This window comes from Loxodonta africana, chromosome 24, assembly GCF_030014295.1.
Source record: "Loxodonta africana isolate mLoxAfr1 chromosome 24, mLoxAfr1.hap2, whole genome shotgun sequence".
Taxonomy (NCBI): domain Eukaryota; kingdom Metazoa; phylum Chordata; class Mammalia; order Proboscidea; family Elephantidae; genus Loxodonta; species Loxodonta africana.
This window is the reverse complement of record NC_087365.1, coordinates 1,348,483-1,420,571: the sequence shown is the minus strand read 5'-3', so window position 1 is coordinate 1,420,571 and position 72,089 is coordinate 1,348,483.

Below are 72,089 nucleotides of genomic sequence, written 5' to 3'. Positions count from 1 at the left end.
ACATACCAGCTGCAGGATCCAGTGTGAGCAAAAGCCCAAGAGCCTTGGCAGAAAGTCCACTTATATTCTATGCAGGCTACAAACCCAAGGAAACTCCATTTCAACTGATTGGCTACTCACAGCAGATCCTATTGTGGAGGTGGTCAGTTTATATCAGATCTCATCATGGAGGTGATTGCATCATTATATGACTGCCAAACTACATCATAACTGCCAAACCACTGAGGATGATGGCCCAGCCAAGTTGGCACAAAACCTTAATGATCACACTTCCTTCCCTTCCTGAGATCATCTCTGAAATAAACCATTAAACTCAAATTCCTGCCCTTCTTTGTTTCTGGGGAACCCCACCCAAGCCACCAGGGCCAGATTAAGGCAGGTGAGGGCCCTAAACACTGATAATCTGTGGTGCCCCCTCCTCTGCTTACTCACACATTCAAATGGGATATATGAGTTATAGATATACACGTGTAAATATGTGTGTTGGGGGTTAGCTATCCATGATGTAATTTCTTTTTAAATGTGACTATGGAGCCCTGGTGGCATAGTGATTAAGTGTTTGGCTGCTAACAAAAAGGTCAGTAGTTCAAATCCACCAGGCATTCCTTGGAAACCTTATGGGGCAGTTCTATTCTGTCCTATAGGGTTGCTATGGGTCAGAATCGACTCAACAGCAAAGGGTTTGGTTTTTTTGGTTATAATATTAGCAATTGAATGCAAAAGTGGCATCTACCATTTTAGTGGAATGAGATGAATTGTATTGTAAAATTTTTAGTTTCTGGGGGGTACTAAGATTTTTACTCTATACCACATTTTCTACAAAAAGAATATTCTATATATTCTACAACAAAGAAAATGAGTCAGTGAACTTAGTTGTTTCAACAATCAACATAAAATTCTATTGACCTCCCGCAATGAAAAGTTGACTTTCACAGGTTTTTCTCATACTTCAGTTTTGATGCTCGCTTTGTAAAAAATGTTATAATTTTAAATGAACAAACGAAAAGATGTAAAAGAAAATTTAATGATCAGAAAAATATTACAACAAATTACTGTATTTTTAGATAGCTCTTTCACTAACATGTTATAATTAAAAACATTTCTTTTTGTTCTTTGCTCTTACAAATTCTTCAATGATTTCATCACAGTTAAGTTGCTGAACAATATCTACTTTCATACATAATGAGGACAATGAATTGAGTCTTTCTGGAATCACTGTTGTATGCTGAATGTTTTTGAGTCTTTTTAGGGACAAAGATGAACGTTCTGTTGTGCAGTTTGTGATCATTAAAGTTAGGAATATGCATAAAGCAATTTCAAAATTGGGAAGTATGCTTTGTATTTTATCTTCTATTACAGAATCACACATGCCTACATGAGTAAAATTTGCCTTTTCTGAAACTGTAAATTTAATTCTTATGTAAGGATGAAATTGTCCCACTTCTCTGTAAAAGTTTATATTTAAGTCATCCAGATAAGCCTGCACTAATTTCTTAGATGCCCTCATGTATTCTTCATCAGGTATATCCATATTAAACAAGGAAAATATATTCACAAGGACTTCATACACTTTTGCATTTCTTTTCATGCAAGATTCAAGTGTGTCAATGATGGTGTAGTATGTGGTTACAAAAAATCGATCTCTGGCACTCATTGATCCTCCTGGAGCGCTTCTGTCTTTTACTTGTTTCTCTCTAATGCTTCTGCAATGGTGAACTGCTTGGTAATCAGTATTTGGCAGTCTTTGTTTTATTTTCAAAATCTTCTCTTAAATTATGTAAATACCCTGTCAATGATTGGTAGAGACTTGTGCAGGTCTTTAAACTTACTTCTGAATCTTGGAGATCTTGACTCATCCAATGAAAATGTTGCAATGTATTATTCCACATAATCAACATAAATACATAGTCTAGTGTTCACATTTTCTTGGTGAGGTTTTCAGCTTCTCTTTTGGTATACCATTTTTATGCCTTGTCTTCAGCAATATTTTCTCAGGCATCTAGAATCTGAGTGTATGATTCCAGGATTGCACTGATTGCTACAGCATGCATTTCCAAATGTGTATTAGAAAGACATTTTAATATTCTATAATCATCTAAATATATTTTAAGAACTATGTAGAGGCATCAAAAAAGTGTGTAGAGTAACTGAACAGTAGGAAAAAAATTAACTGCTCCTGGATAACAATCTACTGTGCTACGCCCTACAGGGTTAAGTGAATGCACAGCACATGGTGTGAAAATGGCATATTCACTGCATTCTAAAATTTTCTGTCCCATGCCTTTATAACACCCTGACATATTGTAGCATTGCCATATGGCTGGCCTCTGCACTTGTAAAAACCAATTTTGCAAACTTCACATAAACAGTGAAGTACTTGATCTGCAATTTCTTCACTGTTAAGCTAGTAAATGTGATAAATCGCTTGACAAGTTTTCCACCTGCTGGAGATACATACCTAAAACAATACTTAGCTGATTTGTATGAGGAAGATCAAGAGTGAAAGCTACAGACAGAGCGAAATATTGAGCTATACTTACTTCATCAATGGAACTTTATCACTCATTAAATTTATTAATTCCTTACACGTTGCTGTAGACATACACAATGGGTTGCCCTTTCCTGTGTTACCTTGTTTTGAGATTCAACCTTCTAGATCAAATTGAGCAACAAGTTCAAGTAAACCCAGAAAATTTCCATTTTGTGGGGACCCAAACACTTCATTTCTCCTCAGACAGTCCATGTTCAACAATTGTTTCAAAGACATCAACAGCACCTTAAAAATGGCTTTCCACTGCTGATATTCTTCATTAATTTGTGTTTCAAGTTCATGAGTTCAGCCAAAACCGCATCTTCGGTTTAAATATAACAACATACAATCTCTGTAAATTGAGTTGTTTTCATGTTTATCAGTCATATTCAAGTTGTGCCAATCACTAAACCCATATGTAGCAAATTGAGAAGCAAATGATTTAGGACTGAATAGCTTGCAAAAAAAAAAAGAATATACAGAGCTGACTGATGGAGAACACAGTAGCCACTCCCTCTTATATTTTTCACCATTAGATTTTCTCCTTAGAAATATATTCTGGCTACAGAACCTTGTTTGTTTACCATCCAGAACTTTTTGATAAGCATTTTCAAATGGTTCATTGTGGTACCGACAATCACTTGGCCCTCTTTCTATCCAGTAATTTACATCATTAGAAGAAAAATTATTCCACAAAGCAGAATGTGTATTTCTGTTATTTATGGGGTCTAAAGATGTGACAATTTCAGAATCTAAAATAGTTTCACTTTCTACACCATTATTATTATTATCACTATTTTACTACAGCAAGGGATGGATGCAGAATTTGGAACAAGTTCTGTTATATTGCTCTCAGTAATTTCTGTACTACTGGTACTAGCACAACAATTTACACCCATTAAACTCACGTGTTCAATGGAAGAAGCCTCTTCTGATTCATTATGTCCTAGAAAGGAAGTTAATTTTGGAATTGTCTTTAGGGATTCACAAATTCTTTTCTTTTTATCTTCTGCAAGCTTTTGTTCTTGTGCTCCACTTAGTCGCTGCTGTTTCATTTTGCCTGGATATAAAATTATGTCACTTTTTAAATTTGGTTCTACTGTTACAAATAAATTTAAATAATTGAAAATAAATAAAATTTGGAACATGTAATTTTGTTCCTCAGGTCTGAGGTAGTCAAAAGAAATAGTGCTTACAAGGCAATCAGAAATAATTCTGTTCTTTTGTCCTACCATGTCTTGGCAGGCCCTTCAGAGATCTCCAGGAGCTTTTTCATCTTGAAACAATACTTGAAAACTTGCATACTCACTTTCTGTCCTTTGATGCTGCGTCTTCATAGTTCATTGGACTATCGCTGATACCTGATGGGGGCGAGAGCAATCACAGTTGCAAAGATGATACAAATACAAGGGTACGCTCAATCTGAAGAGCATTTTGGTTCACTTTGCGCAGGATCAGATACATCACCAGTCACATGATTATAGTGCTGCTGGTGTGTTTTTGTGTGGTTGACAAGGGAGAACTGAATGTAAGTTTATATCCGGTCAGTCTAAAATAAAAAGGAAATATAATTGTCATCATACACAAAATTTATAAAATAGTATCAGTTTCATTTAGCACCCTGCCAGTTCCCTTCCACTGTGGTGCTTGCTTTTCCTTGTGTCCTGTCTGTTTGGCATCTATGGGTCTTTGCTTTGGACAACCCGTGCTCCTGGTTTGTTTATGCCCTAAGAACATACTTACCTTTCTTATGGGGTAATCTGTCCCTGAAAGCCATCTGTTATAAACTGAACTGGATCCCCCAAAAAGATATGTTGAAGTCCTGGTCCCTGTGCCTGTGAATGTACCTTCTCTGGGGAAATGGTGGTTTTCTTCAAAGATGTTATCAGTTAGGTTAAATGAGGTCATACCGGAATAGGGTGGGTTCTAATCCTAATCCTTTCTGAGTGGTTTCTTATAAAAGAGGACAATGGAAACAGAGTCACATACAGGGGGCAGACGACATGTGACAAGGAAAGCAGGTGTATCTATAAGCAGCAAAGGAACACCAAATATTGCTGGAAACTACCAGAAACCAGGAGAGAGGCGTGGAAGAGCCTCAAAGCCTGAGAAGGAGTCAACATGGCTAAGATCCTGATTTGGACTTCTATCTTCTGAAACTGTGAGACAATATATGTCTGTTCTTTAAAGTCATTCACTTCCTGATGTTTTGTTATGGCACCCCTGAGAGGCTAAAACACTGTTCATCAGTTCTCAGCAAAGACAGCAAGTGAATTGGCTAAGCAAGAAGGAGGCTCTTAGGTTTGGGTGAGGGGAGAGGAAGCATAGGAGTTTTAATCCTTTACGGCTAGAAGCAGTGATTTCATCTAAGAAAGGAAGGAGGATGCTGTAGTGTACCCTTGATGTAAGTCCCAAAGGCCTGAATGCTTGGATGATGGCAGTGTGGCCCAAAAGGATAATTTGCTACAAGGGCCAGCCAGTTATCTTTGCCACCATCATCAGCAGGTGTCTTTCAACCTGGACCTCTTGCTTAGAACTCCATGGCCCTTGTGGCCTCACACATCACACAGTCTGTCCTGGTATAGTTTCTCCACTGAGTGTTGGGGTCACGTTGTCAAGCTGAGAAGGCAGGAGAGAAGAATATCAACCCAGGGTGTGAACGTGGAGATCTTGTCCTAGTTTGGGCTTCCTCCAAAGCAGATCCTAGACAAAGATTTGGGTACTTTGGAGGTGGTTCCAAGAAGCACCAGGAGAGGAATGTGGATGTGTGACAAAGAAGGGACAGAGCTGAAACAGAACATGGCGTGATGTCAGCTCACAGAGGGAAATCGGAACTCATACCCATCGAGGAGAACTGGGAGGCTATGAACTAGGTACCCAAAAAGGGAGGAAGCTGGGGTAGCATCCAGCAACTCTTGAGGATCATTGGTCGAGGGCTGCTTCTGGGGGGTTAACTCTTCAGCACTCAGGAAGATATCCTGAGATGGAGGCTGCAGTAAGAAGCTGTGGCATGCTCCAGAAAAGTGAGTGCCAAGAGGGGCGGGTTAGGGCTAGGGTTAGGGTTTGGGGGCAGCGAGGGTTATGATGTTACACTGGCCTCCCTGGCCCCAAGAGTGAGACCAGGAAGCGAGAATTCAGGGATCCAAGGCTTTATCTCTATAACTTGCCCTGTCAGCAGAGACAATGCAGGATGGCATCCATGTGGCCCTCATTGCATCCTATTGCACAGTCTTAGGAATTGACTATCAACAATGAGCCAGGCAGTATGCCAGGGAGCAGCTGATGAGTAGGCCCAGCTTACTCAGTTAGGCAGCTAACTAGGTCTCCAGACCAGCACCCTCCTCATCACCTGGGAACTTCTTGAAATGAAGCTCTTGGGCCCTGACTACTCGATCAGAAGCTCCAAGGGTGGGCCTGGATATACCTGTTCACAAGTCCTGTAAGGGATTCTGCAGCAAGCTGGAGTTTGAGGACCAATGAACCAAGAAATTGTGGAAGCATCATTAACTGACATGGAAGGCAGAGGAGAATCAGCCTGTCACTGAGGCAACCCCTTTAAAACATTCTCCAGAAAACAACACTCCACCAGACAGGTCTGCCCAAGTTGGGAGAAATCTGCCGGGTCTTACAGTAAATTGGGCAAAAAGTGAAAGAGAATGTTACATTTCAATGCAACATAGTACTGAATGGAAGCAGTCTTTTACTTAAACCCAGTGAAATAAAGAGTTAAAAGTTAAAAGGAAAATATACACAGAAAATTCAGAAAGTATTGAAAGTTACAGAATGAAGTCAAGTAATTTCTCTTGTTCTCTGGGCTCGTTAACCCTGGTGGTGCAGTGGTTAAAAGCTCAGCTGCTAATCAAAAGGTTGGCAGTTTGAATCCACCAGCCGCTGCTTGGAAACCCTATGGGGCAGTTGTACTCTGTCCTGTAGGGTCACTATGAGTTGGAATCAACTATACAGCAGTGGGTTTGGTTTTGGTCTGGGCTTGTTAACCAATTCTCAAATGGCCTTTTTCCAGAATGTTCTGTGTATATTCCAGCATCTGTATTATGTAGTTTTAACTATTTGTTTGTTAATTCTGTTTTTACACGGTATTCTGCCTCTTGTTATTCCCTTAAAAATGTTTTGGAAATAGGGACTCGGGCAGACATGGCTGTGGAAGCATACTTGTCTGTTTTCCCACTTTTGCTTATTCTGTAATATCTCTTTAGACTCGGGCAGAGATGACTGTGACAGCATGCTTGTCTATTCTGTAGTATTTCCTTGGATTAGACAGACATTACCTCTGGCAGCATGCTTGTCCACTCCCCACTTACGCCGTTTTGAATACATTCCAAATAAAACTTTCTTTTTGCTTTACTAAACTTGGGGATGCTTTTTCCACGCGACAGTTAATGGTGTAGTCATCAAGCATTTCTGAGGCTACGAATCCAGTCGAATTTGAGGAGACCTGGACTGCAGAGCAGAAGCCTGCAAAAGAGAGGCCCTATCTTTTGGACCCCTGTGTTCCCATTCCACTTCCCTTGGACAGGGTGAGTGCTCTCAGAAAACGAGCCTTTGCTTATTCTTGTTTTGTTCTCTTTCTCTTGTTTTCCTAAGTTTTGTTCGGCATATTTGTTTTGGAATACTGGTTGTTTGGTTAAGGAGGATATTCCTTAGATTTTTCCTTGATCATTTGGTTAAGAGTGACATTTAGTAACTCTTTTGGTAAACTGCAGTTTACGTCCAGATTCAGGTGTTTGAAACTTTAAAGAGATAATTCTATTTTTAAAGAGCTCTGAGCCACTATAAGCTGAAAAGATTTGGGCACGCATTGACCAATAAAAGCCATTAGGAGGGTCGCCAGTGCTCTTCACGAGTGTTAAGTCTCCCATGACAGGATAAGGTGGTCACAAGACAGGCTAGAGACCTAGGCTGCCTGCCACTGGAAAGAAAACTCTCGTGCAACAGAGGTACACATTGGTCTAAGTGAAACACCGTCCAAACCCCTCAGTGTTCCCGGTTGTGGCTCAGAGAAAACTTGGAAAATAGTGTTCTGTTTTGCCAAATTTGCAGGGGAGGTAGCAGCTCCTGACCTGTGTTATGAAATTCTCAGGGGGAGGTGGTAGTTTTAACCTGTGTTATGAAATTTAAGGGACAAGTGATAGTTCTATTCATTTTTGATGATATAGTTTCTGGATGAAGAATCATAATGGTAACTTAAAATTACTGGCAGCTTTAAAATAATTTCCAATTGGAAGAACTAGTATGTTTTAGGTCTAAAATAAGAGACTAGGTCTCTAGCCATCAGAATGAATTAAGTTCAAAAAGAAGGAAACCAAAAGCTTAAACCTTAGAGCTTAATATCTTTGATAAATGAGCCTGGATTTTCCTCCCTGCTACTGAGACACTGGTTTGGAGTTCATATTTGAAAGCACTATAAAACTGAATATTCTAGAAGAATTTGGACTTTCAGTGAGCACTTTGGGCAAATGAGCTTTTGTTTGTGCCTTTTCTCTTTGAGGAACCTTTGTTTGATGCTCAGGTTTTGTCAAAAGGTCTAATATTCCTTCATCTGAGGCTCTGACAATAAGTTTATCTAGGACCTGTTTTTTTTTCCCCCATTGAATTGAGTCAATCTTACCAAAATTGCTGTATACACTTTAAGAAACTAGAATCCCCATACCCTTGTTTTGTGTGGCATTGTTCAATGAGTTTATGTGGTCTTTTCTGTCTCCTTTTGTTCTGAGAGCTTACTTCTGTCTAGAGCATTGTGTCTAAGTTTCTGTTTTGTATCACATTGGAGGCTATGGCTGACAATAGGTATTTTTTTGTAAGGTTGTCTTTCTTTCCTCATCCAGAAAAACTGTGTCTTTTGTCTACTTTAGGATTTAGATTTTTAGTAGCTACTTACAGAAACTTTTATATAAATTGGTCTGTTTGAAAAGTACACTAAGATCTTTATGTTCTGTGCTATGTCAGTCTTAAAGGTGAAAGCTTCCTAAGTATTTTAAGCTAGATGTTGTGTAAAATTTGTTTTATTTAAGGAAAAAGGATAATTTTTGTCTTAAAGTGAAAGTAGCACATTCAGGACAGTAAAAGAGAAAGAAATTGGTTATCTTTTGCCTTTCAAAATGCCTAGATTGACATAGACATATGTAAATGTTTGGGATGACCTAGTCTTGTCTTCTACCATGAGTCAAAAAGTAGAGAGGGTGGGGCAGGATTAGCCCTCCCAGCCCCAGTTTCCAAGGTAGTATAGCTCCAGGGAAGCTTTTGAAAGACCCCTTCCGACTAGGTGGATACCTTTTTAAAAAATTTTTATTTAAAGTGAAAGTTTACACATCAAGTCAGTCTCTCATACAAAACCTTATATACACCTTGCTATATAGTTTTATATACTCCTAGTTGCTCTCACCCTAATGAGACAGTATTTTGCTTCCCTTCACCCTGTTTCCTTGTCCATTCAGCCGGCTTCTGTCCCTCTCGGCCTTCACGTCTTGCCTCGCTACCCACATAGTCTCATGTGTCTACTTGATCCAAGAAGCCGACTCCTCACCAGTATCATTTCCTGTTTTGTAGTCCAGTCCAATCCTTGTCTGGAGAGTTGGCTTCGAGAATGGTTCCTGTCCTGAGCTAACAGAAGGTCTGAAGACCATGACTTCTGGGAACCCTTTGGTCTCACTCAGACCATTAAGTCTGGTCTTTTTACTAGAATTTGGCATCTGCATCGCGCTGCTCTCCTGCTCCTCCAGAGATTCTCTGTTTTGTTCCCTGTCATGGCAGTCATCAGTTGTAGCTGGGAACCATCTAGTTCTTCTGGTCTCAGGCTGATGTAGTCTCTGGTTTATGTGATCCATTCTGACTCTTGGGATCATATTTACCTTGTGTCTTTTGTGTTGCATCTCAGATCACCACTTGCTAGCATTTATGACCCCAGACACCACTCTCCAAAATGGGACGCAGAATGTTTTCTTAATAGTTTTTATTATGCCAGTTGCCCTAGATGTCCCCTGAAACCATAGTCCCCAAACCCTGGCCCCTGCTACTCTGGCCTTTAAAGTGTTCAGTTTATTCAGGAAACTTCTTTGCTTTTGGTATACTCCAGTTGTGCTGACCTCTCCTGTATTGTGTGTTGTCCATCCCTTCAGCTAAATTAGTTCTTGTCTACTATCTAATTAGTGAGTCCCCCTCTTCCTCCCCACTCTCATAACCATCAAAGAATTTTTTCTTCTCTGTTTAGGCTATTTCTTGCATTCTTATAATAGTAGTCTCATACAATATTTGTCCATTTGCATCTAATTTCACTCAGCATAATGCCTTCCAGATTCTTTCATGTTATGAAATGTTTCACAGATTCATCGTTGTTCTTTATCAATGCATAGTATTCCATTGCATGAATATACCATAATTTATTTATCCATTCATCCATTGATGGGCACCTTGGTTGCTTCCATCTTTTTGCTATTATAAACAGTGCTGCAATGAACATGGGTGTGCATATATCTGTTCATGTGACAGCTCTTACTTCTCTAGGATATATTCCAAGGAATGAGATTGCTGGATCGTATGGTAGTTCTATTTCTAACTTTTTAAGGAAGCACCAAATCAATTTCTAAAGTGGTTGTACTATTTTACATTCCCACCAGCAGTGTATAAGTGTTCCAGTCTGTCCACAACCTCTCCAACATTTATTATTCTGTGTTTTTTGGATTAATGCCAGCCTTGTTGGAGTGAGATAGAATCTCATTGTAGTTTTGATTGGCATTTCTCTAATGGCTAATGATCGTGAGCATTTCCTCATGTACCTGTTAGCTACCTGAATGTCTTCATTAGTGAAGTGTCTGTTCGTATCCTTTGCCCATTTTTTTATTGGGTTATTTGTCTTTTTGTAGATGAGTTTTTGCAGTAACATGTAGATTTTAGAGACCAGCCGCTAATCAGAGATGTCATAGCTAAATCCTTTTTCCTAATCTGTAGGTAACCTTTTTACTCTTTTGATGAAGTCTTTGAAAGAGCATAGGTGTTTGACTTTTAGGAGCTCCCAATGTTTTTGCAGTTCTAGTAATGTTTTGTATGCTGTTTATGCCATGTTTTAGGGCTCCTGTCATTGTTCTTATTTTTTCTTCCATGATCTTTGTCATTTTAGATTTTATATTTAGGTCTTTCTGATCCATTTTGAGTTGTTTTTTGTGCATGGTGTGAGGTATGGGTCTTGTTTCATTTTGTTTCAGATGGAAAAAAAAATCCTGTTATGACAGCACTATTTAACAGACTTTGGACCTTTGCCAAATATCGCTTGGTCATATGTGGATGGATTTATGTCTGGATTCTCAGTTCTGTTCCATTGGTCTATATATCCGTTGTTTTACCAGTACCAGGCTGTTTTGACTACCGTGTCGGCATAGTATGTTCTGAAGTCACGTAGTGCGAGGCCTCCCACTTTTTTCTTCTTTTTCAGTAATGCTTTATTTATCCCGGGCCTCTTTCCCTTCCATATGATGTTGGTGATTTGTTTCTCCAGCTCATTAAAAAATGTCACTGGTATTTGGATTGGGATTGCATTTTATCTATAGATTGCTTTGGGCAGAATAGACATTTTTACAATGTTGAGTCTTCCTATCCATGAGCAAGGTATGTTTTTCTACTTAGGTAGTTTTCTTTTGGTTTCTTGCAGTAGTGTCTTGTAGTTTTCTTTGTACAGGTCTTTTTAGTCTCTCGTTGGATTTATTCCTAAGTACTTAATTTTCTTGTAAATGGTATTGATTTGGTGATTTCCTCTTCATCCCTCTCTTTCTTGATGTAAAGAAATCCAACTGATTTATGTATGTTTATCTGGTATCCTGAAACTCTGCTGAACTATCAGTTTCAGTAGTTTTCTTAAGGATTCTTTAGGTTTTTCCATGTATAAGATCTTGTCATCTGCAAACAGAAATGATTTTACTTCTTCTTTGCCAATTTGGCTCCCCCCTTTTTTTTTTATTCCTTTATCTAGCCTTATAGCTCTGGCTAGGACCTCCAGCACAATGTTGAGTAAGAGTGGTGATAAAGGGCATCCTTGTCTGGTTCCTATTCTCAATGTGAATGATTTCAATATCTCTCCGTTTAGGATGATGTTGGCTGTTGGCTTTGTATAAATGCCCTTTATAATGTTTAGGAATTTTCCTTCTATTCCTATTTTGCTGCGAGTTTTTTTCATGAATGGTCGTTAGACTTTGTCAAATGCTTTTTCTGAATCAATTGCTAAGATCATGTGGTTCTTGTCTTTTGTTTTGTTTACGTGATGGATTACACTGATTGTTTTTCTAATGCTGAACATCCCTGCATGCCTGGTATGAATCCCACTTGGTCATGGTGAATTGTCTTTTGATATGGTGTTGAATTCTATTGGCTAGAATTTTGTTGTGAATTTTTGCGTCTAAGTTTGTGAGGGATATTGGCCTGTAATTTTCTTTTTGTGTGTGTGGAGTCTTTACCTGGTTTTGGTATCAGGGTTATGTTGGCTTCATAGAAAGAGTTTGGGAGTATTCCATCCTTTTCTATGCTCTGAAATACCTTTAGTAGTAGCGGTGCTACCTCTTCTCTGAAAGTTTGGTAGAATTCTCCTGTGAAGCCTCCAGGGCCAGGGCTTTTCTTCATTGGGAGTTTTTTGGTTACTTTTTCAATCTCTTCTTTTGTAATAGGTTTATTTAGTTGTTCTGTCTCTGTTTGCGTTAGCTTAGGTAGGTAGTGTGTTGCTAGAAATTTGTCCATTGCCTCTAGGTTTTCAAATTTGTTAGAGTACAACTTTTCATAGTAATCTGTTATGATCCTTTTAATATCAGTTGGGTCTGTATTGATATCGCCCATCTCATTTCTTACTCGGGTTATTTGCTTCCTCTCCTGTTTTTCTTGTCAGTCTGGCCAATGGTTTATCGATTTTGTTAATCTTTTCAAAGAACCAGCTTTTAGTCTTGTTAACTCTTTCAATTGTTTTTCTGTTTACTGTTTCATTTAATTCTGCTCTGATTTTTATTATTTGCTTTCTTCTGGTGCCTGAAGATTTCTTTTGTTGCTCTCTTTCTATTTGTTCAAGTTGTAGGGATGTCTTTGATTTTAACCTCTTCTTCTTTTTGTATGTGTGCACTTATTGATATAAATTGACCTCTGAGCACTGCTTTCGCTGTGCCCCAAAGGTTCTGATAGGAAGTGTTTCATTCTTGTTGTATTCTATGAATTTCTTTATTCTGTCCTTGATGTCTTCTACAACCCAGTCATTTTTGAGCAGAGTGTTGTTCAGTTTCCAAGTGTTTGATTTCTTTTCCATGCTTTTTCTCTTATTGCCTTCTACTTTTATGGCCTTATGGTCAGAGAAGATGCTTTGTAATATTTCAGTGTTTTGGATTCTGTTAAGACTTGCTTTATGGCCTAATATGTGGTCTATTCTAGAGAATGCTCCATATGCACCAGAAAAGAAAGTATACTTGGCTGCTGTTGGGTGGAGTGTTCTGTATATGTCTGTGAAGTCAAGGGGTTAATTGTGGCAGCTAGCTCTTCCGTGTCTTTATTGAGCTTCTTTCTTGATGTTCTGTCCTTCACTGAAAGTGGTGTGTTGAAGTCTCCTACTATTAATGTGGAGCTGTCTATCTCACTTTTCAGTGCTGTTTGAGTTTATGTATATTGATGCCCTGTCATTGGGTGCATAAATATTTAAAATGGTAATATCCTTGTGGTATATTGTCCCTTTAATCATTATATAGCACCCTTCCTTATCCTTTGTGGTAGATTTAAATTTGAAGTCTGTTTTGTCAGAAATTGGTGTAGCCAATCCTATTCTTTTTGATTGCTGTTTGCTTGTTATTTTTTCCATCCTTTGAATTTTAGTTTGTTTGTGTCTTTAAGTCTAAGGTGCTTCTCTTGTAGGCAGTATATAGCCAGATCATGTATTTTTTTTCCATTCTGGAACTCTCTGTTTATTGGTACATTTAGTCCATTTACGTTCAGCATGGTTATAGATCGGTATGAATTTAGTGCTGTCATTTTCATGTCTTTTGTGTGTGTGTGTTGCTGACAGTTTCATTTTTCCATTTACTTTCCTGTGCTGAGAAGTTTTTCTTTGTGAATTGTGTGTTTCTCTTTTTCATTGTGGTTGAATTTGTTTTTACCAAGTCTTTATGTTTACCTTGTTTTTTTTTATTTTGAAGTGTAGGATTGTTAGTCTTCTTTGTGGTTACCTTGATATTTACCCCTATTTTTCTAAGTTTAAACCTAACTTGTTTTTCCGTATATTACCTTGATCTATGCCTCCTTAAGCATCCTGTATTTAGTACCTCTTTATTGATTATTGTCATCTTTTACATAATGACATCAATGATTCCCTGTTTTGAGCTTTTTTTTAATTAATCTTATTTTATTTTTGTGATTTCCCTATCTGAGTTAATATCAGAATGCTCTGTTCTCTGTCCTTGTGTTGTGTTTATATCTGATATTATTGATTTTCTGACCAAAGAATTTCCTTTAGTAATTCTTGTAGCTTTGGTTTGGTTTCTGCAAATTCTCTAAGCTTGTGTTTATCTGTAAATGATTTAATTTCGCCTTTGTATTTGAGAGACAGTTTTGCTGGATATATGATTCTTGGCTGGCAATTTTTCTCCCTCAATGCTCTATATATGTCATCCCATTGCTTTCTTGCCTATATGGTTTCTGCTGAGTAGTCTGAACTTATTCTTATAGATTCTCCTTTGTAGATGACTTTTCATTTATCCCTAGCTGCTTTTAAATTTTTCTCTTTATCTTTGGTTTTGGCAAGTTTGATAACAATATGTCTTGGTGATTTTCTTTTGAAATCTACCTTGTTTGGGGTTCGATGAGCATCTTGGATAGATATCCTTTCATCTTTCATGATGTCAGGGAGGTTTTCTGCTGACAGATCTTCAACAATTCTCTCGGTATTTTCTGCTGTCCCTCCCTGTTCTGAAATTCCAATCACATGCAAGTTATTCTTCTTGATAGAGTCCCACACGATTCTTTGGGTTTCTCCATTTTTTTTAATTCTTTGATTTGATTTTTCTTCAAATATCTTGGTGCCAAGTGATTTATGTTCAATCTCACAAATTCTGCATTCCAGTTCCTCAGTTCTGCTCCTCTGACTCTATTGAGTTATCTAATTCTGTAATTTTATTGTTAATCTTCTGAATTTATGAATGCTGTCTCTCTATGGGTTCTTGCAGTTTGTTAAATTTTTCATTATGTTCTTGAATAATCTTTTTAATTTCTTCAACTGCTTTATATGTGTTCCTTGGCTTTTTCTGTTTGTTGCCTGATCTGGTTCATGATGCCATTCCCGATGTCTTGAGGAGTTCTGTATATTAATCTTTTGTATTCTACATCTGGTAATTCCAGGAATACATTTTCATCTGGGAGAGTCCTTGATTCTCTTTTCTGGGAGCTTTTTGAAACAATCATGGTCTGCTTCTTAATGTGATTTGATATCGACTGTTGTCTCCTAGCCATCTAAGTTATTGTATTAATTTATTTTATGTTTGCTCACTGTGTTCTAGTTTTGTGCTTTGTTTTGTTTCGATATAGCCAAATAGGCTACTAGAGTGAACTAACCTGGTTATTGGAGCCTTTGAAGCACTAATGTCCTTTTACCAGATGGCTACAGCTATTACCAGGTATATGAGCCTAGGAGTCCATTCAGTATTCTTGTATAGATTCAGTTCAGGTGTCCTGATAGTCAGTCACCTAGTGTGTGGTGTAGGCTCTCACCTACTATCTCAGAGGAGCAGTGGTGATGAGTGTATGCATGGTTTCTGGCAGCAGCAGGGGGTCACATCCTGAGGAAGGCAGGGGGCTGAGAGCCTTCCCCCAAGTGTCAGTGAGGAAGGAGCATCTCTGTTCTGTAGAACACTCTGATGGGTAGGCTCTGCAGCTGTACCTTTAGCACCCAAAGCTTATATCTGTAAGGACTGGTAGGCATCACTATCCTTTTGCAGGTGACTAGGTGGCATGGAAGGAGCCTTCAGTCCTCAGGCCCCTGCTGTGGGTAGGTGAAGGCACTGTTTACTAGGCAGAGTGGTATCAGACCTCCAAAACCTGCCTCTCCCTGCACAGGTGAAACAGATACAGTCAGATCTCAGATAGATTTGCCCTTGGAATATAATAGCCACCTGGATCCATGTAGGAATGACAGACAAAGTCTGTGGATCACTTATGCCTGGACTGGTGCTGCTTCTGCTCTGAGCTTCCAGATTCAGGGTGTCTACAGAGCATTTTTCCTCCCATTTGTTAATTTGTTCCTTCTCCCAGGCCAGGAGTATGGCTCAGAGAGCGCAGCAGGTTCTATCTCAGGCCCGGGGAAATCAACTGTTAATGAAGCCGGCTGAGGCAGAGGGGGGGAGGGATCAGATAGATAGGAGTGTGTTCTTTCAAAAGAGGGAAGTATTAGATCTTCTTATGGTAAATTAGATAAAATCACTTATCTTGTATTGAGGGCACTGTTTTATCTCAGATTCCAGAGGCTTGCCGTGTGCGCTGGCTGGGTCCCTGCTGAGATTGCCCCAGGGTGTTATGGCTATGTCCCATGCTTGCCTTCTTTCACTGAAGCAGCTGTGTCCTAAACTCCACAGCCAGTCCTGCAGCCATCATGCCAGGGGGTCGGCGTGTGGGCATTTTAGTTGTCTTCTTTTGCTGAAGCAGCCACTTCCTAAATGACACAGCCAGCTCCATTGTAGACCCACTACACTGGGTCTACAATGCACCACTCTGCTTGCATTCTTTTGCTGGAGCTGCCGTGTCTCAGAGAACTACCATCAGCCCTGCCACAGTCATTCCAGAGAATGGCACCAAGGAATCAGAGCTGAGCTGCAGTGCGGGTTTAGCAACTCGTCACTGCTTCTGCACCGTCTCTTCCTTCCCTGCCACTCAGACCAATTCCTTAATTTTGCCTTTGATGCTCAGGGATTCTAGCTTGTCATATATATAATCGAGTCACTTGTTTTTTTAGTCTTTATTGTAAGAGGGATTGGTGGAAGCTACTGGCTAGTTCACCATCTTGGCCCTACCTCCGAGATCTTTTTTTTTTTTTAAGACAAAAGATAAGAAAAATTAGTTATCAGAAATTGGGTGGATCCGAATTGTGGAAGAACTTTACAAGTTCTCTCTCTGGTAGGGGAACTTGAAGAAGTCAAAAAATAGAAATCACAACGAGACACACCTAAAATAGCCTGAGCCAGACACTTAAGGTTATATCCATATCAATGAATTGGTCACTTGAGCAGAGAATTTGTGATTTCCAAGCTGGTTGATAAAATCTTTAAGGGCTAAAATTAGATTGTGAAAAATATGAGAAATAGTAAAAGTTGAATTAAAAGTTGGAATATTCAAACAAACTTTATTTCAATTACAGTTGTTTTTTGGTATGCAGGCTTAATATAATTTCCAAGACCTTTTGTAACTTACTGATATTAATTTGACTTAATAGATACTTGTTGTGATTTAGCTTATATACTTTTGTTTTTTTTACCACAAGAAAAAGGGTGTATATTTGTCTATATTTGTGTCTGTTAAGGAGTGAGTCCATTTTTGCCATTTTAAAGGGATGTACTATAAAAGATATGCAACTAAGTTTAATAAATTTATTAAAGAGAAATTTATTTGACAATGGTCAAAAGTTTTATCTGTCTGAATAAGCTTAATGGTTTAATTTATGAGATTTTGGGGGGCTTTAATGTTAAATAGCATACAAAACAAATAATTGGGTTTCTTGCTGTAAAAATAGCAAAATTTTCTTTGATTCCTGAGTTAAAGGGCTAATTTATTCTTGTGTAATCTGCCTCTAAGACAAAGATTTGGCTTCTCATTAGAATAAGATTCCTGAGTTGGAAACCAAGCCACATGGCTTTAGTAAAAAAAAAAAAAAAAAAAAAAGCTAAGGTTTTTAATTTAAGACCTTTGGATAAATAAAGTATTGTTCACTGTAACTTATAAACTCCTGATAAGTTTGAAACTTCACAGAAAGCTGCAATTTTTTTTATAAAGAAAAAGTGCTAAAAAGATTTATTTAACATGTTAAAAATTATAAATCAAGAGAAGTACCTAATCCTCATTGGGTTAAAATTTATGTTAGTATTTCCTCTTATGGTTTTGCCTAATATTATACAGCAAATGCATATTATGTCATAATTTTATTATTGTTAACTTGGTCACAATTTTATTTTTTTGAATTGAGCATCATCAAACCCAATAGTTTGATTGGAGAATTCACATCATTTACCTACAAAGTTTTTTTTTTTTTTTATTGCTATTCAGGTATTTAGAGATTTGATAATTTGGTATATTCTTAGTATATCTTGGTATTTTGCCTCAAAATTATTGTGTATTTTACCTGAAGCTCTTTAAAAATATGGTTCATGGTTATATTTAGAAATATTTTTATCTAAGGTTTTTTTTTAACTGATTTTATTTGGCCTTTATGTTACGCTAGTAATTAATTTCTATCAGGTCTTTCACTATTTAGAGTATTACTTTTATAAATTAGCCATGGCCCTATTAAGTCTTGTCAGCAGCAGATAAGTTTTTACTTTGCTGATTTGCTGAAAACGTTTGACCAAAATATCTCAACAACAGCAAAAAAAAAAAAAAAAAAAACGGACTATATTGAACTTACCCGTTGCCGTCGAGTGGACTTTGACTCATAGCAGCCCTATAGGACGGAGTAGAGCTGCCCCACAGAGTTTCCAAGGAGTGCCTAGTGGATTCAAACTGACAACATTTTGGTTAGCAGCCGTAGCTCTTAACCACTACACCACCAGGTTTTCAGCTGCTAACTAAAAAGTTGGCGGTTTGAATTCACCAGGTGCTCCTTGGAAACTCTGTGAGGCAGTTCTACTCTGTCCTATAGGGTTGCTATGAGTCAGAATTCTCTCGATGGCAACCGGGTTTGGTTTTTATATTGAACTTATGAAAAAGTTTGGGACTGGAATCAATCAAGATTTCCAGAACTCTTATGCAGAAGCTGACAAGTTCACACACTGTGGCTGATCCAGAATCACATGGAACAGAAATTAACCACACAGGACTGAGTAAACTAAAGGAAACTATGAGCTTTTATGTGGAAATATTTCTGATGTTTTAAGGTACTACTTTCTGGATATAAGAAATTATTTTCCTTTCTTCTACATTATCTAATTAATGGGTTTAAAAATAATGGGTTTAGATATTGTTAACTCTTGAATTAGAAGTTCCTATTGGTAAACATAGCAAAGTTGTAAATATCATAGCTAGAGAAGTGTCTGAAATTTGAGCTATGATTTTACGAAGTAGAACATTAGATTTCCTATTAGTTCTCTTGAGGAACAGTCTGTGCCCCAATAGATAAATGTTGGAGTGTTTATATTAATACTCAATCTGAGGTTTTGCAGAGGCACACGAAAAGCCATTACTGGTGCTGCTTATGCATAAACACTTCGTGAGACTTGTTTCCTTGGTTCAAAGACCTTAAGTTCATGGTTTCATTGGTTGTTTCAGACAATTGGCCTAATAGTGATGTCAGTGTTTCCATTCTACTTCTCCATTCACTGTACGGTGCCTAAGAACTTAAAAACCAGATGGTGTCCAATTACTATTTATTGAGAATTTTTGATTAAAGGTTCTATAACAAGATCATGATCCAAAGGACAGAACCATGAAAGAGTTGTATATAATTCTACTGGAATCTAGATTTCTGGCTTTCATAGAGGTTAGGCAATTTTTAGGGTAACCCACACAGGCTACTGCCTTTGGTGTCCTTTTGAACCTCAAACTTTCAGGAAAAAAACTGGTTCCTGAAGCCACTTTGAGTCAAACAATGGTCGAGATAAACTAGTAAGACACTTTTGCTCTGGGCTTTTTTGTTTTTAGAAGAATTCAGTCTGTTTTGGAAAACTGCCCCAAAGATCAGACTGGGAGTTATGTTTAGGGTAAATCGATAATCGGATTAATTAGTCTTCAAGACAGTGTCTTGAAATACCTGCCTAATGTTTGTAATCAAACTCTCACCCTCTAACTATGCAGAAAACTATGTATCTTAAAGAAACGAGGTTCTCAGAGGAGATCGACCTCATGGTTCAGACTCCCTTTTGTCCTAGTTTCCACTTCTGCTTCTGAGAAAGTGACCCATGACTGTTAATAGGTAAACTAAGGAGAGGCAGCTTACCTCAGGGAAAACACTTAGTATGTTTTAGACAGATTAACTGGAGACCTCCAACAGGAGAGGTTCATCCTGTATTATCTTGCTAATCATGTATTTTTTAATGAAAACTTGTTTGTCACGTGTAAAATTTTTTATACATTCTGTTTTCTCTAGACAAACTTTGAGTGCTCTTTATGGATATATGTTTTTGTGTGGTAGATCCAACTAAATATATTTAGATGATCCCTTTCCAACTGTTAGTGAATTTACACAGGCAATTTCTTGTTTAGATTCTCTATGATTGTTTGGGTAACGCACTTTGGAAACTTTAGGATTATCTTTAGATATTCCTAGTAATGATGCTAATGAATATTGGAAAGGTAATGGTAAATTGTTCCACATTGTAAAATGAAAGTCAGAAGAAAACTCATTGATCCAGCACTCAGGGTGTGGTTGGTCATTTCTAAGAGCTTTAATTCCTAGTTATGGCATATTGCGATTGGAGAAATCTCTAAGAAATTCATCAGTCACTTTGAGACAAATAGCAAACAAAGTTGCTAATGGGATAGAAACACAATAGCAATCTCTGATTTCATAAACCAAGCTGACATGAGATAACAGAATAGACTTGGATTTTTATTATCCCAAGAAAAGTGTAGTCTGTGCTGTAGCAAATACCTTTTGTTGCATTTGGATAAATAACACGAGAGAAGTAGAACAAGGTATACATAGAATTAGACAGCAAGCTACTTGGTTACACATTGTAACACTCTTACAAACACCAGATTTATTTGGTTGGTTACCATCAGGAATAAGTATATGGGCTAGATAACTATTGCAAGGAATAGTAATATTCTTAGTCTACATCCTGATAGTATTAGGGCATAATAAAATTTATCTTCTTTTGTCTTACACACCTAAAAGGCAAAGAAGGCCTTGGGCTGAAATGATGATGTACATTGAATCTGCTCATTTCAGCAATGTAATTAAGATCCTGGTGAAGAACCAAATGATATCTGGTGAAAAACCAACACTGTGAGTTTAAAGAGCCTGCAGTGGCTGCCATTTAGGAGCTCAACTAAGTCCAGGTATTAATCATCAACGTGTTATATCCAATCTCCAATCAAAAGGAGGGAATGATTTAGAAAATAATATTGGGACCGTTATTCCTTGTCCTTGAGCACAGAGAATGTGACCCAGCTGGAGTTGTGCTCACAGGTGCTCACAAGGACTCACAAGGACACATCAACTGGGCCCTGAGGTATAAAGACAATAGCTAAGACAATCTTGGAAAAAATCTTTTAGGGAAACTTTTACATAAACAAATCATCAAAGAGAACACAAGACTTCCCACTCTTATCTTTTTCTGTTAGCATTTAGTGAATAGTAAGATTTGTTGGAGCAGTGAAGACCCTCCTGACTGTCCTTACTGGAACCTGCACCAATGATTGTTAAGAAAGACAATTAAAAATGTAGGATCATAGTTTCTAGCCAATCAGTGAAAAGGTGAAGCTTTCAATAGTTTTGCCCATTTGTAATGTTAATATATACTGATGCTTCTGTAATGTTCTTTCAGACTCGGGGAGACATGGCTATGGCAGCGTGAGTGTCTGTTTTCCCACTTACGCTTATTCTGTAATATTCCTTGTCCTAGGGTGGACGTGGCTGTGGCAGCATGCTTGTCCGTTTTCCCACTTTCGTCTGTTCTGTAATATTTCTTGTCCTAGGGTAGACATCATATAGGGTCGATAATGGCACTGGGCTGGGAGGGTAGACGTGGCTGTGGCAGCATGCTTGTCCGTTTTCCCATTCTTGGTTACTCTGTAATTCTTAGACTCAGGCAGACATAAGCTCTGGCAGCGTGCTTGTCTGCCTCCCACTTTTGCTTTTTTGAATATATGCCAAATAAAGCTTTCTTTTTGCTTTACTAAAAAAAAAAGTTTTGAGAATATTTCCATATTAACCGAGAAAGATTCATTTCATCCTTCTTATTCATTAATAACTTTTTACTGAAGTGTGTACTTAAAGAAAAATGCACAAATTATAAGGATTACCACGTTCTTTTTCATGGCCTGTAGTATTAATATCTATAAAATTGTTGATATTTAATTAACCAGTTCTTAATAGATACTTTGATTCTCCCTCCACCCCTGTTTTTATTTTTGTAACATTTGTAAGTGTTCCCTGGGTAACTTTTGGGAGTGTACCCAGCAGATCAATTTCTGGCAGGGGAATGGCTGGGTCAAAGGTTAGGTGCATTTTTTACTTTGATAGATATTTCCCAACAGCTTTCCGGAGAAGTCATCCCAATTTCCACTCCAGCCAACTGCTTATGGAAGTGCCCACACCAGCCGTATCATTCTTCTTTTTAATGTTTGCTACTTCCATGGGGAAGAAATGGTATGTCTTTGTTCTTTTTATTTGCATTTGTTTAATTTCAAGAGAAATTGAGCAACCACTTTCATTTATATTCCTGTGAACTTCCCACTTTTCAATTGGGTTTGCAAACATTTACTTTATTGATTGATGAGAGCTCTTTCCAAAATATGATGCTCTTAGAAGCAAAAAAGCCCTTTGCCATTTGGGCTGCAAATATTTTCTCTGTTCATCGTTTCTATTTTCTTACTTTGTGATTTTTTTCCTTGCTGTCATTTTTTTTTTTTATTCTTAGTCAAATAAATCGACATTTTGTACCAAGGCTTCTAGATGTACGTCCTCCTAAGACAGGTATTTCCCATTGGTAATATAAATAAACTAGCCTTTTTTGGTTTCAGAATGTTTTAGTTTTGTGCACATAAATCGCCAATATATCTGAAATTTGTTTTGGAATCAGGCAGGAGGTCAGAATTCAGCATGTTGTTTTCCAAATAGCCAATTTTCTCTAAGCCATTCATTGAATAATTCCTCTTTTACCCTCTAATTTGAAATGACACTTCTCTTGTAAACTAAATGTGCATAGTTATTTGTGTTTATTTTGGGGACCTTGTCAGCTCCGTGAAAACCTTCAGTTCAATCTGATTTAGTTATTGAAGGTTTATAATGTGTTTTATATCCAGTAAGGCTGTTCCCGCTCATTATTCTTCCTTTCCCCTGAATCTTGCCATTCATCTTCCATGTCAATTTCTCCCCAAACACCATGTCTGTATTTGAATTGGGATAACACTGATTTTAAAAATTAATCCAGGGTTACTGGTCATCTCACAATATTGAGTCATTGTAAACAATAGCAGATTATTGCTTTTCATTTATTTAAAATCTTCATTTAATCCCTTAGCCAAATTTTCAAGTTTTCTGTATACGTGTCCTACATATTTCTTTCTAAATCCCACTCATTATGGTCCCACCAAATTTTTACTGTAAATGAAATATTTTTCAATAATGTTTAGTTGTTTGTACATAGAAAAGTTGTAGAGTATGCAAAATATTACCATCTGAATTATTCTTTTCAGTGGGTTTTCAACCAATTTTCTTGAGTTTTCTAAACATACAATCATATCTTCTATGAATAATGACAGCTTTGTCTTGGCTTTTCCAATACCATTACCTCTTATTTCTTACTCTTATTGATTTTTTCAGCTAGTCTTCTAGAACCAAGTTCAGTGACATGGGTGATGTGTGAGCCCTTGTTTGCTCTTGACTTTAATGATAAAGTTTCTATTTTATTTTTCATGCATGAGCATAATACCATCACAAGTCTTTTTAAGCCTCACAATAATTAAATTAACTTTATATTTCATGAAGATAACCGGTAACAATATGAAAGATGGAAAAAGGAGGGTGAAAGTAAGGAGACGTTTAAGAGGGGTGATTCAGCTGGCTCTGTGCCTGGGGATCTTGTTTTCTTTCTCTCTCACTTCAGTGGTTAATGTTATGTGTGTCCACTTGGCTAGGCTGTAATTCTCAGTGGTTTGGCAGACACTGGACTAGGTGCTCTTCTATTATATAATATAATCACTTTCCATTTTTGTGATCTTATGTGTTTAGCCAATCATTTGAAAGGGGGGCTTTCTTGGGGCGTGGCCTGCCTCCAGTATGTTCTGGCAAAGCTTGCTCTTGCTCTCGACTCTGCACTATTCTCGTCACCTGACCTTCAGTTCTTGGGACATAAGCCTGTAGAAGTCTCTAGCCTGCTGTCTGACCCACAGATTTGGTACTTGACAGCCCCCACAGTTGTGTGAGCCATTTCCTCAGAATTACATGAGCCCTTTCCTTGGAGTAAATCTCGCTATATTTATCGCTATATATACGTTTCACTGGTTTTGCTCCACTAGAGAAGCCAGACTAAGACACTTTTCTAAGCTCACAGTTCTTCCTCTGAGTTCTGAGGTCTGAACCCATGTCCACGGCCTGCAACAACCTCACACGTTCCTCATGTTACAGGATGAGCAGCTCCTGGACTGCAGCAGTACCATGGGGATGGATGGACAGAACAGGACAGCTCCAGAGATATTTTGGAAATAGAAATACGATATTTGCAGACAAGATGATAAAGGGAAAGGAAGAATGAGTAGCTGAGGGCTGGGCCAAGGTATTTATCTTCAAAGACACAGTGGATCAAACTGTGTGCTATGAAGACAGGATAGGAACGAGAAGGATCTGGTGGTGACTGAGAATATTGACATTCTTTGACATGTTGTATGTGAGGTACCCACGGTAGATTCTGGTGGGTAAGTCTAACAGGCAGTTAGAATGGTGGTCTGGAGTGAAGAGAGAGGAGTCAGCAAGAAATTTAAGACAGAGTAGTTAAAGGGAAGAGTAATGATAGAAAAAGAAAATTGGATGTTTCTTGGTTATATGCCAGGCAGTGAGCTCAGTGTCATGGGTTAAATTGTGTCCCCCCAAAATGTGTGTATCAATTTGGCTGGGCCATGATTCCCAGTATTGTGTGATTGTCCATCATTTTGTCATCTGAAGTGATTTTCCTATGTGTTGTAAATCCTACCTCTATGATGTTAATGAGGTGGGATAGGCAGCAGTGGCATTAGTGAAGAAGAACTCAATCTACAAGATTGGATTGTGTCTTGAGCCAATCTCTTTTAAGATACAAAAGAGAGGAGCAAGCAGAAAGACTGTGGGACCTCACACCACCAAGAAAGCAGCACTGAGAGCAGAGCGAGTCCTTTGGACCTGGGGTTCCTGCATGGAGAAGCTCCTAGTCCAGGGGAAGATTGATGAGAAGGACCTTCCTCCAGAGCCAACAGAGAAAGAAAGCCTTCCCCAGGAGCTAATGCCCTGAATTTGGACTTCTAGCCTACTAAACTGTGAGAAAATAAATTTCTCTTTGTTAAAGCCTTGTGGTATTTGTTATACCTGCACTAGATAACTAAGTCACTTACGAAGTTACATGTCAAATCATATCTTATCCCTGCAACTACAGTCAGGACCTTCTCCCAGCAGCCATGGTTTCCTGGGGACCCCAGAGCACCTAGAAAAGACCAAGGCAAAGCCAGTTCACAGTGACCAGGAAAAATGTACTAACTTCAGAAGTCTAAGAGTCCATATGGGAGATGAATGTGCCATGACAAGCTCATCTTCCTGCTGAGCCTGGACGGCTTCATTCCCAAGCCCACTCTTTCCAAAACAAAACAGGAGGGAAAGTTTGGTGTCATCTCTTGGAACTGTGAACTCCTTATGGCAGCCCCTGTGAACATCGGTAAGAGGAGTATGATTCTCTTGTGATAAAGTCCTTACAGTGGTTACAAGATCCCTCACCTGACTTTCCACACCCTATCTCCTACCACACCTGTTTGTTCCACAGCAGCCACACGCTTCCTTGCTGCTCCTCACACATGCCAGACAAGCTCTCACCTCAAGGCCTTTGCAAAGGCTGTGCCCTCTCCTTGGAATGTTTCTCCCTCAGTTCCAATGTCACCTTCTCAGTGTGGCCTACCATACACCTTATTCTAAATGGCAACCTCACCCACACATCTCACTCCTGCTTCTCATCCCACTTCAATTTTTATTTTTGTCCTCAGCACCTGTCACCTAACTCACTTTGTGATGCACTTACTATCAGGTTTGCTTTCACTGACCCTATACTTCTTTGGTAGTGATTCCTGCTGCCTTGCCCACATCAGGGGACCTGAAATATGAGCTGAGTGAAGACCTCAGACTCCCCTCTACCAAGACTGACATCTTCGTTGGAAGACACTGAGTGTCTAAACCACACCACAAGAGGTAAATGCAGGCCTTGTCAGGGCCGTGCCAGCCATAAGCCAGAAAGACACAGGGAATGAGCAGGAATAATGTAAAAAGGAAGTAGGCTCTTGAGGGAGGGAGAAATAGGACAGCATGTGAGCTTGTCTGTCTGTCCAGGCTCTTCTGCCAATGTCTAGCAGAAACTGAAAGATGGAGAGTCCCAAAGTTCCCTCATTTGCCCTACCATTCATTCCACTTTGGTTTAATATTAATAGCGTTTAATCTTAATGGAAACCCTGGTAGCATAGTGGCTAAGTGCTACAGCTGCTAACCAAAAGGTTGGCAGTTCAAATCCACCAGGTGCTCCTTGGAAACTCTATGGGGCAGTTCTACTGTGTCCTATAGGGTTGCTATGAGTTGGAATCAACTCGACGGTGGTGGGTTTGGTTTACTCCTAATGGATGTCAACAGTTCCCCCTGCTATCCTATGATCTAAGTACTTACTTCACATTGTAAATGAGAAGCCAGAGCCAAGAAAGCACTCCAGCCATCCTGACATCACCCAAGCAACAGAACTGCTGAATTTAGCTGCAACAGGGTCATACTTGCCTGGAGCCTTCCAGAAACCTGGAAGAGGCTGACATTCGGCTTCTTCCTTTGGTTCAGCCATCCGGAAACACTGTCTACTTCTCACTATCCCAGGGAAAGGCTGAAGGACACAAAGTTCTGAAAAATCAGTCACTGAAAACCCTGTGGAGCACAGTTCTACTCTGATACATATAAGATCACCATGAGTAGAAGTCTACGGGACTGCAAATGTCTACTAGTATAAGTGGAGGGAGGGAGCGGGTTAGGTTAGTTCTGATTCATTTGAAGCCTGTGTCAGCAGAAACCACACCAGGTCCCATGATGAAGCTCAGCCAGGAGGCAGCGGAGACATAGCACAGCCAGCTCCTCTGAGAGGGGATGCCACTCTCCCACTGGAAATGGCAAGAATGCGCCTTGCTCCTGTGCACAACTCACATGCACCACAGAAGAGGCTTTCTCCTGCTTTCCCTCAGAAAGGGGCAGGAAGGTCATGAAAACAAAAAGCGTTTGTGAAGCACCTAATAGTTCTAGGAGAGCTAAGAAGTCAGGGAAGAAGAGCATCAGGTACTTGGACATGGCTTCTGTTTCCTGAAAATCTTCCTAGTTGGAAAGTCAAAAGTAGAAATACCAGAGTGGGGTGTGTATATAACTCATTGCATGAAACAACCTTGACACTGAAAATTCAGATGCTGCCAACATTCACTCACCTCATTTACCTGAATGGCTTTTATCACCCCATTATCCACCTCCCACCCTGTCCCATGAAGAGAACAGTGTCCATAAGTTAATGTCCCTCTGCTCTGGGATCTCTGGTCTGTTTATTCAAACTCAGCACAGCTGGTTCAAGGGGGTAGCATCTGACTGGTTGAGCAACCCACTAGGCAGAGTGCTGGCTGTGAAGGGCACTGGGGTTCCAGCCTCCAAGAGTGCTGGCCCAGAAGGAGACAGTTTTGAGTACAACCCAGAACAAGCTTCTGACCACTCAGAAGCGGAGAGCCCTCTGACCTACAGGATCCATGTGACAGACCAGGACGAGGCTCCCACTGCTCACAATGGGCGCATTAGCCAGGCTATGCTTAGTTCTTATTGTCCAGGAATTCCTGGGGAAATGGGAGCTGTTACTGCTACCAAGAAGGAAGAGGGTGAGCACTCCTTTGAAGTGAAAATGCACCCCCTGGCATAGCTGTCCCTTCTGCTGCAGAACAGCCTGCCTTGGGCCTATGAGATGACCATGGGGATGGTGTGCAAAATGGTTGCCTTGGCAGGACTGGGGCCAGTCCTTGGGGTGCCCTGTGACTACATGGAGCTGGGAGCCCTCAGTGATGTGGCAGCTAAGCAATGAGAGCATGGCAAGAGGGAGGATGCTGAGGGTCACCAGGGCTCCCGGACATCATACTTTCCTTGCTGGGCTATCATGAACTAGACCGACATTTTCTTTCTTCCCCTACCCCAAGTTGAGGGGCTTCCCTCTCAGAAGGAAACAGGCATGGCCATAGTAGAGAATTGGCAGTACACCCCTGCTCAGGAGCTGCCTCCCCATGCCCTCTCCTTCCACAGGCTGGATCAAGACTGACATCTGGAGGGAAAGGCCACCACCAGGGCCAGAACAAGGGGACTGCACCCCAAGTTCTTCCTACAGGGGAGGAAGGAAAAGGCCAGCTGTTTTTTCTGCTCTTTGCAGGTGTCATTAATTCTTCATTTGTCCTCACAATGGTCATGTGGGGTAGATGCTATTATATCCATTTCACAGATGAAGAATATGAGCCCCAGAAGAGAAGAAACCTCTCTCCAGTGGCACAGCAGGCAGGAACTCAGGACCCATGTTCAGTCCCCACAGCTGACACCAACCCCTGGGTGTCCATGCCTTTAAAAGCTTTCTTTGCAGCCCCACGCTAGACCCCCCAAGAGGAGGACATCTGTTTGCATTTCTATGGGACAACACAAATTGTACTTGCTCCTATTCAAGAAATTGGACTTCACTATTCTCCATTCACATGTTACATCTCCTGGATGAACACCTGTGAGTTATAGGGAAAGACCCTGTGGGAGGGGACAACCTAGCTCTGCGTCTATGAGAGCGTGGCTATGATGGGAGGACACAGCCAGAGTTCAGGATGGCCAGGCCTCAGGGATGTCATGATGTCCCTGTGTTGAGGCGCCTCTCTGCCTCATCAGATGAACACCTGTGGCCTGAATGAACAAAAGTAAAAACTGAAAAATCAAACATCATTGAGATGAACGTTCCCTGCTGACTGTCCCCAGGTCTGCATCCATGCATCTGCCCTCTGTGTGTGTGTCTGTGCAGCATCTGTGTGGCTGTGTGTTGTCTTTCTCTGGAAAATAATAAGTTGAGGAGGGGCTGGAAGGCATGGTGGGGTCATGGCTGGGGCATCCACTTTTCCACTACTAATCTGTATGAAGCAGAAAGTTGGGAGTGGCAGTGACTAAACGAAGCATGCCCTTAATGGAGTCAGGAGAGGGTGTGGCTGCAGGGGCCAGGGTTGGTCTGCTTGATATGCTGTCCCCTAACCAGTAGACTCATTGCCCCAGCCAGCACTCCTTGGGTTTGAGTCTCAGGATAAAAGAATTCCAAATCTGTCCTTCCCTAAACCACTGACTTCCTCTGACCCAGGATGCGCTGGCCATGAGGGACTATTATTGCATCTCACCAACAGATTTATTTCTAGAAGCAGCTAGGTGCCAAATCAGCCCACCCAGGGACACCCCACATTAGCCCAGAGATGTGAGGAGCCTGGGAGGGGCGCTGCAAGCCAACAAGCTTCTGCAGGGGTTCCGAAATGTGCCCAGAGCCCAAGCCGCTGAGATGTCCTGTCTCCCTGCGAACAGGACCCCAATCTCCATTTCTGAAGGGCTGCTCCCCACAGGGAGTGAGGACTTGGGGAACTGAGCACAGCACCTGCTGCACAGCAAGCACCCACCACATCAGGCTGATGGGAAAAAGGATCCCAAGGGCAGGTGGGGGGTGGGGATTTTTGCACTGAGAAATGAACCATTCCTAACATCAAGGTAACAGGATTCTGCCTACTGAAGGCAGCCAAACCCCTCTCTCATCTTCAGTGCCTCCCTCTCCGTTGGCCACAGACCCTCACTTCCCATCCCACAAGAGAGAGTACAGGAAGTGCCAATGACCTTAAATCAAGTCACTTTCAAAGTGGAGGGTCAGGCAGGGGAGGGGTACGTTAAACCACAGAAAGAAGTAAAAGATGGTCGCCAAACTGGGGGAGAGGGTCCAAAGCAAACCCTGAAATCTGGACAGAGCTAGCCTGGGACAGAAGTGAGTTGGATGAAAGCAAGGCAAGAGCTGCATCCTAGTTTCCTGCACGGGTGGTGGGAAGGCAACTGTGCTGGAAAGGCAACTGTGCTGGAAAGCCTGGACTCTGGTTCCCTCCTTGAGCCTGGAGCCTTCCTGCAACCCACAACTTTCTCATGCTACCTCCAGGCACTGCTTTCCCTCATGACCACATTTTACCAAGCGCTTGGGCCAGCTCTGCAACTTCCATCTCTATGAGTTCTGCAAGTTGTTGCTTCATTTGTAAACAAAAGTAGCAACTTCACCCCAAAATGGACATAACTCTACACCACACACACACACACACACACACACACACACAGGAAGTAGTCCTGCTGAGGATATGAAGGTTTGGTGTCTGGTTGATCTGTCCTCTGTCCTAATATTGAGTTGTCTGAATATTGTTGGTTCTCTAACCAGAGGACTCTCTTGAATTTTATAATTTTGGACTGGTTTTTACATATTCCTTTAATTTCTGTTTATCTAGGAATTTCCTAATTTTGCCATCATATTTGAGAGACAGTTTTTCTGGATATATAATTCTAGGCTAGCCGTTTTTTTGTTTGTTTTTCCCCCCTTCAAGGCTTTATATATATTATTTCATTGCCTTCTTGCCTGCATGGTTTCTGCAGAGTAATCAAAGCTTAATCTTACTGGTTTTTTTTAGTTGGTGGCTTTTTGTTTTTCCCTAGATGCTCTCAACATTCTTTGTCTTTGTTTTTGGCAAGTTTGATTATATGTCTTGGTGACTTTCTTTTGGGGTCTATCCTGTATGGCATTTGTTGAGCTTCTTGTCTTTCATGATATTAGGGAAATTTTCTGCCAGCAAATCTTCAACAATTCTGTGTTTTCTATTATCCGCCTCCCCCCTCCCCGCCATTCTGGAACTCCAATCACATGCAAGTATTATCTCTTGATAGCATCCTACATAATTCTTAGGGATTTGTCTTCAATTTCACTAATTTTGTCTTCCATTGTCTCAATTCTGGTCCTATGTCCTCCTATTGAGTTGTCTATTTATGAAATTTTATTGTTAATCTTGTGGATTTATAGTTGCTGTTTTCTGTATAGTTTCTAATAGCCTGTTTATCCTGTCATTTTGTTCTGGTATTGTTTTCCTGAATTTTTCTATTGCTTTGTCTGTGTTTTCCTTGGTTTTGGGTATATTTTCCCTGATCTCTTTCTTGATGTCTTGGATAGTTTTGTATGCTGGTCTTTTCAATTCTTTATCAGGCAGTTCCATTGACTTATCTTAGTCTGGAATGTTTTCTTGTTCTTTATTTTGGTTGCTTGCTACAGACATCTTGACATGGTTCTTTATGTGATTTGGTATTGTCTGTTGTCTCTGAGGCATCACAAAGTTATTATATTCATTTATTTATTGTATGTTTGCTTACTGTGTCCTGAACTTTTATTTGTTTTGATTTGATTTGATATATCTGAATACACTGCATGTGTGTGCTACTCTGGTCACTAGCCTGGCGACATTGATGTTGTTACCTCCTGTCTCTGGGTGGGTGGAGCAGCAAGTAGGTATGTTCACTGTTCTTGTGGGGCTGTTGAGGATGTAGATGGCATTTTTTGTGAGGTGATATATCTGTGCTGTTGGTCACCTGGCAGGGGTTGGGGCAGGGGGTGTTCTCACTGGTCATTAGGTTAGGTGCTATGTGTGTGCTCTGCCACTTGGTAGGGGTCAGGGCAAATGTGCCTCGGTCATCAGTCACTAGGTGGGTGGTACAGGGTCTCTCACTGACAGTCCTGAGTAGGCAGGGCTGTGCGGGGGTGTTCAGAGCAGGCACAAACCTCCAGCTGCAGTGGGGGGCAGTATGGGGAGTAAGGCAGGGGGCTGCCCATAGGTGCTCTGTTGGAGGACATGCCCCTGTCCACTACAGTGTTTCATGGGGGAGGTTGTGCAGCCAGTCCTTGGGTTCCCAGTGCCATTTTCTGGAAGGATTGAGGGCACTACCAGTCTTCAGGCCCCTGTCATGGGTGGCTGGATGGAGTGGCAGTACCACCAGTCCTCAGGCCCCTGGAGTGGGTGGTTGAACTCCTGTCTTAGAGGACAGAGTGGTGGTGAATGCCACAGGTCTGCAGCTCCCACTTAGCTCCTGAAGGTGAAGTGGGCTTCAGCTGGGAATGCTGACCACCTTGTTCCAATATGCTCACACTGTGCTGGCTCAGCCAGCAAGGTGCTGGCATGGATGATTGGTGGGGGTGGAGGGTGCTGCAAATCCGTGGACTCCTAGCACTGGAGGCTGTGGTAAGGGTCAGGCATCTCCAGACCAGAGCTGTGAGTTCTAGGCTTAGGGAACTTGGCAGTGTTGAATGCTGCCAGACTAGTGTCAGAGCAGGGAGGGGGATGGGTGAGGAGAAGGGAGTGCTCTCTGTCCCGTGGAGCTCTGGTAGGGGAGGAGGTTGGGGTACACATGATGGTTTGGTTTGCATTCACTTAACTTTCACAGGGCTGGAATCACTCCTGGCTGACTCTAGTGGTGTATGCAGAGTCACTCCTGCTTAGCTGCACCAAATTGGGATGGGACTTGGCTGGGGATGCTACTGCTTGTCTAAATATGTCTGCAGTGTGCAAGTTTGGCTAGCAGGACACCAGTGATCCATAATTCTCTGTTTCCTCTGTTTTTGAATTGTCTCTCCTTCCACCTGTCACTCAGTCCAATACTTCAGCCTTGTCTTCACTGCTTAGGGTCCCTAGATTTTTATATATATCTGATTCACATGTTTTTTCAGGTCTTTGTTGTAAGAGGGTTAGCACAAAGTGTCTGTCTACTCCACCACCTTGGCCTGCCTTTCCTTCCAGTTTTTAACAGTACTCTTGTCTGAAGGAGCACTTGTTTTGTGCCCAAAATTCTGAAGGAGGGCCATTTTAATCCCATTTTAAGTTCTACTCTTAAGCCGCTCTGAAATTTGGTGATAATTGAGGCTTTTTCTGGATAGTGGGAGTACAGCTGCACCTCAGAGTCACCTGGGGGTGCAGAGCCTCACACCAGGGCCTGCAGGGAAGGGCCTGGCACTGCACATGCATCAAAGCTCCTCCCATGGTTCTAATGTGCAGCCAGGTTTGAGAAGCTGGCATTGGGTTTGGAGGTTAAGAAAAACGAACAAAGCTTTGGAGGGGAGCCCTCGCAGCTTCCAATGGGCCACTGATCACAGCACTGAGAAAATACAAAGGAAGCAAAGCAGGAGGGCCCCACAGAGGGTGGGGCATGGAAACCCTTCAACTTCTCCTAGGTCTTGTTCAGCAAGAAGAACAAAGTCTGCAAACCCACCACTTCTGTTCAGTCCTTCACAGCAAGGCTGAAGTTTGCCATCATTTCCCATCTTTGTGTCTATACCTGGCCCAGGGCCTTGCATAGAGCAGTGAAGAGTTGGACTCCAGCCAAACCCTGTATGTAATCACTCAGGCCAAGGGACAATCACAAGGGCTGTGCCTGGCAGCCCTTATAAGGATGTTGCCCTTTCCACAAGGTGCACAGCAGGTGATTATAGTTTTCTGGCAGGAGTTGCAGTCAAGAACTCAGGTGTCCCAAGCCCTCCCCAGAACAGCCATGCTCATAGGCATTTCTGTATTCCTAGCCCTGGTACCTGGCTCAGGCACTTTTCTCTACAATGACTCATTACTTGTCCACTCTTAGCCCAGGTTCCCTCTCCCTACCCCAGGCCCCAGGTCCATAAAAAGGCATAAGCCTTTTTTTTTCAGGAATCCTCAGGAGGAATGGTCAGTGAGACAATTCCCCCACCTGTGCTACATGCCCAGTGGGGAAAAATGGAACACCAGGGAGCCATCACCTATTTTTGTCTCTTGCTTGCACTGTGGTAATAAGTGAATAAAGGCTTAATTGTTACTTTCAGTTTGGTTCATCGTCTTAATTGGCCACCTTGACACCTAGCAGCTCAACAAATAGGTACTCAAAAAATAGTTGTTGAATGAATGAATGAATGAATCAGTGCCTAAGTCTCATTAATCTATACTTAGGTGTCAGGGGGGCCACCTGGCTGGATGGTTTTCAACATTTCTGCCCTCCTTTCTGGGACTGAGGCATTCCCATCTTTATCCTTGTTAGGTGCCGTCAAGTTGGTTCTGATTCATAGCGACCTTACGTGCAACAAAACAAAACACTGCCTAGTCCTGTGCCATCCTCACAATTCTTATTATGCTTGAGCCCATTGTTCCAGCTACTGTGTCAATTCATCTCATCAAGGATCTTCCTCTTTTTCACTGACCCTGTATTTTACCAAGCATGATGTCCTTCTCCAAGGACTGATCCCTCCTGGTAACATGTCCAAAATATGTGAGACAAAGACTCACCATTCTTGCTTCTAAGGAGCACTGTGGTTGTGCTTCTTCCAAGACAGATTTGTTCTTTTTTTTGGAAGTCCGTGGTATATTCAATATTCTTTGCCAACACCACAATTCAAAGACGTCAATTCTTTTTCAGTCTTCCTTATTCATCATCCAGCTTTCAAGTGCATATGAGGCAACTGAAAACACCACGGCTTGGGTCAGGTGCACCTTAGTCTTCAAGGTGACATCTTTGCTTTTTAACACTTTGAAGAGGTCTTTCGCAGCAAATTTGCCCAGTGCAATGCATCTTTTGATTTCTCGACTGCTGCTTCCATGGGCGTTGATTGTGGATCCAAGTAAAATGAAATCTTTGAAACTTCAATCTTTTCTCTGTTTATCATGATGTTGCTTATTGGTCCAGTTGTTGAGGATTCTTGTTTTCTTTATGTTGAGGTATAATCTATACTGAAGGCTATGCTATTTGCTCTTCATCAGTAAGTTCTTCAAGTCCTCTTCACTTTTAGCAAGCAAGGCTGGGTCGCCTGCATATCGCATGTTGTTGTTGTGTCTTCCTCCAGTTCTAATACTGGGTTCTTCATATAGTACAGCTTCTTGAATTATTTGCTCAGCATACAGATTGATTACGCATGGTGAAAAGATACAACCCTGACGAACACTTTTCCTGACTTTAAACCATGCAGTATCCCCTGTTTTGTTTCAACTACTGCCTCTTCATCTATGTACAGATTCCTCATGAGCACAAAAAAGTTCTGGAAAACCCATTCTTCCCAATGTTAGTCATAATTTGTTATGACTCACACAGTCGAATGCCTCTGCATAGTCAATAAAACACAGGTAAACATCTTTCTAGTATTCTCTGCTTTCAGCCAGGATCCATCTAAATCAGCAATGATATCCATAGTTCCATATCTTCTTTTGAATTCAGCTTGAGTTTCTAACAGTTTCTTGTCAATATACTGCTGCAGCCACTTTTGAATGATCTTCAGCAAAATTATCCACTTGCATGTGGATAATTTCCGCATTCAGTGGAATCACCTTTCTTGGGAATATGGATCTCTTCCAGTCAGTTTGATAGGCACCTGTTCCAAATTTTCTTGGGATAGATAAGTGAGCACTTCTAGCACTGCATCCCTTTGTTGAAACATCTCAATTTGTATTCCATCAATTCCTGGAGACTTGTTTTTTGCCAATACCTTCAATGCAGCTTAGACTTCTTTCTTCCTTCTGTACCATCAGTAATGATCATATGCTACCTCCTGAAATGGTTGAACGTTGACCAATTCTTTTTGGTGTAGTGATTCTGTGTATTCCTTCCATCTTTTATTGATGCTTCCTGTATCTTTTAATATTTTCCCCATTAACCAAACCAAACCCAGTGCCGTCGAGTTGATTCCAACCCATAGCAACCCTGGTGGTGTAGTGGTTAAGTGCTACGGCAGCTAACCAAAGGCTCAGCATTTCAAATCCAGCAGGTGCTCCTTAGAAACTCTATCGGGCAGTTCTACTCTGTCCTATAGGGTTGCTATGAGTGGCTATGAGAATGAACGTTTTCCCCATAGAATCCTTCAATATTGCAGCTCGAGGTTGAATTTTTTTCGTTAGTTCTATCAACTTCAGAAATTTCAAGTACGTTCCTCCCTTCTGATTTTCTATCTCCAGGTCATTGCACACGTCATTATAATACTTTACTTAGTCTTCTCGAGCCGCCCTTTCAAATTTTCTGTTCAGCTCTTTGGCTTCATCATTTCTTTGTTTAGCTACTTGACTTTCAAAAGCAAGTTTCATAGTCTCTTCTGACATCCATTTTGGTCTTTTCTTTCTTTCCTGTCTTTTTAATGACCTCTTGCTTTCTTTATGTATGATGTCCTTGCTGTCATTCCACAACTAGTCTGGTCATTAGTGTTCAACCTGTCAAATCTATTCTTGAAATGATCTCTAAATTAAGGTGGGATATGCTCAAGGTCATACTTTGGCTCTTGTTGACTTGTTCTAATTTTCTTCAGTTTCAGCTTGAACTTGTATATGAACAATAGTTGGTTTGTTCCACGGTTGACCCCTGGCCTTATTCTGACTAATGATATTGAGCTTTTCCATTGTCTCTTTCCACAGATGTAGTCAGTTTGATTCCTGTGTATTCCATCTGGTGAGGTCCACATCCATAGTTACTATTTATGTTGGGGGAGAAAGGTATTTGCAATGAAGAAGTTGTTGGTCTTGCAAAATTCTGTCATGTGATCACTTCTAGCACCAAGACCTTATTTTCCAACTACCGATCCTTCTTCTTTGTTTCCAACTGTCGTACTCCAATCACAAGTATTATCACTGCATGCTGATTGCATGTTCTGTCAATTTCAGATTGCAGAAGTTGGTAAAAATCTTCAATTTCTTCATCTTTGCCTTAGTGGTTGGTGAGTAAATTTGCATTAGTCGTATTACCTGGTCTTCCTTGTAGGCATATGGATATTATCCTATCACTGACAGCATTGTACTTCAGGATAGTTCTTGAAATGTTCTTTTTGACAATGAATGCAAGGCCATTACTCTTCAAGTTATCATTCCCAGCATAGTAGACTGTATGATTGTACAATTCAAACAGGCCAATACCAGTCTATTTCAGCTCACTGATGCCTAAGATATTGATGTTTATGCACTGTATTTAATTTTTGATGATTTCAATTTTTCTAGATTCATACTTAGTACATTTCCCATTCTGATTATTAACGGGTGTTTGTAGCTGTTTCTTCTCATTTTGAGTCATGCCAAATCAGCAAATGAAAGTCCCAAAAGCTTGACCCCATCCACATCATTAAGGTCAGCTCTACTTTGAGGGAGCAGCTCTTGTCCAGTTGTCTTTTGAATGCCTTCCAATGTGAGAGACTCGTCTTCCAGCTCTATATCAGGCGATGTTCCTCTGCTATTCTTAAGGTTTTCACTGGCTAATTCTTTTCAGAAGTAGACTGCCAGATCCTTCTTCCTAGTCTGTCTTAGTCTGGAAGCTCGGCTGAAACCTGTCTGCCATGGTTTGAATACCAGTGGCATAAACCAAAAAACCAAACCCACTGCTGTCGAGTCGATTCTAACTCATAACAACTCTATAGGACAAAGTAGAACTGCCCCCATAGAGTTTCCAAGGAGCGCCTGGAGGATTCAACTGCTGACCTCTTGGTTAGCAGCCGTAGCACTTAACCACTACGCTACCAGGGTTTCCAACCAGTGGCATAGCTTCCAGCATTACAGCAACATGCAAGCCCCCACAGTATGGCAAACTGACAGATGTGTGGGGGTAAAATTACTAAACTATAAATAAAAAGAGAAAGATCATTTGGGCAGGTAGGCAAAAAAGAGCAAGTGATGTGTCCAAAGTAAGCTAGTCAAAGTCTCGCCATTCTGGTTGCATTTCTTTTGACAGTGCACGGTCTATTCAATATCCTTCACCAAAACCACAATTCAAGTTCTTCAATTCTTCTGTCTTCCTTTTCATTGTCATTGAAAAGACCGTAGCTCAGGTCAGACTCACCTGAGTTATCAAAGTGAAAATTTTGTTTTTTAATACTTGAAAGAAGTCTTTAGTAGCAGATTTGTCCAAAGTAATACGTCATTTGGTTTCTTGACTGCTGCTTCCACGCAGGTTGGCTGTTAATCCAAGTAGAGTAAAACTGTTGATAAACTTCAATTTTTCATTTGTCATGAAGCTGTTTATTGATCCAGTTATGACGATTTTCATTTTCTTCATGTTCAGGCATAATCCATACTAGGCTGTGACCTCTAACCTTCATCAGTAAGTGCTTCATCTTCACTGTCAGCAAGCAAAGTTGTGTCATCTGCATGTTGCAGATTCTTGATGAGTTTTTCTCCAATCCTGATACTGCATTCTTCTGCAGATAGTCCAGCTTCACAAATTATTGCTTCAGCATGAAAATTGAATAACTAAGGTGAAAGGATACAGTCCTGCCACACATCTTTCCCAATTTTAAACTGTGAAATATCCACTTGTTTGGTTCAAATGACTACCTCTTAATCAATGTGGAGGTTCTGCATGAGCACACCTAAGTGTTCTGGGAGTCCCATTCTTTGCAATATTACCCATGATTTATTATGATCTGCACCATTGAATGCTTTCATGTAGTTGATAAAACACAGGTAAACACCTTTCTCGTTTTCTCTGTTTTCAGGCAAGATCCATCTGACATCAACTGTGATAACCCTTGTTCCAATTCCTCTTCTGAATCCAGCTTGAACTTCTGGAAGTTCCCTGTCAATGTGTGCTGCAGTCTCTTTCGAATTATTCTCAGCAGGATTTTGCTAGTATGTGATATTAATTGTATTGTTCAATGGTGTACTTTCCGCTTTCCATTAAATTGCTTCTTTGCAATGGGTATGAATATGGATCTCTTCAAGTTGGTCGACGTAGATGAATAAGCACTTCCAGTGCTGCATCTGTTTCTTGAAGCATCTCAATTAGTATTCCATCCACTCCTGGAGCTCTGTTTTTTGCCAATGCCTTCAGTGTAGCTTGAACTTTTTCCTTGAATGCTAGCAGTTCTTGATCATATGCTACCTCCTAAAATGGTAGAATGTCAATCCTTTTTTTTTTTTGTACGATGACTGTGTATTCCTTTTGTCTTCTTTTGACGTTTCCTGTATCATTCAATTTTTTTGTCCACAGATTCCTTTGGTAATGCCACTCGAGTTCTTTCAGCTTGAAAAATGCTGATCATGTTCTTCCCATTTGGTTTTCTAACTCCAGACCTTTGCACATTTCATCAAAATCATTTACCTTGTCTTCTTGAGCCACCCTTTGAAATTATCTGTTCAGTAGTTTTGCTTCAACATTTCTTCCATTCTCTTTAGCTACTCTGAACTTAAGAGAAAGTTTCAGAAGCTCTTTTGATACCTACTTTTGTCTTTATTTTCTTTCCTGTATTTTTATTGACCCCTCATTTTCTTCATGTGTGGCATCGTTTATGTCATCTCACAATTCCCCTGGTCTTTGGTCACTAATGTTTAGTGCCTCAAGTGTATTCTTAAGATGGTCTGTAATTTCAGAAGGGATATATTCAAGCTCTTACTTTGACTCTTGTATACTTGCTTTGATTTTCTTTAGCTTCATCCTGAACTTGCACATGAGTAATTGATGGTTTGTTCTGAATTTGACCCCTGGCTTTTATCTTCACTGATGATATGAAGCATCTTCGTCGTCTCTTTCCACAGATATAGTCTATTTGATTCCTGTGTAATCCAACTGGCAAATTCCACATGTATAGTCATAGATTACATTGTTGAGAAAAAGTATTTCTGATAAATAAATTGTTGACCTTTCAGAATTCTATCTTGCAATCACCTGCATCATTCCTATCACCAAGGCTGTATTTTCCAACTATTGATTCTTCTTTTTTGTTTGCAACTTTCACATTCCAATAACCAGTAATTATCAACACATCTTGATTGCACATTTGATCAATTTCAGACTGTGGCAGGTTGTAAAATCTTCAATTTCTTCACCTTTGGCATTTGTGATTGGTGTGTAAATTTGAAAAATAGTCAGATAAATGGTTTTCCTTGTAGGTTTATGGGTATTAACCTATCACTGACTACATCGTTCTTCAAGAAAGATCTAAAAATAAAATTTTTTAATCAGGAATGCAATATTTTTTTTTTCAATTTGTTGTTCCCATCATAATAGACTCCTATGAATTGAATTGTGTCCCCCCAAAATATGTGCCAACTTGGCTAGGCCATGATACCCAGTATTGCGTGGTTGTCCTCCATTTTGTGATCTGATGTAATTTTCCTATGTGTTGTAAATCCTAATGTCTATGATGTTAATGAGGCAGAATTGGAGGCTGTTATGTTAATGACACAGGACACAATCCACAGGATTAGGTCGAGATATAAAAGAGGGACGTGACCAGAGAGGAGAGGAACCTCATTACCACTAAGCAAAAAGAGCCAGGAATGGATTGCCTCTTTTAGACCTGGGGTCCCTGCACTGAGAAGCTCTTAGACCCAGGAGAAGATTGATGTCAAGACACATGGAGATTTCCAAGAAACACCAGGCCCACAGAGGTTGAAAAGACTTTTCCCCAGAGCCAACAGAGAGAAAAAGCCTTCCCCTAGAGCTGGTGCCCTGAATTTGGACTTCTAGCTGCCTAAACTATGAGAGAAAAAATTTCTGTTTGTTAAAGCCCTCCACTTGTGGTATTTCTGCTTATGTGGCACTAGATAAATAAGACATAGACCATATGATTGTTGGATTCAAAATGGCTGATACCCGTCCATTTCAGCTCACTATCACCTAGGATATCAATCTTCAAGCATTCCACTTCATTTTTGATGACTTCCAACTTTCCTTGGTTCATGTTTCGTACATTCTATGTTCAGATTGTTAATGATGTTTTCAACTGTTACTTCTCATTTTGAGTCATGCCACATCAGCACCTTCATCCACCTCATTATGGTTGACTCTACTTTGAGAAGGGAGCTAAGAAGGTTGTAGTTTTAGTGATTTCTAACCTGGGGGGCTGATCTTCCAGCACTGTATTGGACAATATTCTGTAGTGATCCATAGGGTTTTTATTGACTAAGTTTTGGAAGTAAATCACCAGACCTATCTTCCTAGTTTGTCTTAGTCTGGAAACTTGGCTGAAACCTGTCCACAATGGGTGATCCTGATGGTACTTGAAGTACTGGTAGCATAGCTTCCAGCCTCATGGCAAACACACAAGCCACCATAGCACAACAAACTGACAGACGCAGACGGGTGGTAGATAGAAGGATGGATGGATGGATAAATAGATAACAAACCCAACAGCAGCAAATGTCTCTACACCAAGAATATTGTCATGAAATACCATTCCCCACTGAAAGATACCAAGGTTTCTTGGAGAAATTCTCTATTCCAGATCTGGAAGAAGAAATGTATAAGATGAGCCTAAAACACCTTGTCATAGCAGACAGCAGCCAGCAAGGATGTTATCAAAGACCACTCAAACCAGGGTCACATAAAAGAAACCCAGGAGCCAATACGAAGAGGCTCCTACTGGCCAATATGAGAAAATATGAGCTTTGACAAGGAAAATAATTGCAATATTTTGAAAACCATGAAATTCATGAGTTCATAATAGTTTTTTTAAATTAATTGATCATCCTTTGAAGATGATATGGAACTAATTTAGCATCTTTAAGTAAAGAGAAAGGATCACACATTTATCCTGCTTTTCCTGTATGAGCCATACTTCTGTGTAGTCCAGTAATAGATGAGGAAACATGTCTCTTTATGAAACGATTCCAGGTAATAGCAGTGATAGAAAATGAAAACCAGAATCTTGCAAATCTGAATGAATTGATGGGCCGAGACATTGAGCATGGATGGCTGCTAATATCACAAATGAGAAAAATGTTCAGTGCCTCATGATGAGAGAGTATGACCTCTTGATTCCTGGCAAAGGGACAAATCCAGCCACAATATACAGACAAGAGCAGGTGTTGAATACCACCATGAGTGTGTAGTTAACAAAACCCAGACTGGGGGACTCCATAGGTATGTCAACAAACAGGAAGAGGAAGGGGTGCAAAAGGGGCCTGTAAAAGGGGAGACTTATGAGTGCCCAGTGATGTACCTTTGGTTATGAAGAAATACAGTGAGTGATCACTACTACTACTACGCAGGGAAGGGAAATGCACATGGATACATGGTTGGGCACATGAGGGATTTCTCAGGTGCCACTTCTGTTTCCTAACTTGCGTGGTGGTTACAAGGATGTTTGCTTAAAATAGCTTTTTAAGCCATATGCTTTATGGGATTTTATGAACCTGTTTTATTTTACAATGTAAAAAAGTTATTAAAAACAAGAAAATAAACAAAATTGCCAAGAAAGCTTGTTGAAGCACAGATTTGAAGTCCCTCCCCCAGAGCTTCTGATGCAGTGGGTCTACCATGCTCCCAGGTGATGATGATGTCACCAGTCTGTGGACTGCATTAGAGTAACTCTGGAGAGAGACCATGGATTTGCAATGAAATTTATGGCCCAGTGTTTATAATAGTAATAGCTAGTGTAGCTACACTGAGCCAGATTCCGCTGTAAATTCCTAGCTTGATTTAATTCTCACAATAACCCTGTCTTTGGTATCATTATGTGCCCTTGAAACATGGAGCCATGAAGCTGAGAGAACAGAGTGACAAGTGCATGGACAAGTTCATGGAGCACCATTCCCAGGGTTCACACCAGTGCCACAGCCTCTGCAGCTTGAGTCCCAAGTACTAACTACATTGTGCTGCCTCCCTCTTAATGGGAAACATTATTGATAAATTGATATTGTATAGCTGGCCCTTCCCCTGAGGCATCTCTGGGTGTCAGGATTAGCCTATGCATGCCAAGCCCCGGTGAAGAGGAAGGCTAGTGGTCCTGGCTCAGTGATCCCCAGTGCCCACACTCCTGGTGAGCTGCCATGCAACCCGATGTCTTAGTCAGCCTGTGCTAGGTAACAAAACTCCAAAACCAAGTGGCCAAAACAATAACAACCTGTTCTTTCTCACAATTCTGCAGGTGGGCTGGGATCTGTGGTGCGGTAGCAGCCAGGGCTGCTCCTGTGACTGCATTGCCTAGGGAGCTCCGCTGAGGCTGAAGATCTAAGATGACCCCGCTGCCGTGCCTAGACTTTGGTGCTGGCCATCAGCAGGCCTCTCTCTGCATGTGGACTACCACCATTCAGTAGTCTAACCCAGCTTGTTTGAGTGGCAGGGCAGCATACTGAGAGGACAGCCCCAAAGCACAGTCCCTGCAAACCTCTGCTGGCCTTACATTTGTTAATGTCCCATTGGCCAAGGCAAGTCACACGGCCAATCCCAGAGGCAATGTGGGAGGAACGACTCAAGGGCCTGGGCCCTGGGAAACATTATTTATTGGTGGCTAAGATTTTTTTATGATAGTAACCCACCACATACCATACTTGCTTGTTGCTGTGATGCTGAAAGCTATGCCTCTGGTATTTCAAACATCAGCAGGGTCACCCATGGTGGACAGGATCCAGTGGAGCTCCAGACTGAGAGATTAAGAATAAAGGCCTGGCAATCTGCTTCTGAAAATTAGCTGATGGAAACCCTATGGATCACAACAGAATATTATGCAATATACTTTTGGGAGATGAACCACCTATACTGGAAGGTAATCAAAATACACAGTGGCCAAAACAGTGAACACAAACATACCAACCATTGTGAAGAAGACGCTGGACCAGGCAATGTTTCGTTCTGTTGTTCATATGGGGTTGCCAAGAGTCGAAGCTGATTTGGCAACAATTAACAACTATTTTAACACTCTACCCCTCCCAACACAACTCAGAGATCTGCCACCATCACTGGCCAATGTAGGTATAAGGACAGGGTCTCTCAGTCCAGCCACCCACCCACCCCCAATAAAATTGGTACCAGATTCCCCAGGCTGTTTTCAGGATCAAAGCCTACAGGCTATAGAAGATAACGGCCAGAAGGATTTGGAGGCCAGCCAGTCCATGATTTCTGAGCCTGATATGCACCATACTCCCCAGGACCTCATGGGGGACCTCACTGTACCCCTTCAGTGAGTGTGCACAACAGGGACCCTAAGTCTGACCAGGCTCCGGGTCTAACCACCAGTATACAGGGAAGACAGGACAGGGGAGTGTCCAGGAAGCATAGCCTGTTTCAAAGTCTCTGCCCAGGCTACTCTCTAAAGTTCAGCCTTTACAGACTCATTCCTTTCAGTTAACAAGTGTTCTTATTTACAGTGCAAATGCCTCTGGGAGATAGCACGGATACCGTACTCAGAACAATCGTTTTTTATGAGGTCATGCAGGAGTTTGGCTAACTCAAGCACCCACAGAGGACAGGCCAGTTACATAAAATATGCAAACCTGGCCAAAAAAGAGATCGTGAGTTGGCAGGGTCAGAAGAGCTAGGAGCATGTGCCCTTCTGAAGCCTTCAAATCCAGAGCAATGATACCAACAATGCACCACGCTCAGCAGAAGACTCGCTGGCGTTCCCACTCCTGACATCCAAAGAGGCTGGGCTGATGCTAGCAGCGTGGCCTTGGGCAGATCAGGAAATCACTCGGAGCCTCAGTTTCCCCCTCTGAAAATGGGCCTAAAACTATCCTCGCTTACAACAAAGGATGATTGGGAGGCTCCATGAAATAGAGCCTGGGAAAATACAAAGTTCCATGCACATGTAAAAGAGCATTATTTTTTACATTCTGCCCTAATACTGCTCCATGTGTTAACACATTAGCTTGAATATTAATAACATCTCTCTGGAAAGATTCAGCACAAGACAACTGCCCAGAGTTGCAGTTTCGTTTATTTCAATCAAACACTGGAGGAGTGAGCCACACTCCTCAAAAAGAGACTGACCTGATATTCAGTGCTCTCTGGAGCATTCTCAAAGCATTCCCAGATACTCTCCCTGGAACTCTCAGCAGCCTTAATGGAGCGTGGGAACTGCCCAAGGCCTCGGTGAAAACCCCACTGGCCAGGCAGTTCACTTCTCCATTTGTAGCCCACACACCCCTCTTTGTGGAGCATCAGCCTGCTCTGTGTCTTTGTTTAATCATCCTTCCCACAGACATCAGCCAGGCAGAGCTATCGGGCTCAGCTATTTCTCCAGCACCTAGCATATGTGCACTGACTATATGAGCTGCCTCCAAGGGAGCTGGAGATGAGGTCCCACACACTGGACGACAGTTTCTGCCTCAAGGCTTCCTCAGAGATGTCCCATGGACAGAGAGAGACACAAACTGCCCCAATCCACCTTTCCATTCACTAAGAGGCTCTCTGTTCTCAGGTGCTGCTGGGGTTGAAGAAAAGTCTCACTTGCTGGAAAGGCCTCCTGTTCCAACAACAAGAGCTTCTCTGTCACCTTCAAAGCCAAGCTCATAGGTAGGTAATAGTTAGCTGAATCAGTTGCTTCCTTGTGCACCTCAAGTGTACCTGGGGTGGGTGTGGGGGAGTAACAGCAGCCATCCAGAACACCAGCATGAAGAATTTCTTTGAAGAGAAAATGTCAGGCATCAAACATTTGGATGGTTTTTGCTAGGAAAAACAACTGCACAAAGAAAAAGTCCAGGGAGATGGCTATCTCCTGTTTACTGCTCCTGTATATCACAGGAACAAGAAGTTATACAACATATTCCTAACAGTGGAACCAGAAAGATCCTTGCTTGATTGAGTGTAAAATTAAGGACACTTGCCTAGAAGACTCCTGTCCCCCACAGGATGCACCACACCTTACACTGGCTTCTTGTCTACCTTCAGAATAACTCTAAGTGGTAGATTTTGCTTTTCCATTTTATAGAGAAGCGACATAACTCACCAAGGGCATTCCTGATTGGTGAGCTAGCTGGGGTCCCATCACAGCTCAGTACCACCAAAGCCCTCTTTTGGAAGAGGGCTTTGGGGTCAAAATCAGTAGGGTGAGGGAAGACAGCAGCAGCATAAGGCATGGGCCACTAGACCTGCCCTGCCTTTGGAGAGGTGTACTCGTGGGGTAGCCCACCAGGGATGGCCACCCACGTGGGCCTGCATGCACAGAAGGTTGGGGCTAGTGCCCCACACCTCTCCCCTATACAGACCCAGGACCAGTGAGCTTTGCTAGGCAGCAAACCACCCCAACATGTTTAAAACAACAGCATGTGTGCATTCGTCCATACCTCTGCATTTGCAACCTGGGTGGCTCCAATGGGGCTCCTGGGGTCTTGTCGAGCTCACTTACGCATCTGTGCTCAGCTGCCAGCTGGATTCAAATCTTCTTCCAAAACACGGCTGGCTGGCCTACAGTGACTTCCTCGAGACTGCTCATCTGTATTACAAGTGATGACTCATTCTCAGCTGGAAGGCTTAAGTGTGGTCACACGGTGGCAGTGCGGCCCCTAAAAGGGCAGAAAGATGCAAGACCTCTGAGGCCCAGCTCGGGACTGGTGTGGGGTAATTTCTGCCACCTTCTACTGGACAGCCCAGAGTGTAGAGGTAAGGACATTTTAAATGTGAGGGGCAGTAAAAGGGGCAGAAATGCATGGATTGTCTTGCTTTCTACAGCACTGCCATCTCTATGGTTTCCATCGAGCACAACTTAAAGGTCATGGTTTACATCTCTCAGTGCTTCCTAGGGTCTTCTTGGGATTTTTCCCCTGGAGAGGTCGCTGGCCTCCACCCTAAACTAGAAATCAACAGAGGTACTTTCTTTTGATTATGAACAAATCAACTGACCAAAGGGATGGGGTCTCAAACAGTGAAGCCCAGCAGGCTGACCCCAGGCTGGACATCAGAATCCTCCAGAAGGCTTTAAAGCTCCCAACCTGGCCCACATGACCTAAGTCAGAACCAGGGTGGGCAGGACACCAGTGTTCTTGAAGGGTCCCCAGATGTCTCTAGCACAGGCTAGGGTAGAGACATTTAGGGATAGCCAGTGGCATGGAATGGCTCAGCCATGGTTCTCACCCATGCTGTACTGCAAAGCCCCTGTGAAGTCTTTAACTCACACTCCAGCCCAGACAATCAGGATCTCTGGAGGTGGGTGGTCACCAGAATGTTTTAAAGCTCTTTCGGGATTCCGGTGGACAGCGCACAGAAGGACCCTCTACTAGTGCCCCGTGCATTCCTTCATGCCAAAATGCACACAAGCACTTTCTGGATGGGCAGGACTCAGCCTTCCTTCAAGCTCCCAGGGTTGTTCTGGGCCATTCTGGCAGGATTACATCCCCCTCACCTGATTTTCCACTCACTAGAGCAATCCTTTGGGCCCTCCTTTGTCCCCTTCACCAGTGTCCTTCAACACATCAGCAGCCCTGGGAATGCAGCCTAGCTCTGCAGACGTCAGAGGCAGCGGATCACATCCAGTCCTGTGACATACTTTGGAATTTGCTTTAACGCCAAGAGCGATTTACATGATTTTCATGGGAGGCCAGTGTCCCAGCAGGAACAAAGTGAAGTCATGCAGCTGAGTAGCAGGCTCCAGCCTGCAACCTGCTGAGTCCTGGAGGTTGGAGGGGTAGCCATGTGGCTTGGTCCTAAGGTGGGTATCACCTCTGTTCCCAAATGTAGCCATGACCAGGGAGGGAAAGTCTGTTAGTCACAGGACGCAGACCCTCCAGCCTAAGAGATAGACACCACCTTGAGAAGGCCACAGCTGGGGCAAGTCCTTCAAGAGCAACAAACCTATTCTCTCCAATCTACACCCACTCCTGTCCCCTCCAAGCCTGGAGCTGAAACCTGGGGAGAAGGAATGTAGAGGCGAGAAAGCTAGCCTCAAGATTTAACACAGACATGGGCAAAACCACACGCACACATAAACACACACAGTACATACACCATACACATGCGCACACACATACACATACACATCACATAACATGCACCACACACATACCATATAGTTAAAACAAAAATTGTATCAAGCCAATAATAGAAATTGGTTGAAGTTTATTTAATATTAAAAACAACAACAAACAAACAAAACCTGTTGCCGTCAATTCTGACTCATAGTGAACCTATAGGACAGAGTAGAACTGTCCCATAGGGTTTCCAAGGACCGGTTGGTGGATTCCAACTGCTGACCTTTTGGTTGGCAGCCAAACTCCTAAACTGGGGTAACATTTTCACTAGGGGATCAAAAATGTTTCAGAGAGGAAAGAACTTCCAAAGATTCTTATACCTCAACTTATCAATGTTGCCATAGAAAAAAGGCTGGAACAGAACTGATAAAAAACAATTTGTGGATGGGAAAGATTCCATACAGTATCATCTTGAAGAACAATTAAAATGATTACTGATTTACCCTAAACCATAGCTCTAGCCTGACCTTTGGAGTTTCTGTGTCTTGAAACTGACTGCACATGGATAATTCTTCAAAAGAGTCCAATGCCTAAGGCAAAACAGTCTTTGCTAATATATCTACTAGGTTCTTGTTTGACTTAAAGGTGGCTTTAGGAAACCAGTTTCCTCAAGGCTTAAGGTTCAAAACTACATCTGAGAGCAATGGCCTGGGTGGGTCACCTCACCTCCGTTGACCCCATAAATCTAGATTTCGGGAGAATTAAAACTCTGCTTCTCAGCATAAACATGCACATCACACCACACACACACACACACACCACACACAGACGTACACAAACTGCACACACAACACTCATAATTACACACACACCACATACACACACATATACACCACATGCACACCAACACACCAGTCTTTGTTTGGATCTCAACAACCCTACCTATCTTGTGGAAAAACAATCTCCATTCCTCCAGGCCACATCTTCTCCCAGCCCAAAATCTTCTTGGACTGATTGAGACAAGTTCTGCTGGGAAAACAGCCTCTCGTGGTCCCTTGCCCTGAGCTTCCTGAGGCTCCGTTTTTGCACCCTGGGTCTGTGGATTTCAAGAGCATGTTTGAGAGAATCGCTGGTTCCCCTGCTTTGGCAGGGCCTGGGTCTGCCCTGGTAAAGCCCCCTGGGTACTCTGCAGCTACGTCATCCAGCCCCCTACCAGGCATAACACTGCCTGCTCGTACACGCCCAGTGCAACAGATGCACTGCCTACACAACCTACAAAGGAATAACTGGGAGGCATTTGGCAGGTGCAAACTGCTATCAGTTGGTCAAAACTAAATATTAACCAGTTTCTCTTTAGCATGGTAAAGTATGTCTTATTATGTAACATATTGGCCAAGGTATTTATCATTGAACTGAGTTACTTTTTTAGAGGAAAAAATGGTAGAGTTATCTGATATAAAAAGCTCATTTAATGTATTAAGAAAACTTTCTGCATCCCACTTTGATGAGTGGCATCTGGGGTCTTAAACGCTAGCAAGAGGCCATCTAAGATGCATCAGTTGGCCTCAACCCACCTAAAGCAAAGGAGAATGAAGACCACCAAAGACACAAGGTAATTATGAGCCCAAGAGGCAGAAAGGGCCACATAAACCAGAGACTACATCAGCCTGAGACTGGAAGAACTAGATGGTGCCTGGCTACCACCAATGACTGCCCTGACAGGGAACACAACAGAGAACCCCCGAGGGAGCAGGAGAGCAGTGGGATGCAGACCTCAAATTCTCATAAAAAGACTAGGCTTAATGTCTGAGTGAGACTAGAGGGACTCTGGAAGTAATGGTCCCCAGACCCTCTGTTAGCCCAAGATTGGAATCGTTCCTGAAGCCAACTCTTCAGACAGGGATTGATCTGGACCATAAAACAGAAAATGATACTGGTTTGGAGTGAGCTTCTTGGCTCCAGTAGACACATAAGACTATGTGGACAGCTCCTATCTGGAGGCAAGACAAGAAGGCAGAGGGGGACAGGAGCTGGCTGAATGGACAAGGGGAATACAGGATGGAGGGGAGGAGTGTACTGTCTCATTAGGGGAAGAGCAGCTAGGAGTACATAGAAAGGTGTGTATAAGTTTTTGTATGAGAGACTGACTTGATTTGTAAATTTTCACTTAAAGCACAATGGACAAAAAAATTAAAAAAAAAAAAAAGCTTATTTAATATTATCCACACAACATGAAAGCAACCATAGGCATTAAGGCTCTATGGCCAACTGCAAACATTCCCAGGTTGAGATCTGTCAGTATATTTGACCTTTGTGCTCTCTAAATCTAATTTGTCTCTATGCCTTAATTTTCTCTCCTTTATTGCCTCATTACCCTTCAGTTGTTTCTGCCCCCAAAGAATCAATTTTGTTTTTTTTAAGTAATATTTTATTGTGTTTTTTGGTGAAAGTTTACACAGCAAGTTAATTTGACAATTTCCATGCAAATTAATCAATGACATTAGTTACTGTGTCAACATTCTCTTTAGTTGTGTTCTGGTTGTTCCATTTCTAGTACTCTAGTTTCCCTTCCCTCTTTTCTTCTTTGCTATGGATCAAATGTTGACCTTTTGGACTCACACAGATGGTTTTTCAGTAAAGCACTGATCTAACGAGTAGTGTTCTTTATTTTGTATGTCTCTGTACTGTCTGCTAAAAGGTGATCTCAGGGGATAGTTATGGTTCAAGATTTAAAGAGTATCTCAGGGAGATAGTCCTCTGGTCTCAGCTGGTCCAGTTAGTCTGGGCTTTTTTAGGAATTTGGGTTTTGCTCTGCATCTTTCTTCCATCCTAACCACAATCATCCATTGCGACTCCGGGCAGATCAGTCAGTGATGGTAGATGGACGTCATCGAGCTCTTCTCATCTCAGGGCAGTTGAGGTCATGGCTTATGTAGGCTATCACCCTCGTAGACTCGTTTCTTCACTGAGATCTTGGTTACCTTCTTACTCTCTTTCTCCTGATGAGTAGAGACCAATAGTTGTATCTTCGATGGTCACTAACAAGATTTTAAGACCCTAGGCACTACTCACTTCACTAGTATACGGAACATAAACTTTGTGAATTATATTATGTCCATTGAATGAGTTGTCCCATGAGACTGTGGTCCAAAGATTTCAATCCCAGAAAACCAATCTCAGAACGTGTTTGGTTATGTCTGAGAAGTACATTTAGTTGTGTCTTCAATGAATATACGTGCCTGCCCCATATATATGTAATTACACATGTATATAGATACTTCTATCTGTTCTTGGAAACCCTGGTGGTATAGTGGTTAAGTGCTACGGCTGCTAACCAAGAGGTTGGCAGTTCGAATCCGCCAGGCACTCTTTGGACGCTCTATGGGGCAGTTCTACTCTGTCCTGTAGGGTCACTGAGTCAGAATCGACTTGACAGCAGTGGGTTTGGTTTTTGGTTTGGTATCTGTTCTTACATGTGTATATACCTGTATCTACCCATATACCTATATGCCTATACCCATCCATATGTAATCCTAGACTCATTTTTTGGGGGGGTCTTTGTTGAAATTGTTGCCCTCTTACATGAGTCAAATTATGTAAGACAAGCATTCTTTCTCGTGAGTGCTTCTCAGCCACATCATTTACTTTGATCATACTGTGTTCACTACAATCACATTCAGTGCCACTTTCCCCATCATCAAAAATAACAAGTATCTGTGGTTTAGAGAGTGCTTCCCCCTCCCTTCCCTACTCCCTCTGGTGACCACCAATAAACATTGGTCTCTTTATATGTGTCTATTCTTGTCTTCTTATAAAAGAGGAATCATACAATATTTGTCCTTAACTGTTTGACTTATTTCACTTAGCATTACACTCTCCAGGTCCATCCATGTTATAATATGTTTTGTGGACTTATCATTGTTTTTTATGGCTGTGTAGTATTCCATTGTATGTATTACCACATTTTGATTATCCATTCATCTACTGATGGGCACTTCAGTTGTTTCCATTTGTTTTTGCTATTGCAAATAAAGTTGCAATGAAAATAGGTGTACATATGTCTGTTTGGGTCACCACTTTTAGGTCTCTAGGATATATACCTAGTAGAGGGATTGCAGGATTTAAAGTGTTTAAAAAAAAAAAAAAGGCAAAGGTGTCACTATCATGGATTGAATTGTGTCCCCCAAAAAATGTGTGTCAACTTGGTTAGGCCATGATTCCCAGTATTGTGTGGTTGTCCTCCATTTTGTTTTTGATATAATTTTCCTATATGTTGTAAATCCTAATCTCTGCCTGTGGTTAATGGGGAAAGATTGGACTATGTTGGAAAAGATTAGGGTGGGATGTAACACCCATGATCAGGTCACATCCCTAATCCAATGTAAATGGAGTTTCCTTGGGCTGTGGCCTGCACCTCCTTTTATCTTAAAACCAAAAACAAACCTGTTGCCATCGAGTCAATTCTGACTCATAGGGACCCTATAGGACAGAGTAGAACTGCCCCTTAGGGTTTCCAAGGAGCACCTGGTGGATTCAGACTGCCAATTTTTTGGTTAGTAGCTATAGCACTTAACCACTATGCCACAAATGTTTCCACCTCTTATCTTACAAGAGATAAAAGGAAGGGGAAGTGAGCAGAGAACGGGGGACCCTGTACCAGCAAGAAAGCAGTGCTGGGAGCAGAGCTCGTCATTTGGATCCAGGGTTCCTCTGAGGAGAAGCTCCTAGTCCATGGGAAGATTGATGACAAGGACCTTCCTCCAGAGCTGACAGAGAAAGCCTTCCCCTGGAGCTGAAACACTGAATTTGAACTTCTAGCCTACTAAACCTAAAAACCAAACCAAACCCAGTGCCATCGAGTCGATTTTGACTCGTAGGCTACTAGACTGTGAGAAAATAAATTTCCGTTTGTTAAAGCCATCCACTTGTGGTATTTCTTTTACAGCAGGACTAGATAAACAAGATGGTCACTTTGAGGACTAAGGGGTGCCCTACCCAAGCCATGGCATTTTCAATTGCCTCATATGCATGTGAAAGCTGGACTATGAATAAGGAAGACTGAGGAAGAATTGACACATTTGAATTATGGTATTGTTGAAGAATATTGAATATACCATAGGCTGCCAGAAGAATCAACAAATCTGTCTTGGAAGAAGTACAGCCAGAATGCTCCTTGGAAGCGAGGATGGTGAGACTTTGTCTCAGGTACTTTGGACATGTTATCAGGAGGGACCAGTCCCTGGAGAAGGCCATCATGCATGGTAAAGTAAGGGGTCAGCAAACGAGAGGAAGACCCCCAAGGAGATGTATTGATACAGTGGCTATAACGATGGCCTCAAGCATATCAACAATTGTGATGAAGGCGCAAGATCAGGCAGTGTTTTCGTTCTGCTGTACATAGGGTCGCTATGAGTCAGAACCAACTTGATGGCACCTAATAACTACACCAACATATCATTTAGAGGCCTGTTGTAAATGGTACTATTTTATTGATTTCTTTTTTTGGAATGCTTCTTGACAGTATAAAGGAACCCATCCGATTTTTGTGTGTTGATTTTGTACTCTGCAACGTTGCTGAATTCTTCTACTAGTTCCAACAGTTTTCTTGTAGAATTTTTAGGGTCTTTTTTTTCTATGTATAAGGTCCGAGCCCTGGTGGCACAGTGGTTAAGGGATCAGCTGCTAACCAGAAGGTCAGCAGTTCAAATCCACCATCTGCTCCTTGGAAACACTATGGGGCTGTTCTACTCTGTGTCATAGGGTCACTATGAATCAACATGGATTTGATGGTAATGGGGTTTTCTTTTTTTATGTATAAGATCATGTCATCTGCAGATAGAAATCGTTTTACTTCTTCCTTTCCAATTTCGATACGTTTAATTTCTTTCTCGCCTTACTGCTCTGGTTAGGGCTTCAAGTACAATATTGAATAAGAGAGGTGATCATGGGCATGCTTGTTTCATTTCCATTCTCAGTAGGATGAGTTTCAGCCTTTCTCCATTGAGAATAGTGTTGGCTGTTGGTTTTGCGAGTATGCCCTTGATTATGTTGGGAAATTTCCCTTCTATTCCTATTTTGCTGAGGGTTTTTATCAGGAAATGGTGTTGAATTTTATCAAATGCCTTTTCTGCATCAATTGATATGCTCATAAGGTTCTTTTCCTTTGTTTTATTTACACTGATTGATTTTCTAATGTTGAACCACACTTGCAGTCTCAGTGTGAATTCCACTTGATCATGATGTATGATTTTTTTGATATGTTGCTGAATTCTGTTGGCTAGAATCTTGATGAAAATTTTTGCATCTATCTTCATGAGGGGTTTTGGTCTCTAATTTTCTTTTTTTGTGATGCCTTTGCCTGGTTTTGGTATCAGGGTTATGATGGCTTCATGGAAGAGTTAGAGAGTGTTCTTTCTTCTATGTTTTTGAAGAGTTTGAGAAGAATTGGTGTCAACTCTTCTCTGAATGTTTTTGTCTAAATCTGCAGTGCAGTCATCTGGTCCTGGACTTTTTTTTTTTTTTTTGGCAGTTTTTTGATGACATCTTCAGTCTCTTCTTTTGTAATATGGCTGTGTAGATTTTCTACTTTGTTTGTGTTAAGTTTATGTAGGTAATGTGTTTCTAGGAATTTGCCCATTTCACCTTGGTTTTCAAATTTATTGGAGTACAATTTTTTGTAGTAATCTATATGATCCTCATAATCTTATTTGGATCTGTTGTAATGTCTCCTGTTTCATTTCTTAATTTGGTTTTGCCTTATCTCTTTTTTTCTTTTGTCAGTCTAGCTATTGGTTTGTCTATTTTTTTGATCCTTTTTTTCTTTTTCTTTTTCAAAGAACCCTTCTGGATGTGTTATTTCTAATGTGTTTTTTTTTTTTCTTTTTAATTTTCTATTTCATTTATTTCTGCCCTGATCTTTATTATTTTCTATTTTCTGGTAGCTTTAGGCTCTTTTGCTCTTCTTTTTCTATTTGTTCAAGTTGTTGGTTTAAATTATTGATTTTGGATCTTTCTTCTTCTTTAATGTAGGCATTTATTGCTATGAATTTCCCTGTGAGAACTGCTTTTGTTGTGTCCTAAAGGTTTTGATAAGTTGTGTTTTCATTTTCATTTGATTCTAAACATTTTTTTATTTCACTTTTGATTTCTTCTATGACCCAATTGTTTTTTGTAGTGTATTATTTATTTTCCACTTATTTTTCTTCTCCTTACTTTTCCTGTTGTTGATTCCTAGCTTTATACCACTAAGGTCTGAGAAGATGTTTTGTATGATTTCAATATTTCAAAATTTGTTGAGGCTTTTTTTGTGTCTTAGCATATGGCCTATTCTGGAAAATGATCCATGCGTGATGGAGAAAAATGTGTGTTGTCCTGATGATGGGTGGAGTGTTCTATATGTCCCCATTTAGGTTAAATTGGCTTATGGTTTTATTTAAGATCTCAGTGTCCTTAGTGATCTTTTAGTTGTTCTGTCTAGAATTGAAAGTGGTGTGTTGAAATCCCCAACTATTTCTCCTTTCGTATTCATCAGTATTTGTTTCATGAATTTTGAGGAGTTGCTGTTGGGTACCTATATAATTGTTATGTCTTCTTGCTGGATTGACCCTTTTGTTATTATGTAATAACCTTCTTTATATCTTGAAATAGATTTTTGTTTAAGGTCTATTTTATCTGCTATCGGTATGGTCACCCTGCTGTTTTTTGTTTACTGGTTTCATGGATTTTTTTTCCCATCCTTTTATTTTCATTCTGTTTGTGTCCTTACGCCTAAGATATGTTTCTTTTTCATTTTTTTTTTTTAATTGTGCTTTAGGTGAAATTTTACAGAGCAAACTAGTTTCTCATTAAACAGTTAATATACAAATTGCTTTATGACATAGGTAAGGTGTGTTTCTTGTAGGCAGCAACAAGATGGACCTTTTTGTTTTTTCTAATCCTTTCTGCCACTCTGCCTATTGTTTGGGGAGTATAGACCATTTACATTTAAAGTTATTACTGAAAATGAAGTGCCTACCTCATTCATTTTTGCTATTTGTTTTTTGGATGTTTCATATCTTCTTTGTCTTTTATTTTCATTCTATCAATATTTGTGTTTGCCTCCTTTTGATGAGCCTTTTTGTTTTTGTCTTTTCTTATGTGTATTTTTTCTAGGTGATTTCATACTGGTTACCACACATATTATATCACAGAATTTGCAGTTACAACAACATTTATCATATAACAACTAATGACATACAACATTAACATATTAAATTTATTCCTAATTTGCTCCTGCCTCCCCCATTTTTGTTGGTGAATCTCCATCAGCTTCCTTTTATATCCTATATCTGATAGGTTTACTTCCTACTTATTTCTTGCTAACTTGATGTTGTATTGCTCATGGTATTAAGTAACCGTGTTTTTTCCCTAAAAATATTGTGTGCTTGGTGCCCATAATTGCCCATGTTGTTGCATTTGTATGTGTGTGTGTATTTTGGAGATCTCTCTCTCTCTCTGATTCCCCCCCCCGCCCCGCCCCGTATGGATTAGAATACTTGTTTAATGTTCTTGCCTTTCCATTTGGAGAACTCCCTTAAGTAATACTTGCAGACCTTGTCTGGTAGTGACAAATTCCCAGAGCTTCTGTTTATTTGGGAATGTCTTCATTTCCCCCATCATTCCTGGGTAAAGGGTTCTTGGTTGGCAATTGCTTTCATTCAATATTTTATTTATGTAGCGCCATTGTCTTCTGGCCTCTAGAGTTTCTGGGGAGAAATCCACACTGTCCTTATGAAGGAACTTTGGAATGTTATACTGTGTTTTTCTCATGCTACTTTCAAAATCCTCTTCTTGTCTTTGGTTCTGAGTAATTTTATTAGGAGTGGTGCAGGGTTAATATTTTTGTGTTTCTCCTAATTGGGGTTCATGTAGCTTCCTGTAGTTGCAGGCTTGGTTCTGTGTGAAAGTCTGGGAAATTCTCTATGATTATCTTTTGGAAGGAAACCCTGGTGCCATAGTGGTTAAGTGCTACAGCTGCTAACCAAAAGGTTGGCAGTTCAAATCCACCAGGTGCTCCTTGGAAACTCTATAAAGCAGTTCTACTCTGTTCTATAGGATGGCTGTGAGTCAGAATTGACTTTATGGTAATGGGTTTGGTTTTTGGTTTATCTCTTGAAAATTTTTTTTTCTATGCCTTTATTATTTTCATGGTGTTCTGGATTCCAATTATTCTAATGTAAGATTTCTTAATTGAATCCCATATTTCCACTTTGTTTTTTCTGTTTTTCTTAATTCTTTTCTCTTTTTTCTCTTGATACTTGATAAATTCAGTCACTCTGTCTTCTAGTTCACTTATTCTATCTTCTATCTGTTTGCCTGTTGAGTGTTTCTCTGCATCTTTCTAACTCAGTTGTTTTATTTGTCAGTTCCAGTAACTCTCAGTCTCTCCCTTTTTTTTTTTTTTTCCATTTCCATATTGACTTTCTCATTTTGTTCCATAATTTGTTTCCTGGTCTCTGTTAGTTTGTTTTTCATGTGCTTTTGCTTCCATTAAACATGTCTAGCATCATTGCCTGAAAGTTTTCTATTCTTTCTATTATCCTGATCTCCAAAGGAGAAATTTCCTCTTCTTCATGTTTTCCTTTTTGTTGGTTCCTCCCCTCCTGTGTTTTAATGTGTTTTACTATTTTTTGTGGAAGTTGGGCCATTTTGACGTCTTAAAAAAAAAAATACGTATTTCAATTCTGTTTCTTGAATTTCCTAAGGACCACTAGAGGGCACTCTTGTCCTTATGTTTTTTCAAGGCTATGGGGGAATTTCTGACTGACTTTTTATGTGGTTCCTTAAGTCCTAAGTGTTTATTCTGGCTGGTTCTTGCTGAGGTGGCTGACTTTGTTGGTGTGATAGCTCTCTCTGTCTCCTGAGATTTTGGCTGTGGCCCTGGGTATACCCCTGGGGTGGTTTATTTTTCCAACCTGAGTTTGGGATGTTTATGGCTCGGCAGCCCAATGCACATGCACAGGGGTTTTTCCACTGGCCAAGGAACCTGACATAAGTCGTAGGGTTTGGCTCTCCTGGGGCAAAGGTGGGGAGTGCTTTATGTATTTCCCTCACAGGCATCCCTGTACAGGCTTTCCCACATTGTCCGCCTGTAGGCAGGGCATTAGTTCTTTCCATCTGTGCTGCCTACCTGATTTATTTTTCTCTCTCTGGCTGAAGGCTGGGTCATGTGTACCCCCAGTATCCTAGGTCCTAGATCCCATTCACCTTGGAACTTAGTGAGATTCAACAGCACTCACTCACAGTGTCTCGAATTCCCTTCACTCCCACTCAAGTGTGTGGACTATGAACTCCCACAGCCAATCTGTGCTGCCTTAAAAATCAGACTACAGTTTAACTCCCATCCCATGTTCTTTATTTGGGCAGTTGTCCATCCCTGTCCAAAAATGGCTCTGTTGAGCCAAGTCTTTCAAATGCCAGTGGCTAGTATCTCCCAGCATCTGTGCCACCCCTGCTCCTCCTCTTCCATTTCGGGACTCACCTCTACTCTCTAACTGCCATCCGAAAATCTAAGATATCAGTCTGTGCTTGTTTTTATTTGTAGCTCAATGGGTTAGTTCCTGGGGGATAAAAGGAATGACCACTCACTTTGCCATCTTGCCCTGCCTCCAGCGCCTTAACTTATAATTAGCAAAGGCTAAGGGGGTCATTGACTGAATTTTTTTGCTTGGGAGCTAAGGTTCCTAAGTCACCACATTTCCCACAGATGAGAAATTCAAATAAATTACCGTGAAATAGAAGCTCTGTTACCAGGGATCTCACACACTTAGAACAAGACCATAGTATGTTTCTCAGAACATGCTGGCTCACCTGGTAGCATGAAGACTCCATGCTGGGCTGTTCTGTCAATGCTGGACAAGCACATGATGACACCTGCTCCTCTACCTTCCCAAATTTACTCACTGTGACCTCACACTCCCCACAGCCAATGTTATTGCCAATGCTGGGCAGGTCTGGGGCCTCAAGTAAGCAAGCCCACCTTGACATGGGTATGATCAAGGTACTGTCCCTTCTGCATGATCCCTCATGAAAGTGTGGAGATGGCACTGTAGACACCAGGTCTCTTCAAAATGAGGAGAAATGAGAAACAGTCATGAGCGGAGCCCAGATAATATTCCAACACAAGCCATAGCATGAAGACTCCTGGCCACCTCACCAAACGAGCTGCCGTTATGCTCTTCACATCACCAAACTGACCTCCTGTGGGCCTCAGGAACCACACCAAGGTGTTCAGGGGATGCTGGTGTGGCAGTTTTGGACAACACATATTTCAATTTACTCTTCCAGAACTATAGTTTGTAGACAGGGTGGGGAGGTTTTCCTCTTACATTTAAATGCCACTGTTGCTGTTAGTAGAAGTCGAGTCAACTCTGACTCCAACACTTGGTGACCTTACGTATAAATGAATGAATCATTGCCCACTTCCATACTATCTTCATGATCTTTGGTATGTTTGAGTCCATTGTTAAGGATATTGTGTCAATCCATCTCATTGAGGGTTTCCTTCATTTTGGCTGGCCCTCTGCTTTACCAATATTATGTCCTTTTCTAGCAATTGGTCTTTCCTGCTGGCACATCCAAAGTAAGCAAGTCAAAGTTTCACATACTCGCTTCTAAGGAGCATTCTGGTTATATTTGTTCTAAGACTGGTTTGTTTGTTCTTCTGGCAGACCAGGGTACATTCAATATTCTTCGCCAACACCACAATTCAAATGCATCCATTCTTCTTTGATCTCCTCTTTTTTATTCTCCAGCATTTGCATGCATATGAAGCAATTGAAAAGACTGAAAGGCAGTAACAAACCCAGGCCTCCCTGCACAGCCATGTCTCCGGACACTGATGAGTCCATCTTTCCAACCACTGAGGGAAGGTCTGGCATTTTTATCTTGCTAATGAGGTAACTAAAGCTCAGAGAGGTTCAGTGATGGCCCAAGTTGTGCAAATTCTATGTGGGAGGCACGTCTGAAATCAGACCTGTAATGCCTTTCCTCCCCCAGCATTGTCACCCACATAGGACAATGCTTTCATGGGATTTGAGGGGGAACTCCCTGCTGGCACTAACCATAAGTTTCCAGAATGAATAATACCATTTCTTGGACCCCTGGTCCTGAGCATGGGGAGACAGACCTCCAGAAGGTGGCGCCAATACTGCTTCCCAGCCCCTCCCCAAGTATCTCCTCTTCCTCTGGGCCTTTGCCTGATCCACATCTTATCTGGCTGGAGTCCTTGTGCCAGGCAACCCCATGGGCAGGTTACCCTCAGATCCGGTGGCCACTCCCACCTCAGGACCATGAAGCTGTGTCTGCTGAGTCAGGGCTGAGAGAAGCCACTTCAGCCATGTGGGAGCTCTGGGCTGGTAGGCCTGCACAATGGGCAATGAGACTACCCAGGCAGTCCTGGTCAGTCAGAGGCCTTTATGAGAAGACAACAGGAGGCCACACAGGCTTCTGAACAGAGGAGGGTGTGCCCCCAAGTATTGCTTCTGCAATGGCATACCTGGGGTGGGCTGGAGGAGGGGGAAGAGAGAGCTGGGCAGATCAATAGCACAGGAAAGAGACCCCTGGGACAGGGAATGAAAGTGGACGTGGCCAGGAATAGACTCTAGGAAATGATTGATGAGATCTGAGAGATGTCAGAGTGGAGAGACAAGGGAAGACCACTGACCCCAGGGTTGCTCAGCTTGGGAAGGGGAGAGGGAAAATAACAGGCGTGAGTTGAGAGGCCAAAGTGCTTCTGTGGAGCAAATGAGCTTTTGTAGAACTGTTGGATTTAAGGTTAATGCTGGTGTTCAAAGTGGAATTTCCAGCAGGCTGTCAGAAACATGGAACAACATTCCTCCATCTCGGAGCTGCCTCCCTGGACTTCGTCAGCCAAGTTATGTGTTTATACTGTGCCCTTGACTTTTACTGAGGGCATAAACAACAGAATGTCACATGACTTTTTTTTATGTTTCATCTGCAAAGCCTCTGTTGAAGGTTTTGCTTTATGTTGCTTAGTAGCCCTTGCATAAGACCAATCAAATAAACCCCTTTTAGAATGTACTGTCAAGTGGGTTCCCTTTCCTCATGGGATACTCGGATGGGTACAATTCGTGAGAAAACAGTGTAGGTAGAAGAATCATGTTCTGTTTTTCTTTGCCCTGACCACAAGGAGGCTTACAGGAAAATTTAGTGTCGGACATGGTCATTGTAATAAAGGCCAGGTTTTTGGTGTATCTCTTTGCCTTCCTTCTACTTGGCAAAAAGATTACTTCTATTTTCATGCTAGTGCTATTATGATGCCTCAACTCTTTTGGCATTCAGCTGAGTGTCACTGGAAAATTCTCTGATCCTTACTTATGGAGTGAGAAGGCTGTGCCCGGGTTGGCCAGACCCTCATGTATTATTAGAGCCTGATTCTGAGTTGTCTAGCTCCACTGGGGTAGCATCACCCTATTCCTGCCATACCACTGCCCCTGACATGGGAAATCCTGCCATGTGAAGGGCATGATTCCATGTCTCAGCATCCTACACAGCCAGGCTATCCTCTGACTGTGTGTCTACTATATGATCAATTACCAATCCACTATGTGCATGTCATCACCATTCTTCAGCTGGGTACACAGACCCTGCCTGGTGCTTCAGCTTCTTCAGTGCAACACTCAGGCTAATCACCTGCTTGCTGTACCTGACTGCACCATAATGTTTCTAGATTCAAGGCCAGCCTATAAAAGCATACTGTCCTAAGTTCTACTACCCACCCCCTCAAGGCTCCCTGTCATCAGGGTGCTAGCTTTGCTGTCCTCTCTGTCCCACTCCTTGTGTAGACCCCTGAGGTGGGCTGAGAATCTAACAAATGTGGAGGGACACTCCGGAAGGATGGAGCAGAGGAGGGAAGAGGTGGGGAGCAAGCATGCTGATGTTGTATGTCCTCAGCTCAGAGAGCCCACCAGTTACCTAATGTACATGTGCAACAGGAAAATAAAATAAATAAATGTACTATCAGAGTGGAAGGAGCATGTAATTTCTGGTCAATAGATGGAGGAGAGGGCCCTGCTTAGAGGTGAGGGGATGGGAGGAGACCAGGCATGCAAGCCACTGCCAAGGAGAAGCCCACAGTTGGAACACGGACACACAAGCCAGAGCAGGAAAGAGGGGCTACAGCAGAGGCCCATCTTGGGATCTGAGTCGGTGGCACCCCAAGCAAGCAGAGACCACCTAATTTGCAGACTTGCTGGCCTCTCTCAGAACCTACGGGTGGTCCCTGAACACGGCCTGGGGAGGGCTGGGCGGCAGCTCAGTGTTTGATCTGATTTTACACTCTCGTCACAGGCCATTGGCTCCAAGCCCCAGCGCAGAGCTGCCTGACTGTCCATTGGTGGCCTGAGCAGGCCCCTGGAGGAAGCCCCTGGCCACCACATAGCTGCCCCATGGTGTGGCCCTTTTCATGTGTTAGTGTGTCATGAGGAAGTTGGGATGTCTGAACGTGACAAGGGACTCACAGAAACCTGTCTAAGTTCATTATTCCTCAGACTCCATCAGGACCTAGTGTCTTTGTTGTCTTCACCCCTCAGCTTTATCCTGGGCAGGTGCTGGCATCTGCCGCAGAGCTCCATGGAACTTTAGCTGGTGTGATTTTCAGCAAGCCCTGCCACATGCCATATCTAATTTGTTTTAGATTTTCAACTGGCTACATCTTCTTAATAATGCTTCCAGTTGTTCCTTATGACCTACCCCAAACCCTATGCTCACCTGCTACTTTAATGGGAACTATTTATGCATCAGAAGAAAAGTTTCCCAGCTCTTGATGCTTCTCTGCCAAGTCTACTATTTCTCCCTGAAGGATAATGAGGTGGCTCTACAAATTCTGTCTCCCATCCTTCTACACAGACCCAATACCACCCACCTTAGCCCAGATCTGATGCTCACTTCCAATCCTTCCTTCCCGTATGGAACTTGCTGAAGCCATGCCCCTTTGGGGCAGGACAAGTGAACTCTTCTACCAGCCTCATCTGCTTCTGCTGCCCTCACCTCCCTGCAGGGCAGATCATGGCATACCACACTGGGGCAGGAACCCGCTGAGCCCTTAGAGCCCAGGCACATCACTCAGAACAGATATTCTTTGCTGGTGAGGACCGTACCAGCAGAAGCAGCCAGAAAAATGAGCTACAGGAGAGGAGGCAGGGGAGAAGGGTGTGGGGTGGTGGGTGGAGAATAGTGTGTTGCCCTCACAGAGTGCCAGGCCTCCAGCCCCCTCCACACAGTGCTTCCCTGGGGGATTTTCAAATCTATCTGTCCCTCACCTACAAAGTTAATCCTTAACCATCACATGGCTTTATTACTCATGAGTGATTTCATCAGTAGATCAGTAGTCCTACCTGGGCTTACTGAACATGTGATGTCAGCCAGCACCACTGGTTAATTACATTCTTATTTATTTCCTTCACTCCCCACCCGCCACATCTAACTTTTGCAGCCATGAATGAATAAAGGAGTCAATGACTGAATGAAATACACGACAGAAAGAAGACTATGAGACATGCATGCGGAGGGGCTGCCTCTTTGTCGTGCTAAGTCCTGAACCACAGATGGAGTCATCAGGAAGAGCTCCCACATGCCCCCAGCTTTAAGCCCTCACAAGTGGGTGACTTGCTTACCTTGCCAAACACTGGCATCCCCTGCAGGGGTACTGTTCTGTGCCATGAAGTGCAGAGTCTTCACACAATACACTGAAATAGCAGCGAGACATCGTGTAGGACAAGCCATCACCTTCAGTGAGCCCTGCAGTGCTGATGGCTGTGAAGGCAGGGAGGGCCCTGTGCTGGGGCTGAAATGAAACCTGCAGAGCCACAGTGAGGGCTCCATGCTCAGAGGGAAGACTGGAGACCCACATGCTCTGGCAGCTCGGGGGCAGTCCTCTTCCTGACCTGCAGCTATGGCTTCAATAGGAATCACTGTAAATACAGGCTGGCTATGTTATCCTTTTCAAAGCACAATTCACACTTATTACCTTGTTTTGTCTGTGAAGTAGAGATTATCCCCATTTTACTGACAGAAAAAGAGACGTGAGACTTTGAGGGACTATGTCCAAAGGAAATTGAGAAGTTCCAATCACTTGCAAATTTAGAGGAGTAGAAAATATATTCTAATGCCTTGGACCATGACTGCATCCCTTTTCAAACAAAAGACAAAATATTCTAAAGCAGCCATTGTCTTGAAGCCAGCAGGGAGTCATCTCCATCCAGCCCTCTCCCCCTAGTCCTTCCATTCCTTATCTCCACCCATCATCTCACAGCACCTTCACAGTTCAGGAGCCCTGCAATGCTGGCCCCTGAGAAGGCGGCAAGGGTCCTGCATGTGGGGCTGAGATAGGACCTGCTGAGCCACGGCAAGATGAGAGCACCACTGCTCGGGGTTAATGAGGACATTGAGCAGAAGGGGAATAGGATCTTCAGGAAAGCACAAATTTACCAGCTGAACAATACCTAAATATAGCATTAATAAAGTGAGGGAAATGGGACTGAGCCACACTGGAAGGAAGCAGCGCCAGCTGAAGCGACGTGATGCGTGTCTTTGTAATAAGACCATTGTTCACCCTCTCCAAGGCCAGCCTGTCTCCGCACTGACAGGAACCACCCCACCCTCTCTTTGTCCCTTGGAGCAAACTGACCAAAGCCTCTCGCTGGCTCAGACACTTGAGCATCTATTTTTCATTCTCAATTGTGTGCTTTCGCAGAGACTTCCTGCACTGCTTCAGCTCAGGGACTGGAGCACCCCCCTGCCCACCACTTGGCTGTCCATTAAGGGCAAAGAAGGAGCAGCAAAAAATGCCCATCGCCCCCTGGCCTTACGGATTAAAGTGAAATGCAGCTGTAATCACAACTCCTTTTTAATTTCCCAAGGTGACTCCCCATAACCTACTGCCCCCGATCCTGGAGAGAGGAGGCTTTCCAGCTGAGGCCAGGACTCAGAGAGAAGGCTGATCCTGGATTCTAATGAGGCAGGAGGGACACAACATCTCCCCAGGGGCCACCTACCTCCCGAGGGCCTGGGGCAGTCCCAGAGAGAGTGCGTTGAACCTTAACACCATTGGTGGGTGCACTGACACTCGTGTGTCCATTCATTCTGGGGTGTCCCCCAGTACGGGTCAGGGTGAGAGCAGGCTGGAAACGGTAGCCCATCAGGACTCTCTGCTCACCCAGATGGGAGACTCCACTTTCCCCTTTGAAAGGCCATGGCCCATGCCTGATCCCACATGACTTTAGCATGCCTCTCCTGGAAGCCCCCCTTATTGTTACCGCCCCAGTGGAGAGAGCCCCCTCTGCTCTAGCTTCACCGGACCTCTTCCATGCTCACCTGGGCACATCTTTTTCCTGTCCCCTGTTCATCTCCTCGTCTGTCACCACACCTGAGAGTGGGGGAGGGTGCTTACCCTCCTTTCTCATTGTTGTGTAAGCATAGTGCCTGTCCACATAGATGCTCAGAACCTCCTGATTCCAACACTTTACTGCCTGGCAAGGACAGGGCCCTGAAGGCAGAGAAATCTTTAAGAGCCCACAGAAAGGCTGCTGATGATGGGATCTCTGGAGCCACAGAAAGAGTAAGGATCACTTTGGGGCATGAGGCTGCTCTAGCTCAGGCAGCTGGTCCCCTCTGCCTCTGGAAGGGTGGCTGGCCTAGACAAGTCTCAGGCTTTCCACCCCCACCCATCCCATCTCCTCCCGCTCACTCTTTTTGCCTTGCTTGTCCTTCCCCGAGCTCCCAGGGACTACCCTTTGCTGCCAGGACCATTTGTTTGTCCATGCATGCTTTGTGTTCACATTTAATGAATACTTTAGTAGTCTATAGGGTCACTATGAGTCTAAATCGACTCAATGGCAATGAGTTTGGTTTTTGCTTTTTTTTTGGTAGTAGCCTATTGCTGTTTAATGAGTCACCACAACCTGAGCAGTTTAACGTAGAAGACATTCATCATCTCCCCTCTTCTGTGGGTCAGGTGTCCAGGCACAGTTTCACTGGGTCCTCTGCTCAGTGTCTCCCAGGCTGAATCCAGGTGTCTGCCAGGATGCAGTCTCTTCGAAGGCTCCACTGAGGATGAACCCATTTCCAGGCTCCTGCAGTTGTCAGCACAATTTATTCCTTGTAGCTGTAAGACCAAAGCCACTCTTGGCTTTTTTTGGTGTCCACACTCCCCACCACAGACAGCATCACCAGTCACGCAAGGGAGGAAACAAGCCAGTCTGCCAGCAAGACAGCATCTATGACACGTAACATGTTTGCGGAGTCACAGCTCCTCACCTTTGCCATATTTTAATGGTTAGAAGCAAGTACAGTGCCACCTCACTCAAGGGAATCACTCAAGGGTGAGAGCATCAGGAAGAGAGAATGGTGGGGCCACCCTTGAGTCTGTCCCCTACAGACCCTCCAGGAGGTAGCTGTGGCCCTCCAGTCTTCACAAATAAGTCTTGCCTCACTTGCTTTTTTCTCCCACCAGATTGGGACAATAAAGCCTGCCTTTTAGGGTTGTTGCCAGGATTGTAGTGTGACAGTACTGGAAACAGGGTTGATGGTTACCAAACAGCAGCTATTCACACCAGAATTATTGTACTCAAATGAAGGCCCTCTCCCAGAGAACCTAACAAGAGAACCAGTGCCAAGGACGCCCCAATGCTCTAGCTGTGCCCTAACCCAGTGAAATGCTGCTTGGGCAGATATAAGGGGCTTCTCAGCAAGTCTCCCCACCCAAGACACACAGCTACACACTGGGTGCTCCTCTGCTTTCCAGCCCTGTTTAACCAGTTCCTTATTCAAAGTCTCTGTGTGAAAGAAAGAAAAAAAAAAAACCCATGTGGGGACCTGCATAAAGAAATTTGAAAAGTGAGTGACCTAGTTTTGCCTCATAATTATGAAACTAGGAAACATAGCCAACTTTTTCTAAAATCTGTGCTTGACTTGTCAGGAGGGAAGGAAAAGGAAAAAGAGCAAGGAAAAGAGGGTGGGAGGAGGAGGGAAAAGGGAGGGAGAAAGAGAGAGAGAGGAGAGGAGAGAAAGAGAGAAAAAGACGGAAGGAAGGGAGGGAGGCGGGCAGGGAGGGAGGAAGGGAGAAAAGGGGCTGGCTTTGAAGTTGGAAGCCAAAAGATCTTTGTGGAGCAGCTGGGCCTTTGGAAAGTTGAAGAAAGTTAATTAGACAGTCTCTATTTTTTTTTTTTTTTTATTTAAGGTGATGCCATAGAGGACAGAACTGACAGAACTGAGTGGGTGTGTTTGCCCTTGGGGCTCACAGCTACAAAAAAATTCTTCATCCTCAGGGCTTCCAGCTCCTTTTTATTTTAAACCTCCCTCAGGTTCCAAAGAAGATTTGTTCCCACGTCTCCATGCTACCTTGGGAGTCTTTTGTCTCACTTACTTTTATTGGGTCAAGACCCTCCAAATCCTGGTCCTTTGCCTCATAAATGATTAGCTGAACTATTTGTTCCCATGATCAATGTCTTAGTCATCTAGTGTTGCTATAACAGAAACACCACAAGTAGATGGCTTTAACAAAGAGAAATTTATTTCCTCACAGTAAAATAGGCTAGAAGTCCAGATTCAGGATGGCAGCTCCAGGGAAATGCTTTCTCTCTGTGTCAGCTGTGGAGGAAGGTCTTTGTCATCAGTCTTCCCCCAGACTAGGAGCTTCTTTGTACAGGGACTTTGGGTCCAAAGGATGCGCTCTGCTCCCAGCACTGCTTTCCTAGTGGTATGAGGTCCCCAAATCTCTCCTTGCTTTCCTTTCCTTTTTATCTCTTCGGAGATAAAAGGTAGTGCAGGCCACACCTCAGGGAAACTCCCTTTACATTGGATCAGGGATGTGATCTGGTAAGGGTGTTACAATCTCACCCTAATACTCTTTAACATAAAACTACAATCACAAAATGGAGGACAATCACAGAATACTGGGAATCATGGACTAACCTAGTTAATACACACATTTTTGGGGGGACATAATTCAATCCACGACAGTCAATCACAACAAAATGCTTGTTAACCAAACTTTAGTTAAATTTTTCTTCTTCCCCCAGGTCCTTGAACTTTAGCCCCATCCCCCTTGGCCTAAGCCAGCAAACAGCCCCTCCTGAAGGCCCTTTCTGAGAATGGGCTGGCTTCAGCAGAAAACATTCTCTGTGGAAAATACCTACCGTCCATTCACCCGCCACCCTTGCATCCCACTCCCCACACCTGGTTCTTTTTAGCCTTGTTTACTCTCATTTCTATTTTTAAAAACCCTTCTTACCTAACTCCTGACTTGCTGATATTATGGTCAGAGCCTTCCCCCTATTGCAGTGGTCCTTTCTCCCACTCTCACCCCTTATGATAACTCTTCCTGAATAAAGCCTCTCCCTCTCTAGGTCAGGAAACTCTGGTGGCATAGTGGTTAAGAGCTATGGCTGCTAACCAAAGGGTCGACAGTTTGAACCCACAAGGCACTCCTTGGTAATTCTGCAGGGCAGTTATACTCTGTCCTGTAGGGTCACTATGAGTGGGAATCGACTCAACGGCAATGGTGCTGGTTTTTTGGTTTTGGTACCTAGGTCAGAGTTTGCTTTTTATTTGTCAGTTTGGTTTAGGTTTTTTCAGACCCAGGAAAAATGTGAAGGAATTGGGCCAAATAGTCTTTAATGTGCCTCCCACCCCTGGCTTCCCTATTACTTTGGTCCTAGACTTTTTTTTTTATAATTAACTTTTATTGAGCTTCAAGTCAACTTTTACAAATCAAGTCAGTCTGTCACATATAAGTTAATATACATCTTACTCCTTACTCCCACTTGCCCTCCCCCTAATGAGTCAGCCCTTCCAGTCTCTCCTTTCGTGAAAACTTTGCCAGCCTCCAATTCTCTCTATCCTCCCATCCCCCTTCCAGACAGGAGATGCCAACACAGTCTCAAGTGTCCACCTGATATAATTAGCTCACTCTTCATCAGCATCTCTCTCCCACCCACTGTCCAGTCCCTTTCATGTCTGATGAATTGTCTTCAGGGATGGTTCCTGTCCTGTGCCAACAGAAGGTTTGGGGACCATGACCGCCGGGATTCCTCTAGTCACAGCCAGACCATTAAGTATGGTCTTTTCATGAGAATTTGGGGTCTGCATCCCACTGATCTCCTGCTCCCTCAGGGGTTCTCTATTGTGCTCCCTGTGAGGGCAGTCATCGATTGTGGCCGGGCACCAACTAGTTCTTCTGGTCTCAGGATGATGTAGGTCTCTGGTTCATGTGGCCCTTTCTGTCTCTTGGGCTCTTAGTTGTCGTGTGACCTTGGTGTTCTTCATTCTCCTTTGCTCCAGGTGGGTTGAGACCAATTGATGCATCTTAGATGGCCGCTTGTTAGCATTTAAGACCCCAGACGCCACATTTCAAAGTAGGATGCAGAATGTTTTCATAATAGAATTATTTTGCCAATTGACTTAGAAGTCCCCTTAAACCATGGTTCCCAAAACCCCGCCCTTGCTCCGCTGACCTTTGAAGCATTCAGTTTATCCCGGAAACTTCTTTGCTTTTGGTCCAGTCCAGTCCAGTTGAGCTGACCTTCCATGTATTGAGTGTTGTCATTCCCTGCACCTAAAGCAATTCTTATCTGCTAATTAATCAGTAAAAGAGCCTCTCCCTCCCTCCCTCCCGCCCCCCCTCATAACCACAAAAGTATGTTTTCTTCTCAGTTTATACTATTTCTCAAGATCTTATAATAGTGGTCTTATACAATATTTGTCCTTTTGCCTCTGACTGATTTCGCTCAGCATAATGCCTTCCAGGTTCCTCCATGTTATGAATGCGTAGTATTCCATTGTGTGAAAATACCACAATTTATTTACCCATTCATCCCCATTCATCCGTTGATGGACACCTTGGTTGCTTCCAGCTTTTTGATATTGTAAACAGAGCTGCAATAAACATGGGTGTGCATATATCTGTTTGTGTGAAGGCTCTTGTTTCTCTAGGGTATATTTCGAGGAGTGGGATTTCTGGGTTGTATGGTAGTTCTATTTCTAACTGTTTAAGATAACGCCAGATAGATTTCCAAAGTGGTTGTACCATTTTACATTTCCACCAGCAGTGTATAAGAGTTCCAATCTCTCCGCAGCCTCCCCAACATTTATTATTTTGTGTTTTTTGGATTAATGCCAGCCTTGTTGCAGTGAGATGGAATCTCATCGTAGTTTTAATTTGCATTTCTCTAATGGCTAATGATCGAGAGCATTTTCTCGTGTATCTGTTAGCTGCCTGAATATCTTCTTTAGTGAAGTGTGTGTTCATATCCTTTGCCCACTTCTTGATTGGGTTGTTTGTCTTTTTGTGGTTGAGTTTTGACAGAATCACGTAGATTTTAGAGATCAGGCGCTGGTCTGAGATGTCATAGCTGAAAATTCTTTCCCAGTCTGTGGGTGGTCTTTTCACTCTTTTGGTGAAGTCTTTAGATGAGCATAGATGTTTGATTTTTAGGAGCTCCCAGTTATCTGGTTTCTCTTCATCATTTTTGGTAATGTTTTGTATTCTGTTTATGCCTTGTATTAGGGCTCCTAGGGTTCTCCCTATTTTTTCTTCCATGACCTTGATTGTTTTAGTCTTTATGTTTAGGTCTTTGATCCACTTGGAGTTAGTTTTTGTGCATGGTGTGAGGTATGGGTCCTGTTTCATTTTTTTGCAAATGGATATCCAGTTATGCCAGCACCATTTGTTAAAAAGACTATCTTTTCCCCAATTAATTCACACTGGGCCTTTGTCAAATATCAGCTGCTCATATGTGGATGGATTTATATCTGGGTTCTCAATTCTGTTCCATTGGTCTATGTGCCTGTTGTTGTACCAGTACCAGGCTGTTTTGACTACTGTGGCTGTATAATAGGTTCTGAAATCCGGTAGAGTGAGGCCTCTCGCTTTCTTCTTCTTTTTCAGTAGTGCTTTGCTTATCCTAGGCTTCTTTCCCTTCCATATGAAATTGGTGATTTGTTTCTCTATCACCTTAAAAAATGACATTGGAATTTGGATCGGAAGTGCATTGTATGTATAGATGGCTTTTGGTAGAATAGACATTTTTACTATGTTAAGTCTTCCTATCCATGAGCAGAGTATGTTTTTCCACTTAAGTATGTCCTTTTGAATTTCTTGTAGTAGAGCTTTGTAGTTTTCTTTGTATAGGTCTTTTATATCCTTGGTAAGATTTATTCCTAAGTATTTTATCTTCTTGGGGGCTACTGTGAATAGTATTGATTTGGTTATTTCCTCTTCGATGTTCTTTTTGTTGATGTAGAGGAATCCAAGTGATTTTTGTATGTTTATCTTATAACCTGAGACTCTGCCAAACTCTTCTATTAGTTTCAGTAGTTTTCTGGAGGATTCCTTAGGGTTTTCTGTGTATAAGATCACGTCATCTGCAAATAGAGATAATTTTACTTCCTCCTTGCCAATCCGGATGCCCTTTATTTCTTTGTCTAGCCTAATTGCCCTGGCTAGGACTTCAAGTACGATGTTGAATAAGAGCGGTGATAAAGGGCATCCTTGTCTGGTTCCCGTTCTCAAGGGAAATGCTTTCAGGTTCTCTCCATTTAGAGTGATATTGGCTGTTGACTTTGCATAGATGCCCTTTATTATGTTGAGGAATTCTCCTTCAGTTCCTATTTTGGTGAGGGTTTTTATCATAAATGGGTGCTGGACTTTGTCAAATGCCTTTTCTGCATCAATTGATAAGATCATGTAGTTTTTGTCTTTTATTTATGTGGTGGATTATATTAATGGTTTTTCTGATATTAAACCAGCATACCTGGTATAAATCCCACTTGGTCGTGGTGAATTATTTTTTTGATGTGTTGTTGAATTCTATTGGCTAGAATTTTGTTGAGGATTTTTGCATCTATGTTCATGAGGGATATAGGTCTGTAATTTTCTTTTTTTGTAATGTCTTTACCTGGTTTTGGTATCAGGGAGATGGTGGCTTCATAGAATGAGTTGGGTAGTATGCCATCATTTTCTATGCTTTGAAATACCTTTAGTAGTAGTGGTGTTAACTCTTCTCTGAAAGTTTGGTAGAACTCTGCAGTGGAGCTGTCCGGGCCAGGGCTTTTTTTGTTGGGAGTTTTTTGATTACCGTTTCAATCTCTTTTTTCGTTATGGGTCTATTTAGTTGTTCTACTTCTGAATGTGTTAGTTTAGGTAGGTAGTGTTTTTCCAGGAATTCATCCATTTCTTCTAGGTTTGCAAATTTGTTAGAGTACAATTTTTCGTAATAATCTGATATGATTCTTTTAATTTCAGTTGGGTCTGTTGTGATGTGGTCCTTCTCATTTCTTATTCGGGTTATTTGTTTCCTTTCCTGTATTTCTTTAGTCAGTCTAGCCAGTGGTTTATCAATTTTGTTATTTTTTTTCAAAGAACCAGCTTTTGGATTTGTTAATTCTTTCAATTGTTTTTCTGTTCTCTATTTCATTTAGTTCAGCTCTAATTTTTATTATTTGTTTTCTTCTGGTGGCTGATGGGTTCTTTTGTTGCTCACTTTCTATTTGTTCAAGTTGTAGGGACAGTTCTCTGAATTTGGCTCTTTCTTCTTTTTGTATGTGTGCATTTATCGATATAAGTTGGCCTCTGAGCACTGCTTTTGCTGTGTCCCAGAGGTTTTGATAGGAAGTATTTTCATTCTCGTTGCATTCTATGAATTTCCTTATTCCCTCCTTGATGTCTTCTATAACCCAGTCTTTTTTCAGGAGGGTATTGTTCAGTTTC